Raw genomic sequence first — 72089 nt, forward strand, 5'->3', positions numbered from 1 at the left:
AATTTGGGTAGCTCTCCCATCGATCTATTTGCTGTATGATGACTAGCCTGGTCCGTTTGCTGATTTGGAAAGGTAGCAAACCTGATGCATATTTTTTGTTTGGAAGCATGAGATTGTTGATGTAGTTGATCTCTTGTTTCCTGAATGATTTGGCCGTTTGCTTGATCAGTTTAGCATCAAAGCTTGACCCTGACATGTAAAGGCATTTTACTTTGGACGGTCGCTGATTTGTTAGTTGAGGAAACTTTGTTGCTGTTGTTATTGTTATCTGGGATAGCACTGTCTTGCAATTGCTTGGACTGAATTTGAGTTGGTTGTAGGTTTTCTTCTTCTTCTAAAAAATAGTAGTGTTTGCTTTGCTGAACATTATGTTTGTTCTTGTTGGAGGATAACAAGGAGCACTGAGTGAGTGACAGTGGGCCTGATTTAGCTCACTCTGGAACCTCTCGTGTTTCTGGGCAGGTAAAAAAGAAGGCCAGTGAAGAATTAAAGGAAGGATCAGCTGTGTCGACCCTTTGGCTCTCTGTAGGTGATGCGCTCGGCCTGGTCTACTGAACTGGTGGTTTAAAACGTGTGTAATACTAGTATTAGAGACTGTTTCGGTTCCGTTGTAATATTAAATTGGGAATTGTAATAATTGTTTCCCTGCGCGAGACGTTTTGTTAAGCTTTGTTTGTTTGCTGACTTTGATTCGTGCTGTTGAATTGAACGGTTCAGCCTGATTTGAATCGTAGAATTAGATGGCACAATTATATCATCTAATTTCTGTGTGACCCAAATGCCCAAAAGACAGTGTAGGCCATTTGAAAATCATATATTTGTAATCTTTAAACAAGCTTTAATGTTGAAAGTAAATTTATTTTTCCTGTCTAATCCGAAGTTGAAAATATAGTCATTATGTCTCACCTTTGTTTAGTTACGTACACGTAAAACTTGACAAAGTTGAGATGTTTTTTTTTGTTGGACGGATGGAGTATTAATTTTCATTCATGTGGTATCTGAGCTGATGAAATTTTCCTTGTTTGGGCAAGCGAGCGAAAATGGAAGTCCAGGCCACCCTAGCAGGAAAACAAGTGGTATCTTGTTTTGGGTGATCGATCTTGGCATCCAAGGCAGTTGCGTTAGTTTTAGCGAGCGAAGGAACCAAGAAACGAACCAGCACATCCTATGCGTAAGTTTGTCTTTGGCGAAGGAAGTACAAACGCGTGACGTGTACTGTACCCAGTGGAGTACATATCGCCGCGGGTGGGCTAATTAAGCAGCAAAGGCACGAGGGTGCTGAGCGTCCCCCGGGGGATTAGATTTCTAATCCCCCGGGTGGACAGCCGTTAGATTAGCTTGATTGGACCGTCCAGATCATGACACGTGTCACAGTATACCTCAGTCCCACTTTTGCTACCATAATGTACCAGAGTAGCAAAAAACGGTTCGTTTGTAGCAAAATCAACACAATTATAGCAAAACACGGTTCACCCAAAATACACACAGATCTCGTCGGAGACTCGCCGGAGACCTCGCCGGAGACGATGTAGCAAAAATGTTGTACTATTGTAGCAAAAAAATTCTAGAATTGTAGCAACACCGACCTCATCGGAGAGCTCGCAAAAAAAAACCCGCCGGAGATGTCACCCAGGAACTCGCCGGAGGCGTCGCCGGAAACCTCACCGGAGACATGGTAGCAAAAAGAATATGCTAAAGTAGCAAAAAAACACAAAAAATGTAGCAGCTTTTTTTTGCTATTGTAGCAAAACCAATCTCGTCGAAAACTCGCCGGAGACCTCGCCGGAGGACTCGTAGCACAGCCGCCGTGCCATGGTAGCAGAGCAGGCCGCCACATGGAGCACCACCGCCATGCCATGGTAGCAGAGCCGTCGGCCGGTCATCGTGTCGGCGAGGTCGAGCACCTGCAGCACTCCGACCACCATTGGACGATAGCGCCTCGGGCGCCCCTCCAGCGATCGAGCTCTCCAGCCCCTCCTCCCTGCCCTTCCACGCGTCCTCTCGCTAGCGAGTAGCCCCCAGCGCCGCCACGATATGTTCCCTGCCGACACACGGCGCGGCGACCGGACTCCAGGTGCGCGCGGCGGCGCGAATCGAGCAGTGCGCGGTGGCGCGCGAGCTGCAGCGGCCGCGGAGGCGTGAGCTGAGGCAGAGTCTCGTCGTCCTCAACACGGAGGGCAGGGGCGGAGTGGCTGCGCGGGCTGTGCTCCGGCGAAGCGGCGGCACAGGTGGACGTCAAAAGGGGCGGCCGGGGCACGAGCAGGTCGCCGGGCGCGGCCGGGAGCGGCCGGGAGCGCGAGCAGGTCGCCGGGTCAGCGTTGGATACACGCGGAAAGAGATTGGGATGAAGAGAAAAACGTGTGGGGAGGAAGAAGATAAGATGGGGCCCACGGACACGTGCCAGACGTACGAGAGGGAGGAACGAAGCTGCGATCCCCCGGGGGAACGTTAGCGTTTCCCATAAAAAAAGCAAGGGAAAGTAGCGCGAGCGGATCGAAGGGAAAGGACGTGACCGACTTTGTTTCGATCCAGACAAGGAAAACGTACCACCGTACCGGGCCTACTTGCGGTCAGTTTGGATTTGGAAAGTGCTGCGCGTCCCCCGGGGATCTGATTTCCCAGTCCCGGGTCCCCAGCCGTCGGATCGGCTATCTTGGACGGTCAGATCTGCTTCTACTGAATGTAGCAAAAAATATCTCCCGGCAGCAAAAACATAACCCGTTTTTGCTACATTGTAGCAAAAAACGGTTCAGTTACGAAATCAAATAAAAAGGTTGAGCTCGCCGGAGACCTCGCCGGAGATCTCGCCGGAGAGCTCGTAGCAAATTTTTTAAATTAAAGTAGCAAAACAACAAAACAATTATAGCAAAAAAAAAGTAGCATCACATCGTGATAATATGTTTGCTACGTTGTCTCCGACGATGTCTCTGACGATTTTCATCTTTGCTACATTATCACATTTTTTTGCTACGTGGTCTCCGGGGAGGTCTCCAGCGAACCCAGCCTTTTTATTTTTCTTTTTCTGAACGAACCGTTTTTTGCTTCAGTCATTTGCTGCCGGGGGTGATTTTTTGCTGCCAAAGGTATTTTTTTGCTACATGCAAATCTAACCATCAAAATGGTTGATCCGCGGCTAAGGACCCGAGGGCTGGGAGCACCTTATCCCCCGGGGGCAACGAATCATTTTCCTTTGGATTTCGTCGGATTAATTCCTGCGTCACGTTTTTTTTTTTTTGGAAGTACCAAGCGAACCTGGAAACGGCGACATCGATCGGCGATCGACCGGCCACCGCGGCCACGGCCACGGACCACGCCGCCACGCCCTGACGCGATGACGCCCAGCTAGGTCCAACCGTCCGGCAGCCACGAGCCGTCGAAGCATCGCCAATCGGGACTTTTTGCCGCCTCACTGATCGCCTCGCCGACGGGCGGACTGAAATCGGCAAGTTCCACTTCTGCCGGCGGTCCGCCGTCGGGATCTCACGACAACCAGACCAGCCAGCCAGCACGGTAATAATCTAATCCCATGCATGCCAATTTTGTTCGACGTGCAATAGGTTTAGGTACTGCTAATTTCGTAGTCACACCGTTTTGTCTCAGAAATTTTTCGTTACCAAGAAAATAAGTGGAGAAGTGGTGGAGACATTGCATCTATCTTGTCAAGGGACACGCAGCGAAGAAGGCTGCCGCTTATTCAATTTCTTCTCCGGTTAAATATGGTGGAAGAGCACGCTCAAAAGCAGCAGAGCGCCATAGCATAATTGAAGAAGTCGGAAATCATTTGCTCTGGCGCCGCCATCGTCATTAATCAAACAAATAATAACATCGTAAGTTCCTTTTATGCATATTTCAGACTATTAGATTGGTGTGTTTGACTATTTTGTGGTACATTTTACAACGTTTTAAGTTAATCTTTCAACTAGATATTATGTGTTGTTTCTATATCATTTTACAATGCAAATTGCACAACTCTTTTTTTTTTGCAAAAACGCAAAAGATTTGCGTTTCGATGCATTGATAGATAGGAAAAGGTTATATGTACATGTCCACAAAAGGACCAACACCCCGCACTATAACTCGACCCGAGAAAGGAGACCTAGTCTAGGGGAGGATCTGGCGGACACCCCGGGCCCCCGCTCTCGCCCACTGTTGCGCCTCGGTCTTGATGTCATTGAGCAGGGAAGATATCGAAGGTTGTGCGTTGTCAAAGATCGCAGCATTTCGGTGCTTCCAGATCCACCACGCCGTGAGCATAATTACCGACGATGTACCTTTGCGCAACTGGCGGGGAGCGGTCCGCACCGCCTGCGACCACCACTCCACGAAGTCCCCCTCCGAATCTGGAGACCCTGAGGTGGATCGGATCCACGAGAGGACCTCGAACCAGATCGTCCTAGAGAATGAGCATCTGGTGAGTAGACGCGCCATAGTCTCCTCGGATTGGTCACACAGCGGGCATCTGGGCGCATGTGGCAGACCACGACGCGCCAGCCTCTCATCCGTCCAACACTTGTCCAGACAGGCCAACCATCAAAAGAATTTCACCCTAGGAGGTGCCCAGGATCTCCAGTTCAGCTCCCATGATGCTGAGGTGATCCCCCCTGGAAGAGGGCCTCATAGCAAGAATGGGAGGTATACTGGCCGTCCGTCGTCCACAACCAGGACATCGTGTCCTGCTCCTCCGAAAGCTGGACATCCCTCAGTCTGACCCATAGTTGCACAAATTGCCATAGTGCTAGGGGACTCGGTGCTCCAGCTATGTCGGGGATCCAAGTGCGGTCTACCAGTGCCTGACGCACCGTACGCACCTTCCTGCGCCGTTTAGGAACTAGCGTGAACACCTCCGGCGCCATCTTGTAAGGGTATTTTACCCTTATCCATTATTTTCGTAACAATGACACCGTGCTAGAGTATTTGACCTAATACGTTTACAAGGATTATCTCAGGTATTAGGCAAAGAGGCATAAATGGTGTATCAAAGGAACAAGAAGGCTAAAGGAGACCCCCCACTTCAACAACAATCGAAAAGGGGTCTACAGCAGAAATCCGGTCTGCTGCCCGGTTGGACCGGCCACCAGACCGGCCAGTCCGGCCTGTGGTCCGGTCGACCGGGCGCCAACCGGGCACCAACCGGGCTCCAAACCAGCACTTGAAGAATCCGGTTTGCCGCCTGGTCAGCCGGCCTACAAACCGGCGAGTCCGGCGTATGGTCCGGTCAACCGGGCGCCAACCGAAGGAGCTCCTGGACGAAGAAAAGTGGGATCCAGCCCAGCATCCGGTCACAACCGGCAGGTCCGGTCACTGGTCTGGTCTGACCGGCCACCAGACCGGACAGTCCGGTCAGGGGTCCGGTTGACCGGATTTGTCGAGAGGAAAGATGAGGTGGCAAGTGACCAACGGCCATATTTCGAAGAACACTATAAATAGGCCTTCTCCTACCTCTGAACAGTTAGGCACCACACTATAAGCTGTTCTTGAGCTCTCTCTCTCTTACTCCATTGCTAGAAACACCAAAAGCCTCCGATCTCCATCCTCCTCCACCCAAACTCAAATCCCTCCGGGAAATCACTAGAGGAGGACCCGATCTACTGTTCTACCAAGCCAAATCTCATTCCCCCTTGTATTCATCGAGAAGCTTGCTTCCTAGGGTTCCTTGGAAACCCTAGGTGGGCAAGAGGAGTCCGGAAGCATCCGGGCTGTGGATTTGCTCCGGGCAAGATTGTGAAGGTTTGGAGGCTACCTCAAAGTCTACCACAAGTGAGTGAGCTATTCCTTCGTGGGATAGGCTCCGGAGAATAGGGTGAGCCTTCGTGGCGTGGGGAATCCTTCGTGGGACCTCCACCCCTCCAAACGTGACGTACCTTGTTGCAAAGCAAGGGAACACGGGAATACATCCTCGTCTCCGCGTGCTATCGGTTATCTCTAACCGAACTCCTTACTTGTGATTTAATCGCTCTGTGAGAGCCTTCGTGCTCGAGTTAGTTGTATCCTCATATAGGTTGCTTCACCTAGTTTGCATTAGGCTCACCTTTATATTCCGCAAAGCCTAATATTGCAAAGAAAGAATTAAAATTTGTAGAAACCTATTCACCCCCCCTCTAGGTTTACCATCTCTATACTTTCAATTGGTATCAGAGCCTGGACTCTTTTTAAGGGCTTCACCGCCTTAAGAGTGAGATGGATAAACTATTCGAGGGTCTAGATGAAGACTCTAACCTATCGGTTAAAGAGATGAAATCTAGATTCTTGGCATATGATGCCGAGAAGAAGAAAAAGGAGGATGAACTACAAAGTCAAATGGCAGAGATGACTGCCATGCTTAAGAACTTGACTAGTGGGACTCCTAGTGCGGCTTCGGCCTCCCTAGGAAGCTATCATGATGTCAACCATGACTATCCCAAAAACACTTCACCCATGCCTCATATAAACCATAGTGGGAATGTTCCCCATTTTGATGGAACTCACTTTCCTTTTTGGAAATCTGCTATGGAATCTCATATTCGCAGTCGCAGGTGTGGAGCTATGGGAGATCATTGTTCATGGATACCGGGAGCCACATGATCCCATTCGGTTGACCTCCACCGAATTCTACAACCGTCAACTCAATGCCTCCGCACGTGACAAGATTAGAAGTGGCATCAACCGCAAGCTCCTTGATCAAGTCAATGACATTGACTCCGCTAAAGAGTTGTGGGATCGAATCATAGTACTCCAAGAGGGAACCGATTTGATCCAATCAGCTCTTTATGAGACCGCAAAGCAAGAGGCTCACCAGCTCATGATCCGAGAAGGAGAATCCATGGCCGATGCCTATGCAAGGCTTGGCGCTCTTAGAGTAAGGGTCAAGGGACTTGGTGTTGAGAAGTACAATGACGGCTTCGAGATGAATGAAGCATTCATAAAGTCCAAGGTGATTGCTATGATTGCCGTCAAGCAAGAAGACACCAACCTTGCACTCAACTTGCAAATCATGACCAAGAGTGCCGATCTAAACTCCGATGATCTAGTCTCCTATGTGGCCGCCAATGAAAACATGGCCAAAGCGGGAAAGAGGCTCATGGCAATGAACCGTGTTGATGAAGCCTCACACAACCATGAAGCGTCACACAACCTTGCTCTTAAAGCTAGAGCGGACAATGGAAGAGAAGAAGACTATGAAATTGGAGAAGATGAAGAGATGACTTCAACTAGTGACATTGCTACCGACTTTGCCTTCTTTGCCAAGAAGTACAAGGCAAAGTTCCCAATGCTCCTCAATGACAAGAAGAAGAAGAGAACTTGCTACAACTGTGATGAAGATAGCCACTTTGCAAATGAGTGCCCTTATGAGAAAAGGGTAGACAAGCCAAAGTTCATCAAAGGGGTCAAGCCAAGATTGAAGCCAAACCCAATCAACGATCGATACAAGAAGAACAAGGGAAGAGCTTTTGTTGGGGCCGAGTACTTGTCCGATGAAGAAGAGGAAGATGAGGAGAAGGAGGCCGGAGTGGCCGGTTTGGCTTTCTCTAAGCCCGGGTCACTCTTCACATATGACTACTCCAAGGATTACCCCACGGAGAATGATGTGGGCTCGTCCTTCATGGCAAGAACAACTCAAGATGATGACTCCGATGACTCTCCCTCCTCTACAATCGTCGGCTCTTGTCTTATGGCAAGAGAAACCAAGGTAATGGAACCTCCACCTTCTCTATCTAGTGTCCTTGATGATGAAACTGAAAATCAAGAAGAGTTAATCGTGCTTAAGGAACTTTACAATGTTAGATGCACCCTTCGTGGTGAAGCTCTTGTCAAGTTTGATTTCTTGATGGACTCCCTCAAAGAAAAGGATGAGTCCCTTGAGGAATTAGAATATCAATTGAATGAAAAAGAACGGAGATTCAATCTCCTAAGACAAGAGCTAAAAACCGAAAGGTGCATATCTCAAGGACTTAAGCAACAAATTGAAACTTATGAACTTGATAAAGTTAAGGACCTAGAAACTATTGATAGGGCTCAATCATTGACCCAAGAGCTCAATGACTCAAAGAAGGAGCTTGAAGTTGCTCATGCTTCTCTCACTAGGGATCTTGACCACCTTGAAAGAGCTAACAAGCTTGTTAAGGATGAGCTCAAGAAACTTGGAGAGAACCATGATCTTCTTCAAGAAACCTACAAGAAGGCTCTTGGATCAATGAAGGATCCCATTGTTGTAGAAAAGCATGCTAGCTCCTCCACTTCCTTTACTAGTGAGCATGCTAAGCTTGTTGAGGAACATGTTCGTTTACAAGAGGAACTCTCTTTGCATGTTGAGACCAATGCATATCTTGAATCCTTGGTGACTAAATATGGTCTCAACTATCACCCTAATGAATCTTCTTGTGAGCAAGCATCTATTCTTGAGGAAAATGTTAGGTTAACAAAGGAACTTGCAAAGTTCACCACCGCCAAGAACAAGATGGGATTGGATGACCTCTTGAGTAAGCAAAGGTCAAACAATCAAAAGTTTGGACTTGGATATACTCCCAAGTCCAACAAGAAGAACAACTACAAGAAGGAGAAGCCCGCTCAAGATAAGAACAAGAAGGTTACTAATGATGGCAAAGCCTCAAAGGGCAAAGCCACTAGTGGTGACCGCACGGGGCCAAACAATCACTATGCTTTATTTGTTGATTATTATGGTGATGTTTATGCTAGCTATGTTGGTCCCCGTAATGGCTATGCTTATAGAGAGTACTCAATTTGGGTACCAAAAGATATTGTTGCCATTGCAAAGGAACCCATTAATCGATGGGTTCCTAAATCCTCTACTTGATTTTGTAGGGGTATTCCTCCGGTGGTCCAAAATGGGTGTTTGATAGTGGATGCACCAATCATATGACCGGAGGAAGAGGTGTGCTTGATCAATTCATTGAAGATGTCAACAAGAAGTCAAGCATCACCTTTGGTGACAATTCAAAGGGAAAGGTACTTGGGTATGGCAAGGTGGCAATCTCTAAGGACTTGTGCCTTGAGACGGTCATGCTTGTTGAATCCCTTGGCTATAACTTACTCTCTATATATCATCTTGCCGATGCCGGTTACAATTCATACTTTACTAATTATTGTGTGAAAGTCTTTAGGAGTGACAATCTCAAATTGGTCCTTGTTGGATATGTGGAGAACAACCTTTATGTGGTTGACCTCTCGAAAGAGAGCTCCTCTCCCTCTACATGTCTAATGGCAGCCAAGCATGACGAAGGTTGGTTGTGGCATCGCCGCCTTGGTCATGTTAACATGAGAAATCTTAAACAACTCCTAAAGGGTGAGCACATTGTGGGACTAACCGGCATTTCTTTTGAGAAAGATCGTGTTTGCAGTGCATGTGTAGCCGGAAAGCAACTCAAGAAGAAACATCCTATCAAGAGTATCGTCACCACATCTAGGCCTTTGGAGCTCCTTCATTTGGATCTCTTTGGGCCATCACATTATGATACTCTTGGTGGGAGCAAGTATGGACTTGTCATTGTTGATGATTACTCAAGATACTCTTGGGTCTTTCTCCTTAGATCTAAGGACGAGACCCATAGAGAGTTCATCACCTTCGCCAAGAAAGCTTAACATATGTATGAATCCGAGATCAAGGCAATTAGGACCGACAATGGCACCGAGTTCAAGAACTACACCATGCAAGAGTTTGTTGATGATGAGGGCATCAAGCATGAGTTTTCGGCGCCATACACCCCTCAACAAAATGGTGTTGTTGAAAGGAAGAACCGGACTATCATCGAGATGGCAAGAACCATGTTGAGTGAATTCAACTCACCCCACAACTTTTGGGGAGAAGCCATCTCTACGGCCGTCCACTACTCCAACCGGCTCTTTCTCCGTCCCCTCCACAACAAAACTCCATACGAGCTTCTTACCGGTAACAAGCCTAATGTCATGTACATTCGTGTCTTTGGATGCAAATGCCTTGTTAAGAACAACAAAGGAAAGCTCGGTAAATTTGAAACTAGAACCATAGAGGGTATATTTGTTGGGTATGCGGAGAACTCTCACGCCTATAGATACTACAACCGGTCCACTGGGACTATTGAAGTATCTTGTGACGTGGTGTTCTTGGAGGATAATGGCTACCAAGTGGAGCAAGTTGTTCCATGTGTTGCAGGTGATAATGATGATCCATCTAGTGCCATCAAGCATATGGGCATTGGACACATCCGGCCCATGGAAGTTCATAATGATGATCAAGATGATGGAGTAGAAGTATCAAGCTCGGCTCAAGTGGAGCCTAGCTCAACTCAAGCCGAACCATCAAGTGCAGCTCAAGAACCATCCTCCACTCAAGATGAGTCACATTCCGAAGAACAAGAAGAAAACCCTCATACCACGGAGCAAGACCATGATGATGATCAAGAAACATCCTCAACTCATGATCAAGCTCAAGTGGTCCCTCATGATCGAGTACTAGCAAGAGATGAATTCATTGATCATGAAGGAACCATTCGGAAGATCAAGGCCGCTACAAGGGCAAGTGACATGAAAGTAGATCAAGTCCTTGGTAGCATCTCAAGAGGAGTGGTAACTCGTAGACACCATGCATTACTTATCACTTATTGTCAAAATCATGCTTTTGTGTCTAGTTTTTGAACCACTCAAGGTACATGAAGCCTTGGTTGATCCGGATTGGGTAATTGCCATGCAGGAAGAATTGGAGTGTTTCACTCGTAATGAAGTATGGTCTCTAGTTGAGAGACCCAAGGATCATCGCATCAATGTTATTGGGACCAAATGGGTATTCAAGAACAAGCAAGATGAGAATGGCATTGTCATACGAAACAAAGCAAGGTTAGTGGCGCAAGGGTTTGCCCAAATAGAAGGTATGGATTTTGAGGATACCTTTGCGCCGGTAGCCCGCCTTGAAGCTATTCGTCTTTTGCTTGCATTTGCATCTTTCCACAATTTCAAACTATATCAAATGGATGTGAAAAGTGCATTTTTGAATGGTCCCCTAAAAGAAACCGCATATGTGGCTCAACCCCCGGGTTTCGAAGACCCATGCCGACCCAACCACGTGTATTTACTCCATAAGGCACTCTACGGTCTCAAGCAAGCTCCACGTGCTTGGTATGAGTTCTTTAGGGATTTCTTACTACATGATGGGTTTTGCATGGGTACGGTCGATTCCACCCTTTTCACCAAGCGGGTTAAAGGGGGTGGCCTATTTATATGTCAAATATATGTTGATGATATTATCTTTGGTGGAACTAACCCCAATCATAACAAAGCTTTTGAGCTATTGATGACTAGGAAATTTGAGATGTCCATGATGGGAGAGTTGAAGTTCTTCCTAGGCTTCCAAGTGAGGCAACTTGCAAAAGGCACCTTCATCTCTCAAGAAAAGTATGTGAAGGACATGCTCAAGAAATTCAACATGACCAATGCAAGCCCAATGAAGACACCCATGCCCGTAAAGGGGCAACTTGGCTCATGTGACGGTGAGAAGGATGTGGACATAAAGGTATACCGCTCCATGATAGGATCCTTGCTCTACCTTTGTGCCTCTAGGCCGGATATCATGCTAAGTGTAGGGATGTGTGCTCGTTTTCAATCCGCTCCTAAGGAGAGCCATTTAATGGCGGTCAAACGGATTCTAAGATACCTTGTTCTCACTCCTACTCTCGGGCTATGGTATCCAAAGGGGTCAACCTTTGAACTCATTGGCTATTCGGATTCCGATTGGGCCGGTGATAAGGTTGACCGGAAGTCTACCTCCTGGGCTTGCCAATTTCTTGGCCGGTCATTGGTGAGTTGGTCATCCAAGAAACAAAACTCCACCGCTTTATCCACCGCCGAAGCCGAATACATATCCGCGGCATCTTGTTGCACTCAATTGTTATGGATGAAGCAAACCTTGAAAGACTATGGTGTGTCTCTTGGTACGGTGCCTCTTCTTTGTGACAATGAAAGTGCAATTAAGATCGCCAATAACCCGGTTCAACATTGTCGCACCAAACATATTGACATTCGCCATCACTTCCTACGTGATCATGTTGCCAATAAGGATATTGATCTCACTCATGTGGGAACAACCTACCAATTGGCGGATATTTTCACTAAGCCTTTGGATGAAGCCCGATTTGTTAACTTGAGAAGAGAATTTGGTATTCTTGATCCTAAAAACTTGGTTTGATTAACTTCTTGCATTATATTCTTGCATTTATCTTGTTATCTAGCTTAGAGGTATAGCACATATGGGGATAGTCATCTTACCATGTCTTGGTATAATGCATACCTATGTGTGCAACATAAATAGACCCAATGTCATTATATGGACCCAAGCATGTCTCTTCGAGGTCTCATGACATTTGCGCTTTCACATAGGGGGAGTAATCCCCCGCCCCTCATTGAGCCTCAATTACAACTTGAATTGACTATACAAGGCTAAATGATCTTATTGCAAAAACTATTTCAAAATGTTTTATGGTTCTTGATATACTTCGAATCATGCCCATTGTTGCTATTTGTATCTTGTTTGGATTTTCAATCCGATGGGTATGCCTAGAGAACTTTGTGTTTTCCAACCCCATGTCTATGCTCATCTCATCATCGTCTATCTATCTATATGTACATGTCATCATCTGAGCATTTATACACATTTACACAAAGAATAGGGGCAAAACGAGGCAAAGGGAGACAAAACTGGGCAAAAATACAATGGCCGGTCTCTGGCCCGGTTGGACCGGCCTCTGGGCCGGATCAGCCGGTGCCAGGTCCGGTCGGACCGGGCGCCCGACCGGCCGCGCGACCTGTTATGAGTTGGGAGGGGATACCCCTTGGGGTCATCTTCCTCATTATCCCCCAACTCCCAAACCTCCATGGCCGGCGCCCTCATCACCTCCACCAAGATCTAGGCACTTCCCACCACAAGAATCCCCCCAAACTCCACCAAACCATAGATCGGGCTCCTTGGAACATCTCCACCGAAGGATTTGGTCCCTCTCCAGCTTGTTTGGGAATTTTTGGAGTTCTTGGTTTTCAAGCCCTACCTCGTGTTCTTCTTGCTCTCTTGATTAAGGAGGACAATGTCTTCGGGTAATGTACTCTCCCTTCCTCCCTAATTTCTAGTCCTCTTCACACATTGCAAGTTCTTGACAAGATTTGGGGAAATCTTAGGGTTAGGGTTAGGGTTTGCAAGTCCTCATGCCTTTAGAGTGTCTCACAACACAAAGCACATACTCCACTCTATTGCTATAGCATGTATTCAAGTTTTTTGAGTTTTTGCATGAATTTGTGGTAGAAAATCTGGGCAACTCATCACAACTCGACAAATCCGTTCGCCAGCCCGGTCAACCGGCCTCTCAACCGGCCGGTCCGGCGTGTGGCCCGACCAACCGGGCGCCAACCGGATCGTCCGGTCTGGGGTCCGGTTTGACCGGTCTGTGCGCCGGATCGCCCAGATTTTCGCACGATCTCATCAATACACTTGGATATATGCTATGCTTTTTGGTTCCCCTCTTATTGATGACATGTACACTTACCCCACTGCTATCCTTGCTCTATTCTCTCATTCACAGATAGTTGGAGTGGTGAACCACGGGGCACTGTTGCCAAGAGAGGACGGACTGCTGAGAATCCACCCCGCCGGTCTAGTGGTCGCGTTCCTCCTGCAGCTCATCAGACTACTGACACCGGCAGCTCGGAGAGGAGAAGAACCAAGTATGTTGCCGGTAAGAGGAAGGACAAGCAAGCTGTCCAAGAGGATGATGAAGTGGTGCCCACCTTTAATGTTGGGGTGGCACATCGGTTTGAGTGGCAGGCGTTGAGGAAGGAAAATCCGTATCGCTATGAGCAGCGGACTTACACTCGTGGAGACAAGTTCTTCTGGACCAACACCCAAGCACGTTTTTGGGAAGATTTCTATGATACTCAAGAGTGTATGAAGAACGGGGCTGTTGTGATGCCCAAGGCTATCAACCGTGAAGAGCTTACCTTGCATGAAGCCACAAAGTACCGCTTTGTGGTTGAGACTTTGAAGGGTTTGGGCCTCTATGACCTTGTGTGCGTGAAGCCCGATGATGATCAAGAGGATGGCGTCTATTGTCCCATTCTAGTGCGTCAATTCCATTGCACCGTCTTCTTCCACGAAGATGAGGATCGGACTATCACTTGGATGACTGGTCAGCAGAAGTACTCATGCACCTACACCCAGTTCTGTGAAGCCATGGGTTTTGGTGGTGGCCGTGCTCAAGGGTACAGAATCCATTCTCGGTCTAAGATGAATCGAGGTGAAATCTCCTTTTGCTATCCCTCGAACCCTACACCTGGGCCACCCGCTATCTCTGGGATGTACTACTCATGCCTTGTGCTTGCCAAGCTGTTCCGTGAGAATCTGATCAGCAAGTCTCGGGATTCCAGTGAAGTGAGGAACTATCACCTCAATCTAATGTACTACTGCCACCCTAACAGGCTAAGGAAGATTGATGGTTGTGATCTCATTCATTGTGAACTGCAGCGTTCAGTTTTGGGCCGCATGACTCCCAACTATGCTCAGTATGTTCAGCGGCTCATCAACCACATTGTTCCTCCTCCTCTCAATGTTTTTGGTCAAAAGGTCATCATGGAACCATTCAAGTTCCCCACTCAGGATGGACGTCGGGACGTCCCTTCCATGATGCCTTCTGAGCGCCGTTCCAAGGAACGCCATGACCCTGCAGCTAGCTCCAGCTATTCTCGGCGCCCCAAGCGCGGTGCAGCTCGCTTCCTCTCAAGCCTATGGCAAATGTGCAAGCGTACCAGTGATGTTGCACATCAAAGTCTAGCCTTGAGCCAGGAGACAAGGAGGCGACATAATGAGTTCATGGCTACACGGAATGTTCCTCTTCCTCCTGCTGGTCCTGAGATGGAGTCTGTGATTGCACCTGATTGGGAGATGCCTCCCATTCATGATGAGATGTTCCAGAACTTCGACTTCTCCATGTACGCTCATGGTGGTCTTCCTCCCAGGGCTGCTCGTGCTCCTCCAGCTGATGATATTGAAGAGGATGCCGGTGATGAGGATGATGACGGGGATGATGATGGTGGCGACGGCTCAGATTCCTCTGGGCATCAGTTCTACTGATGGGGGGCGGTAGCACCTCTACTCTTTTCTTCGCCTTTTTGGTGTTCCGATGCCAAAGGGGGAGAAGCGAGTAGAGTCTAGGACCACGGGGTTCCTTGATTGTTACAAGCCATGGGAGTTGCTTTATTTGGATCTTATATGGCTTGTGCTTATTTGTTTCGATTTCTCGAGAATCATTTGCTACTTTGAATAATTTGTGTATGGACGTGTATGGACGACTATGTGTATGCTTATTCACTCTATTAGGATAATCATGCTTTATGCTTATATATCTTGATATAGTTGTCCATACCATGCTTGTTTCCTAAAGATATTGGGGGAGCTTCTCATATTACACAAATGGTGCACTTTGCATTCAAACGCAAATTCTCCAAGTGCACACATTATGGGGGAGCTGTCGTAATATCTTTTATGGAATCAAGGTTTAGAGCTTATCATAATATCTATATGTGACTCTAGCTCGGTTTGTCATCGTATACCAAAAAGTGGGAGATTGTAAGGGTATTTTACCCTTATCCATTATTTTGGTAACAATGACACCATGCTAGAGTATTTGACCTAATACGTTTATAAGGATTATCTCAGGTATTAGGCAAAGAGGCACAAATGGTGTATCAAAGGAACAAGAAGGCTAAAGGAGACCCCCCACTTCAACAACAATCGAAAAGGGGTCTACAGCAGAAATCCGGTCTGCTGCCCGGTTGGACCGGCCACCAGACCGGCCAGTCCGGCCTGTGATCCGGTCGACCGGGCGCCAACCGGGCGCCAACCGGGCACCACCCGGGCTCCAAACCAGCACGTGAAGAATCCGGTTTGCCGCCCGGTCAGCCGGCCTACAGACCGGCGAGTCCGGCGTATGGTCCGGTCAACCGGGCGCCCAACCGGGCGCCAACCGAAGGAGCTCCTGGACGAAGAAAAGTGGGATCCGGCCCAGCATCCGGTCACAACCGGACAGGTCCGGTCACTGGTCCGGTCTGACCGACCTACAGACCGGACAGTCCGGTCAGGGGTCCGGTTGACCGGGTTTGTCGAGAGAAAAGATGAGGTGGCAAGTGACCAACGGCCATATTTCAAAGAACACTATAAATAGGCCTTCTCCTACCTCTGAACAGTTAGGCACTACACTACAAGCTGTTCTTGAGCTCTCTCTCTCTTACTCCATTGCTAGAAACACCAAAAGCCTCCGATCTCCCTCCTCCTCCACCCAAACTCAAATCCCTCCGGGGAATCACTAGAGGAGTGATACGTCTCAAACGTATCTATAATTTCTTATGTTCCATGCTACTTTTATGATGATACTCACATGTTTTATACACATTATATGTCATTATTATGCATTTTCCGGCACTAACCTATTAACGAGATGCCGAAGAGCCGGTTGTTGTTTTACTGCTGTTTTTGGTTTCAGAAATCCTAGTAAGGAAATATTCTCGGAATTGGATGAAATCAACGCCCAGGGTCCTATTTTTGCACGAAGCTTCCAGAAGACCGAGGGGGAAAGGAAGTGGGGCCACGAGGTGGCGACACACCAGGGCGGCGCGGCCCAGGCCCTGGCCGCGCCGGCCTGTGGTGTGGGCCCCTCGTGACGCCCTTTGACCTACCCTTCCGCCTACAAATAGCCTTCGTCGAGAAACCCCCAGTACCGAGAGCCACGATACGAGAAAACATACTGAGACGTCGCCGCCGCCAATCCCATCTCGGGGGATTCAGGAGATCGCCTCCGGCACCCTGCCGGAGAGGGGAATCATCTCCCGGAGGACTCTACACCGCCATGGTCGCCTCCGGATTGATGTGTGAGTAGTTCACCCCTGGACTATGGGTCCATAGCAGTAGCTAGATGGTTGTCTTCTCCTCATTGTGCTATCATTGTCTGATCTTGTGAGCTGCCTATCATGATCAAGATCATCTATCTGTAAAGCTACATGTGCGTTTGTTGGAATCCGATGAATAGAGAATACTATGTTATGTTGATTATCAATCTATTACCTATGTGTTGTTTATGATCTTGCATGCTCTCCATTGTTAGTAGAGGCTCTGGCCAAGTTTTTGCTAGTAACTCCAAGAGGCAGTATTTATGCTCGATAGTGGGTTCATGCCTCCATTAAATCTGGGACAGTGACAGAAACTTCTAAGGTTGTGGATGTGCTGTTGCCACTAGGGATAAAACATTGATGCTATATCCGAGGATGTAGTTATTGATTACATTACGCACCATACTTAATGCAATTGTCTGTTGCTTGCAACTTAATACCGGAAGGGGTTCGGATGATAACCTGAAAGTGGACTTTTTAGGCATAGATGCATGCTGGATAGCGGTCTATGTACTTTGTCGTAATGCCCAATTGAATCTCACAATACTCATCATGTCATGTATGTTCATTGTCATGCCCTCTCTATTTGTCAATTGCCCAACTGTAATTTGTTTACCCAATATGCTATATTTCTTATGGGAGAGACACCTCTAGTGAACTGTGGACCCCGGTCCATTCTTTTAATCGAATACAATCTACTGCAATACTGTTTTTACTGTTTTCTGCAAACAATCATCATCCACACTATACATCTAATCCTTTGTTACAGCAAGCCGGTGAGATTGACAACCTCACTGTTTCGTTGGGGCAAAGTACTTTGGTTGTGTTGTGCGGAGTTCCACGTTGGCGCCGGAATCCCTGGTGTTGCGCCGCACTACATCTCGCCACCATCAACCTTCAACGTGCTTCTTGGCTCCTACTGGTTCGATAAACCTTGGTTTATTTCTGAGGGAAAACTTGCTACTGTGTGCAACATACCTTCCTCTTGGGGTTCCCAACGAACGTGTGTGTTACACGCCATCAAGCTAATTTTCTGGCACCGTTGCCGGGGAGATCAAGACACGCTGCAAGGGGAGTCTTCACATCGCAATCTCTTTACTTTGTTTTTGTCTTGCTTTACTTTTATTTACTACTTTGTTTGCTGCACTAAAACAAAACACAAAAAAATTAGTTGCTAGTTTTACTTTATTTACTATCTTGTTTGCTATATTAAAAACACAAAAAAAAAATAGTTATTTGCATTTACTTTATCTAGTCTACTTTATTTACTATTGCTAAAATGAATACTCCTGAAAATACTAAGTTGTGTGACTTCACAACTACAAATAATAACGATTTCTTATGCACACCTATTGCTCCACCCGCTACTACAGCGGAATTCTTTGAAATTAAACCTGCTTTACTGAATCTTGTTATGCGAGAGCAATTTTCACAGTGTTAGTTCCGATGATGCTTGCTGCCCATCTCAATAATTTTGTTGAACTTTGTGAAATGCAAAAGTATAAAGATGTAGATGGTGACATAATAAAATTAAAATTGTTCCCTTTCTCACTAAGAGGAAGAGCTAAAGATTGGTTGCTATCTCTGCCTAAGAATAGTATTGATTCATGGACTAAATGCAAGGATGCTTTTATTGGTAGATATTATCCCCCTGCTAAAATTATATCTTTGAGGAGTAGCATAATGAATTTTAAACAATTAGATACTGAGCATGTTGCACAAGCATGATAAAGAATGAAATCTTTGGTTAAAAATTGCCCAACCCATGGACTGACTACTTGGATGATCATCCAAACCTTTTATGCAGGACTGAATTTTTTTTTCACGGAACCTATTGGATTTAGCTGCTGGAGGTACCTTTATGTCCATCACTCTTGGTGAAGCAACAAAGCTTCTTGATAATATGATGATTAATTACTCTGAATGGCACACGGAAAGAGCTCCACAAGGTAAGAAGGTAAATTCTATCGAAGAAACCTCTTCCTTGAGTGATAAGATTGATGCTATTATGTCTATGCTTGTGAGTGGTAGGACAAATATTGATCCTAATAATGTTCCGTTAGCTTCATTGGTTGCACAAGAAGAACATGTTGATGTAAACTACATTAAAAATAATAATTTCAACAACAATGCTTACTGGAACAATTCTAGTAACAACTATAGGCCATATCCTTATAATAATGGCAACGGCTATGGTAATTCTTATGGGAATTCTTACAACAATAATAGGAATACACCCCCTGGACTTGAAGCCATGCTTAAAGAATTTATTAGTACACAAACTGCTTTTAACAAATCTGTTGAAGAAAAGCTTGGGAAAATTGATATACTTGCTTCTAAAGTTGATAGTCTTGCTTCTTGATGTTGATCTTTTGAAATTGAAAGTTATGCCTAATAGGGATAATGAAAATAAAATTGTTACTACAGCAAATGCCATCCAAGTTAGAATTAATGAGAATATAAGATTAATGGCTGAACTGCATGCTAGGTGGGAAAGAGAAGAAAATGAAAAACTAGCTAAAGAGAATAATGTAGCTAAAGTTTGGACTATTACCACCACTAGTAATGCTAATGCTCCACATGTTGCTACACCTCCTACTATCAATGGTAAAATAATTGGTGTTGGCAATGTTTCTACTCCTAATGCAAAGCGAGCAAAACTGTCTGAGACTGCTAAAACTGCTGAAACTGCCTGTGATAAAACTGCTGAAATTTTTTCCAACATTGGGGATAATGATCCCATTGCTTTAGATCATAATGGTTTAGATTTTGATGATTGCCACATCTCTGAAGTTATAAAGTTCTTACAAAAACTTGCTAAGAGTCCTAATGCTAGTGCTATAAATTTGGCTTTCACAAAACATATTACAAATGCTCTCATAAAAGCTAGAGAAGAGAAATTAGAACGCGAAACTTCTATTCCTAGGAAGCTAGAGGATGGTTGGGAGCCCATCATTAAGATGAAGGTCAATGACTTTGGTTGTAATGCTTTATGTGATCTTGGTGCAAGTATTTCTGTTATGCCTAAGAAAATTTATGATATGCTTGACTTGCCACCATTGAAAAATTGTTATTTGGATGTTAATCTTGTTGATAATGCTATAAAGAAACCTTTGGGGAGAGTTGATAATGTTCGCATTACCGTTAACAATAACCTTGTCCCCGTTGATTTTGTTGTCTTGGATATTGAATGCAATGCATCTTGTCCCATTATATTGGGAAGACCTTTTCTTCGAACTGTTGGTGCTACCATTGATATGAAGGAAGGTAATATTAAATATCAATTTCCTCTCAAGAAAGGTATGGAACACTTCCCTAGAAAGAGAATGAAGTTACCTTTTGATTCTATTATTAGAACAAATTATGATGTTGATGCTTCATCTCTTGATAATACTTGATACACACTTTCTGCGCCTAGCTGAAAGGCGTTAAAGAAAAGCGCTTATGGGAGACAACCCATGTTTTTACTACAGTAATTTTATTTTGTATTTGAGTCTTGGAAGTTGTTTACTACTGTAGAAACCTCTCCTTATCTTAGTGTTATTGCATTGTTGTGCCAAGTAAAGTCTCTAATAGAAGTATGATACTAGATTTGGATTACTGCGCAGAAACAGTTTTCTTTGCTGTCACGAATCTGGGTCTAATTCTCTGTAGGAAACTCAGAAAATTATGCCAATTTACGTGAGTGATCCTCAGATATGTACGCAACTTTCATTAGTTTTAAGTTTTCTCATCCGAGCAAGTCTGGTGCCTGCTAAAAATTCGTCTTTACGAACTGTTCTGTTTTGACAGATTCTGCCTTTTATTTTGCATTGCCTGTTTTGTCATGCTTGATGGATTTCTTTGTTCCATTGACTTTCAGTAGCTTTGTGCAATGTCCAGAATTATAAAGAATGATTGTGTCACCTCTGAATATGTGAATTTTAATTGTGCACTAACCCTCTAATGAGTTGCTTTGAGTTTGGTGTGGAGGAAGTTTTCAAGGATCAAGAGAGGAGGATGATATACACTATGATCAAGGAGAGTGAAAGCTCTAAGCTTGGGGATGCCACGGTGGTTCACCCCTGCATATATCAAGAAGACTCAAGCGTCTAAGCTTGGGGATGCCCAAGGCATCCCCTTCTTCATCAACAACATTATCAGGTTCCTCTAGTGAAACTATATTTTTATTCCGTCACATCTTATGTACTTTACTTGGAGCGTCTGTTTGTTTTTGTTTTTGTTTTTGTTTGAATAAAATGGATCCTAGCATTCATTGTATGGGAGAGAGACACGCTCAGCTGTTGCATATGGACAAATATGTCCTTAGCTTTACTCATAGTATTCATGGCGAAAGTTTCTTCTTCGTTAAATTGTTATATGGTTGGAATTGGAAAATGATATATGTGGTAATTGGTATAATATCTTGGATAATGTGATACTTGGCAATTGTTGTGCTCATGTTTAAGCTCTTGCATCATATACTTTGCACCTATTAATGAAGAAATACATAGAGCATGCTAAAATCTGATTTGCATGTTTAGTCTCTCTAAGGTCTAGATAATTTCTAGTATTGAGTTTGAACAACAAGGAAGACGGTATAGAGTCTTATAATGTTTACAATATGTATTTTATGTGAGTTTTGCTGTACCGGTTCATCCTTGTGTTTGTTTCAAATAAACCTTGCTAGCCTAAACCTTGTATCGAGAGGGAATACTTCTCATGCATCCAAAATCCTTGAGCCAACCACTATGCCATTTGTGTCCACCATACCTACCTACCACATGGTATTTCTCCGCCATTCCAAAGTAAATTGCTTGAGTGCTACCTTTAAAATTTCCATTCTTTATCTTTACAATATATAGCTCATGGGACAAATAGCTTAAAAACTATTGTGGTATTGAATATGTACTTATGCACTTTATCTCTTATTAAGTTGCTTGTTGAGCGATAACCATGTTTCTGTGGACGCCATCAACTATTTCTTTGTTGAATATCATGTGAGTTGCTATGCATGTTCGTCTTGTCCGAAGTAAGAGTGATTTATCATGATCAAATGGTTTGAGTATGCATATTGTTAGAGAAGAACATTGGGCCGCTAACTAAAGCCATGATCCATGGTGGAAATTTTAGTTTGGACAACAAACCTCACTCTCTTATGAGAACATTAACTATTGCTACATGCTTATGCATTAAAGAGGAGTCCATTATCTGTTGTCTATGTTGTCCCGGTATGGATGTCTAAGTTGAGAATAACCAAAAGCGAGAAATCCAATGCGAGCTTTCTCCTTAGACCTTTGTACGGGCGGCATAGAGGTACCCCTTTGTGACACTTGGTTGAAACATGTGCTATGCTATGATAATCCATGTAAATCCAAGCTAATTAGGACAAGGTGCGGGCACTATTAGTATACTATGCATGAGGCTTGCAACTTGTAGGATATAATTTACATAACTCATATGCTTTATTACTACCGTTGACAAAATTGTTTCTTGTTTTCAAAATAAAAGCTCTAGCACAAATATAGCAATCGATGCTTTCCTCTTTGAAGGACCTTTCTTTTACTTTTATGTTGAGTCGGTTCACCTATTTCTCTCCACCTCAAGAAGCAAACACTTGTGTGAACTGTGCATTGATTCCTACATACTTGCATATTGCACTTGTTATATTACTCTACATTGACAATATCCATGAGATATACATGTTACAAGTTGAAAGCAACCGCTGAAACTTCATCTTCCTTTGTGTTGCTTCAATACCTTTACTTCGAATTATTGCTTTATGAGTTAACTCTTATGCAAGACTTATTGATGCTTGTCTTTAAGTACTATTCATGAAAAGTCTTTTGCTTTATGATTCAGTTGTTTACTCATGTCATTACCATTGTTTTGATCGCCGCATTCATTACATGTGCTTACAATAGTATGATCAAGATTATGTTGGTAGCATTGTCACTTAAGAAATTATCTTTGTTATCGTTTACCTACTCGGGACGAGTAGGAACTAAGCTTAGGGATGCTTGATACGTCTCAAACGTATCTATAATTTCTTATGTTCCATGCTACTTTTATGATGATACTCACATGTTTTATACACATTATATGTCATTATTATGCATTTTCCGGCACTAACCTATTAACGAGATGCCGAAGAGCCGGTTGTTGTTTTACTGCTATTTTTGGTTTCAGAAATCCTAGTAAGGAAATATTCTCGGAATTGGACGAAATCAATGCCCAGGGTCCTATTTTTGCACGAAGCTTCCAGAAGACCGAGGGGGAAAGGAAGTGGGGCCACGAGGTGGCGATACACCAGGGCGGCGCGGCCCAGGCCCTGGCCGCGCCGGCCTGTGGTGTGGGCCCCTCGTGACGCCCTTTGACCTACCCTTCCGCCTACAAATAGCCTTCGTCGAGAAACCCCCGATGCGAGAGCCACGATACGAGAAAACATTGCGAGATGCCGCCGCCGCCAATCCCATCTCGGGGGATTCGGGAGATCGCCTCCGGCACCCTGCCGGAGAGGGGAATCATCTCCCGGAGGACTCTACACCGCCATGGTCGCCTCCGGATTGATGTGTGAGTAGTTCACCCCTGGACTATGGGTCCATAGCGGTAGCTAGATGGTTGTCTTCTCCTCATTGTGCTATCATTGTCGGATCTTGTGAGCTGCCTATCATGATCAAGATCATCTATCTGTAAAGCTACATGTGCGTTTGTTGGGATCCGATGAATAGAGAATACTATGTTATGTTGATTATCAATCTATTACCTATGTGTTGTTTATGATCTTGCATGCTCTCCGTTGTTAGTAGAGGCTCTGGCCAAGTTTTTGCTAGTAACTCCAAGAGGCAGTATTTATGCTCGATAGTGGGTTCATGCCTCCATTAAATCTGGGACAGTGACAGAAACTTCTAAGGTTGTGGATGTGCTGTTGCCACTAGGGATAAAACATTGATGCTATGTCCGAGGATGTAGTTATTGATTACATTACGCACCATACTTAATGCAATTGTCTGTTGCTTGCAACTTAATACCGGAAGGGGTTCGGATGATAACCTGAAAGTGGACTTTTTAGGCATAGATGCATGCTTGGATAGCGGTCTATGTACTTTGTCGTAATGCCCAATTGAATCTCACAATACTCATCATGTCATGTATGTGCATTGTCATGCCCTCTCTATTTGTCAATTGCCCAACTGTAATTTGTTTACCCAATATGCTATATTTCTTATGGGAGAGACACCTCTAGTGAACTGTGGACCCCGGTCCATTCTTTTAATCGAATATAATCTACTGCAATACTTGTTTTTCTTGTTTTCTCGCAAACAATCATCATCCACACTATACATCTAATCCTTTGTTACAGCAAGCCGGTGAGATTGACAACCTCACTGTTTCGTTGGGGCAAAGTACTTTGGTTGTGTTGTGCAGGTTCCACGTTGGCGCCGGAATCCCTGGTGTTGTGCCGCACTACATCTCGCCGCCATGAACCTTCAACGTGCTACTTGGCTCCTACTGGTTCGATAAACCTTGGTTTCTTTCTGAGGGAAAACTTGCTACTATGTGCAACATACCTTCCTCTTGGGGTTCCCAACGAACGTGTGTGTTACACGCCATCAAGGAGGACCCGATCTACTGTTCTACCAAGCCAAATCTCATTCCCCCTTGTATTCATCGAGAAGCTTGCTTCCTAGGGTTCCTTGGAAACCCTAGGTGGGCAAGAGGAGTCCGGAAGCATCCGGGCTGTGGATTTGCTCCGGGCAAGATTGTGAAGGTTTGGAGGCTACCTCAAAGTCTACCACAAGTGAGTGAGCTATTCCTTCGTGGGATAGGCTCCGGAGAATAGGGTGAGCCTTCGTGGCATGGGGAATCCTTCGTGGGACCTCCATCCCTCCAAACGTGACGTACCTTGTTGCAAAGCAAGGGAACACGGGAATACATCCTCGTCTCCGCGTGCTATCGGTTATCTCTAACCGAACTCCTTACTTGTGATTTAACTGCTCGTGAGAGCCTTCGTGCTCGAGTTAGTTGTATCCTCACATAGGTTGCTTCACCTAGTTTGCATTAGGCTCACCTTTATATTCCGCAAAGCCTAATATTGCAAAGAAAGAATTAAAACTTGTAGAAACCTATTCACCCCCCCTCTAGGTTTACCATCTCTATACTTTCACATCTCCTTGATGGACCTGCCGTCCAGCCACCGGTCCTCCCAGAAGAGAGCGGACTCCCCGTTACCCACAGTCATCGAGGTGGAGGCCGCGAAGATATCCAGCTCCGCCTTCGAGAACTGCATGTCCAGCCCGCGCCATGATCGTTGGGGGTCCGTGTGCATCCTCCATAGCCAACGCACCCTAAGGCTTAAGGCCATCCGTGCAAGGTCAGGGATCCCCAACCCCCCTAGGTTAAGCGGCCGGCACACCCTTGCCCAGTTCACGTGGTAGTGACCTCCATTGGCCTCTGCCTGGCCCACCCAGAGGAACCCTCGCAGGATCTTGTTGATCTGCTTGAGAGTCTTTTTGTTCAGGGCCAGAACCGTTAGCTGGTGCAACGGGATCGCCGCCAGCATGGCTCGGATCAGCGCCAAACGTGTGGCTTGCGGCATCATGGAAGCCTGCCACGTCGGCAGCTTGTCAGCTAGCCTGTCCAAAAGCGGCTGGAAAGTCTCGGCCAACAGACGCCTTGTAGATAGGGGAATACCCAGGTACTTCACCGGAAAAGGCGCTAGCTGACACTCCATGTGCTCCGTAGCAGCCGTAGCTTCCTCCTCTGAACAGGAAATCGGGGATACCGAGCATTTAGTGTAATTGGTGCGTAAGCCGGAGGCCTGTCCGAATAGCTCCAGGATGCCGCGGACCGCACTCAACTCTGCCTCGTCTGGGTGACAGAAAATCACCACATCATCCGCATAAAGCGACACAGAGGTCGGCAGGTCTCGCCGCGCCAACCGTCGCAGCACACCCAGCTCAGATGCCTTGGCGAGCACCTTGTTGAGCGAGTTCATCACTAGGACAAACAACGATGGCGACATGGGGTCCCCCTGTCTCAGTCCCCTCTGATGCCAGATCGGGGGGCCTGGCTCGCCGTTGAGCAGCACCCATGGCAAGCAGCAGAGAGACAAGCTCTCGGAACCTCGGGCCAAACCCTATCCTCTGGAGAACCTCCACGAGGAAACCCCAGGATACCGATTCGAAAGCCCGAGCGATATCCAGCTTCAGCATCACCCTCGGCTCCTTCCCTTTGTGCAGACGGGCTGTCTACTGGACCTACATGAAGTTGTCGTGGATGCACCTTTTGCGGATGAAGGCACGTTGGTTGCGGTCCACCAGCGACTCCATCCGAGGTGCCAGCCTAGTAGCCAAGGTCTTCGCCACCATCTTGGCAAAGATATGGATTAGACTTATCGGCCTGTAATCACCTAGCGCCATAACGCCCGGGCGCTTGGGCAGCAGAACCAACAGAGTCTGGTTAAGGCCTTGGAATCCGCGCCCACACATCGTGTATAGCTTGTCAAATGTCGCCATGAAGTCAGCCTTGACCACCCCCAGCATTTCTGCAGGAACTCAGCCGTGAACCCGTCGGTGCCGGGAGCCTTGCCTAGCGGCAAGTGCTGGATCACCTCCCAAACCTCCTCCTCAGTGAACGACACCTCGAGCTCGAAGAGATCCTTTGGAGTGGTGCCCAGAAAATCTAAGTCCAACGAGTGTGCCCTTGCCACCGAGGTGCTGGGGAAAGAGGAACTTCGGAGGGCAAAGGAGGAGAAACGAAACGGAGGAACATGGTGGTGGGTGGTGGCTCCTTTGTCGCTCATGACATAGAAGTTTACATCACATAGGAGAAGCGTACATGTTTTATTAGGATTTTGGGCTCTAGAAAAGTAGGGAAGGCATATACATACCAACATACTATTTCTTTTTTTCTTTTTCTTATATAGATGTATTTTGGGTGCTAATTTGTGTAGGCTGCACCGATTAATAACCGACCAATTAAATAACTTAATCGTCCGATTTCAGATCATTCACTACTCCCAAGCAGATAACGGTTACCGATTATCTTAACATTGGCTAAGATAATACAACTTGTTATGCTACAACCGTTCTGCAATGTTGCTAGAAAAACATAATTTATTTGCTACGAGATTTGCTACCTAGGAATAAATTATTTGCTACAACATTTTTACGGTTTTGCTACAATTGCAAAATACGTTCGCTACTGGGGTCTCCGGTGAGGTCTACGGTGAGTTCTCCGGCGAGTACCCGTCGATGTCTTTGATGATATCCATTTTTGCTACAATAGCACATTTTTTTCCTATACTCTCCGGCGAGATGTCCAGCGAGTCTACATAGTTTGTCTGGCGAGCTCAGCCTCTTTATTTTATTTTCATGAATGAACTATTTTTTTTGCTACACTAAAGTAAAAACGAGATTTTTTTGCTGCGGGGCCAGGGCTGGGAAATCAAATCCCACCTTTACCTATATGATTTGGTTAGTGGGCTTGGCCTGTTTAGCGTTAGCTGGTTCCTTCGGGGTATTTTTTTTTTCATAGTAACTACTTCGCTCGGAAAACCAGCGTGTGCATAATAATGTGATAATGTGGTTTCTTCTCATCTCATCTTATCTAATAACCATTGTAAATAGTAACTTATACTCGCTCACGAAAATAATTTTTTATTTTTTCTAAATTTACATATATCTACACAGTAAAACACACCTAGATACACGCATATTTTGACAAAGTTGAGACATCTTTTTACGGATGAAGGGAGTAGCATATATATACTGAAAATGGTCATAGATCATCTTTTTTCTCCAAAACTATATTTTATAGTCTGAAGATTTCTTTTTTTGTTTACTATTATTCATTTAGTTTCAGTTTGCTTGCTTTTGCTACATAAAGCAGAATTGCAAACTGAACCCACGATGTAGTGAATAGAGAGACATGTACATATAAAAATACAAGTTACAATAAGTGGGAAAATGAAGATCTTATTCAATCGCCACACGGTCCCGTACTAAATGAGATCAGTTTCAACATATTTAGCTCGTTGCCAAGTACATAGCAGCAACATTATCAAAATATACCATTGTGCCGTGCCGTGCGGGGAGGGGAGGGGGGTGGAGTTGTTGCAAAAGTTGGCAAAAAGATTTAGCGATACAATTTGAACCGTGAGATATTCAGCTTCTGCACTCGAGCGTGAGCCAACATGTTGCCGTCAAGAAGACCACGAGACCAAGTTGTTGCCAAGACACACAAAAGCCTGATGTTGATTTCCGTGTGTCGGGACAGCCCGCTGAATCATCATCGGAATAAGCAATGAGATCCAATGAGAAGTTTTTATGAAGCTGTGAAACCGAAGTGAGATGTACCCTGTATATAGATCAAAATCCTCTTGATCGGCAACAAATGTGAGCCTCTGATATCATGCATAAACAAGCACACATATTGCATTGTACAAGAGAGATCTGGTCTTCCAAGAGAGAGATGTATTGAAGTGCTCCTAGGTTCCCTGTAAAGACTCGGATCATGGAAAGGGGAGCCATGAGTGGCGGATATCTTAGACCTTGGATCATGGAAAGGTGTACTTGCATGGGCATTTGGTTGTGGCTTCCACACTTGCGTTCGTTGACTCTGAGGCTCTCTTTGCAAAAGAATTTTATGACCTTCTCAACAGTTTGGTATTTCTGGATCTGGCTAAGAGATTGTGCGTCTCCTTGGAAGGATATGGGTGACAAAATTAAGAAGATGAAGGAGTATCTCAAAAGCAAAAGCAAGAAGAGTGGCACCACAAATTCGCAAATGCTTGATCGACGATCTCATCTTTTTGGATTGTTGTGTCCTTGATCTTTGTTCTTCTATTTTTTAGTGGGTTTTCATTTGTGTTGAGAGTTTTCGGTCACAACGGGTTTAGGGAGAATTGGTTGATTTGCCTAGGTGATCGAGGAGTTGTGGAGTTTGGTTTAGTCCGTATGCGGTGTTGTTTTAACTGCGTTCGTCTTTTTTCCGTTAATTTGCTAGCCATTTATATTTTTAATTAATAGATTGGAACAAATTAAGTTTTTGCCTCTGTTTAAAAAAGAAATCTTCCTCGTGTAGTCAGCATCTAACTCGTGGTACTCAGTTGGGTCTTCGTGGGCTTTTACTTGGACCGCCATACACGAAGACATTCTGTCAAAGAACCACAAATGTCTTCTCAAGTTTTACTTTGAAGTTTGGACTGACAATGTTCGGTAGAGCGTGAGAACTGACAAGGATGGCAATGGAGCGGGTTTGGATGGATATACCAAAACCAGATCCATGTCCAAATCCATCAGCCTCGCTCTGCCCCGTCCATGAAAGTATCCATGGGCATGGATGTCGCTCCAAATCCAAATCCACTGGATATCCGGATATCCATGGATATCCATGTGTTTACGCACTATGTGCAAGAACATAACATATTTGAGCATCACACCAACATTTTAGCAGCATTTCAACAATATTTTCGTAGCATTTTCAGCAATAAATATGTAGACAATGAATATGAGGAGGAGGAAGGACGACGGGATGAGAGCAAGCTCACTCCTACCAATGCGTCTCCTTGGCAGAGGAGAGCCGGACTGCCGGAGAGGTGGAAGGGAGGGCCTCCGGCCAAACACTCTCTCACAGCGTGCGAGGGAGTCACAAGGGAGCCATGAAAGAGGTGGTACTCGGTGGTTACGTGTTAGGTTCACTCAGTTTGGCCTCAAGGTAGGGGCAGCTTGGCCTAGGTGACATCCCATGTCTTACAGACATGTGGGACCACATGTCAACCGGATATCTATTTGATATCCATGGGACAAAACTCCTATCCATGCCCGCCCCATGAGTTATTGGATATCCGCCCCATGAAATCCGTGGACATAATCATCCCTCCATACCCGTACCCATTGGGCCGGATATCCGTGGATACCCGGATCCGTGGATAAAATTGCCATCCTTAGAACTAAGCTTTGTTGTACTGGGGCAAAGGGTGTAACGCGATAGTATGCTTATCTCTGAAATCAATTTAGTGGGTAAGAGGCAATCATTGGAACTTGAAATGTTCAATTCCAATTTGAGATCGCCCAAATTAATGGAAATTTGTTGGAGAGAGTACGAAAAAAAAAACTCAATCGAAAAAGTGTCCTGCGGCTACATATTGTGTTTTGTCCCTCACAGTTTATGCAAGTAAGTTATTGTACAAAAAAAATATCCAAAATACGTGGTCGGCAGGATTCGAACCTGCGCGGGCAAAGCCCACATGATTTCTAGTCATGCCCGATAACCACTCCGGCACGACCACTCAGATGACATTTTGTTCCCCTGTAACTATATAACATGTGTTTCAGGACACAGTAAGATCACATGACAGTTAGCCAGTCGGGCACTCACAAATTGCTTACATTATATGCTGTCATAATGTTTAAGTAGCTTACTTACATTACATACTAGCACAATCTTTAAGTAGAACGCTGATATTGCCACAGTGTCCACAACCTTTTTCCATAATGAACCTTTTTTTCGATAAAAGGAATATATTAATATCAAAAAGATACCAATTACATCTAGCTTCTGCAACAACGCACCACCCTAATGGCACTACGGATGCACACAGTCAAAAAAAGAAAAGAAAACTAAGAAACAAAAGTCCCGCTACAGTATCTCGGGCCTAACAACAGCAATACATCCACTGCCAAGACAACACCTGAAATACAGACTCTCCAAAAACGACGCCTCCAAGAAGGGAACAGTGCTCTAACACCGTCGCCGCCCGATCAACGATCTTAGGTTTTCACCCTGAAGATAGTCCCCGCTCTCAAAATAATGCCTCCAACAAGATCATTGCCAGGCACAACCAATTAAGACCAGACCTTGGGTTTTTACCCTGAAAGGTAGGTCCCATAATGAACCTGCCTGGCAGTTAACTTGCACATGTAATTTGCAGGTCTACACAAATTCATTTAACAAAACGCACGATGCACTTCAATTAGAGCAGCATGGTATCTCATATCATCTTATACACTCGGAGCTCTTCTTTCTTATACTGTATATTTATTGAAACAACCATCGAAATCAGTTCGTAGACAGCACGCTACACTAGCGAGTGCAAATATGGTATCGTGCACAGCTGGGCAGCACGCTCACTCGAGCTTGTGCAGCTGGGCCACCGCGCCGGCCGGCCTGCGACCCGCCGCGGTGACCGGGTACTCGATCAGCGGCCGGACAGGCGGAGCCGGCAGCGCCGCGGCCGCGACACCCGCGGGAGCAACGACCGCCCGCGGAGCAGCAGGCGCAGGCGCCGCCGTGGACAGCAGCAGGCGGAACGTCCAGGCGAGCACGTCGGGCGCGAAGGCGCGGAAGACGAGGAACACGTCGTACCAGCCGGGCCGCCGCACCCTGGCGTCCCCGCGGCACGCGCCGTCCACCACCGCCCGCGCGTACGCCTCCACCTGCGCGGCTGCCGCCGCCGGCAGCTCCGGCGCGTCGACCTTCAGGTGGGGCTGCGTCTGCGTCTGCGTCTGGTCCGTAGCGGCCGCGGGCGCGCCTTCCTCGAGCGCGAACCTGCCGGCGCCGGGCTCGCCGCCGATCCAGCCGTGCGTGGCCACGGTGATGCCCACGTCGTCCTTCACCTCGTACCGCAGCGTCTCGTAGAAGTCGATCACCGCCGCCTTCGCCGCCTGCAGGCCCAGGCCGGGCGATTGATCAGAGAGATTACTGAAGGAGTGATCAGTGCGGGCAGGTAGGCTTTACTACGTACGGAGTAGAGGCTCATCCGTGGCATGGGCAGCCAGGTCTCGACGGAGGCGTTGACAACGATCCGGCCGTGGCTCCGGCGCAGGTACGGCAGCGCGGCGTACGTCGGGTACACGTTCCCCCAGAAGTTGATGTCCTGTACAGTCAGTGCACGGGCAGAGCAGCGATCATTTCTTTTCGGTTCAGTGACCAAATCTTGGGTTGGGACACGAATATGAATGCGTACCATGAGGTGAGGGAACGCGGTGGTGTCGCCGGCCTCCTCGAAGTAGAAGTCGTGGCCCAGGCTCACCGTGTTGACGAGGTGATCCACTGCAACGCGCACCACAACATTAGAGGCAGAGCTCTGCCGCGGCAGCACAGAGCAGGCAGGAGGAAGAGTTTGTTGCACTCACGCTGCCCGAAGTAGCTGATGGTGTCGGCGACGAGCCTGCGGCAGTCGTCCTCCCTGACGACGTCGGCGGCGACGACGAGCACCTGGCCCGCCCCCAGCGCGCGCGCGTTGTCCCGGACCGCGAAGAGCCGGTGCTCCCGCCGCGCCACCAGCACCAGGCTGGCGCCGCGCCGCGCGTACTCGTACGCCACCTGCTCGCCGATGGCGGAGGAGGCGCCGGTGACGAGGACCACCTTGTCGCGCATGTCCTCCTTGGTGAGCGCCTTGACGGCCCACTCGGCGGCGCGGAGGAAGGCGAGCGTGGGCCACGCGAAGGCTAGCATCACCATGCTCGCCGGCGGCACCACCAGGTCCATCAGCGCGGTGAGAACGCGGTCCATTTCTTCCGGTCGAGGAAGGGAAGTGAGAGAGTGACGACGGTGGCTTGTTTTGTGTCAGTGAGGTTCTGCGCGTTCGGTGGGCGGATAAGGAGGGCCGTGCGTGCATGGGTGGCAACTGCCGCCATGGACACGACACGACCGAGCTCGGTGCCACGAGGGTACGTATGTGCTAGGAGGCAGGCTTTGGCAGCTTCCTCACGGAGGCAGATCCTAGCAACAGAGTTAGTAGCTCCAACGCGGCCGATTATTTTCCTTAAATATTAGTACTCCCTCCGTTAGTTTATTATTAGTCTTCCCCTATCTCTAAGTCACCGATCTATATAATTTAAATTATATAAAATAAACTATACATTAGAAAATAGAACATCTAAACTTTCTAATGATATAATTTTTATAACATATAACTAATACTAACTTGATTAAATTTACGACCAAAGGGTATGCGCACACATAATAAACTGTGTGAGAGGGAGTACTTCATCACAAAGTTTTACATATTTTTTTTAATTGAGAGGCCACCTTTTCATCAATAGCGAAGTGTTCAAGATGACTTCATCAATGCACAGAGATTTGGTGCATATGAGCACCAGTGATTGTTTTTTAAATAAATAAAAAATAATTTTTTTTGAGTTTTAAAAATTCTTAAAAATATGCACATAGCCAATAATGTATCTCACAAACATGTAAACTATCAATTTGAAATACTTTATATTTTAATCTACACAAAAATGATAAAATTGCAGATATGAGTAATCATTTTTAAATCTCCAAAGAATCAGGAGGATACCAAAGTCACACCTCGGGTATTCATGGTATCACGAAGAAATGAGATTGATACTATAATATAAAACAGAAAGTTAATCAATCACGAACATGAGCTATTATGGATGCTATCCTAATGTTAGTTATTGAGGCGAAAGAGTTTCTGAATCATGTTTATGAGTGATTGGGCATGCCAGAGTCACATGCTAAAGTGTTATTTGTTCTTTCTAGTACTTGAGGTATTTGTTGTAAACATGGTATGTGGTTGAGAGAATGCCAGGAATAGTTTCTGCGACATCGAATAGTGTCGGTGAAGTATCAGAATCATTTCAGTGTTATCGGAATAATACCAGGGACACATTACGATTAATCCCATACTTTATATGTATGAGAGAGAGAAACTAACGGAAATGTTCCAACAGCTTTGGAATGTCCCAGAGTAATCGAAATAGTTTTAGGAATTTTACGGAATTGTTTCGAGAAATTCCGTGAGAGAAAATTAGGGTTATAGACCTTTGTATGAAGTGTCGAAGTGCCCGAAGGGTGAGCGAATGGCTAACCATCCTCGGCTAGCCACATGGACATCTAATATGGCCCATGTAAGTGCCCCACCTCTAGGCCTCCCAGAAGGCTGACTTTAAGGGCTGTCTGGCTGGGCCTCTCCGGAGGCCCATGTAGGGCACCTAAGGCCCGAGGGGGCCTCCCGGAGGAAGTCCAAGGTGTGAGGTCGGTGGCAGGGCCAGGTGGGGTGGCCTAGGGTATTCCTAGGGCCGGCGTCCAATGGTGGGGATGGCGGCTGCCCCCTCCCCAAGTTGGTTCCCCCTCAACCCCTATATAAAGCGGAGCCCCTCCTCTCTCTCAATACACAGAAAATTCAGCCCTTTGGTTGGCTTTCTCTTCTCGCAGGCTCCCACGTGAAGTCTCTCCCTCATGTTCAGGTTCTCTTCTGTTGAGGTTATCTACATACTCTTGCATCTAAGATAGTACTTAAGTATGATTTCGTCCGTGACAACAAAGTCATGCTAGAAAGGAGAGCATGGAAGCATGCAACACTGCAGAGGGGTTGTGCGTTCGTCCCTAAAGGAACAAGAAGGCAGAGCGCTGTCCCCGAACGCCTTCAGATCTTCATCAAGTGGGCGAAGCTCTGCCCGCCGGGTCTTCCGCAACACTCTCAGTGAGGTGGATCCCTGCTCAAGTTTTTCCTCAACTTCGGTATCGAGTCTTCAGCGATCCTCTTGGTGAGTATAAGTTGATCGTCCTGACGGTTTATGTTAAAGCATAGATAGATCTTAGGTGATCGTGTTAGGTTATTCTTTTTGTTTACGTAGACAAACCCCTTAACGAGAGTCATGCATGGCATCACATTTCCGGCGATCTTCTTTCAGAACTATGAGCTGCATATTGGGAGCCTGTTCGAGGATTTCTCTGATAAATGTCAGCTACTTCTCCAGTGGCCTAAAGCAGGCGATTTGGAGCTACTCCTCCAGCGGCCTAAAGCAGGTGATTTGGAGCTCCGCCAGTGCTCCCTCCGTACCGGTTTATAGAGATATTACGTATTTTAGAAGAAGCTTTGACTACTAATTTGATTAAAAAAATATACCATAGAAATTATACCTTTGAAAAGTTTATTCTTAAATATAATCAAATGAATATATATTTTATGAAATATCTCATATTTTGTTAACAAAATTAATGGTTAACTTTTTTCTCGTGATGAGTTATACCCTAATAAATCGGAATGAAGGTAGTAGTAAGCTCTTGGAGCCACGGGCAGCTCCCACGGAGGACTAATTCTTTCCGGGTAAAAGCTACACGCTCTATCCACTTCGCATGCATGTTCCCATACCTATGTTTGGATGAGCAACAATGATCATGATTTGACGGGACATATTTATACAATTTTTTTTCCTGTTGCCCGGGTCAGCGCTTTTTTAGCTGCACCGGCGCAGGTTAAAAAGCACAAGTATTTGCCTCAACAACGGCCATTTTCATCAGAAAGTACGGCTGCTGTACTCTATAACATTGCTCCTTACACTTTATGATTAAGCATCATCACTCTATGTACACTTACAGCTTGTCAATCACCGAAAAATTATCCGTCCTGAGAAGCATGTGCCATATGTGACCCGCCTGGCCACTATGTCTTGCTCTGTCTTGTTCTTCGGAAATGCAAGACGTGTTGACGCACTGGGCGGTTCGGCCATGGCAGCGCATTCATCACATTCCTCGTCATCCTCACTCAGAACCACCATCTGCAGATTGGGAGCCCGATCCAGGATCACTCTGATAAACGTCAGCTGCTGCTCTAGCGGCCTGAAGCGGTCGATGTGGAGCTCTCTTAGTACCAAGTTCTTGGAGCAGCGGAAGTCCAGATCCCACTCAGGATTGGTTCTATTAGGCTGGTGCCAATGCACCGCCCGACTCCCGCCCCGCCACGTCAGCTTTTCTCTCACTCTCACCCCACTCTCACCCCACGGTGCCAATGCACGGGCTATAGTGGCAGCTCTCGCCCCGCTCTCGCCCCACTCTCGCCCCGCTCTCGCCCCCACTAGCACCGCTATCGCCCCGCTCTCGCCCCGCTCTCGCCCCGCTCTCGCCTCCAACGCGGGCGGTAGCCGGGCGGCAGCGGGCGGTACCGCCCGGCGCCAGCCCCAGCGCCCGGCGCTAGCGTCCCGCCCCACTCCCGCCCGCCTCCCGCCCCAACTCGGACGATAGCGCCCGCACTAACGCCTCCATTGGCACCAGCCTTATGGGCGGGCCATTGGGTGTGCACGTGTTCCATCTCACATGGTTCAAATACCTGTATTTGGATAAGAAACCATAAAAAAAAAACTTGGGTCATACAAATATTCAGCATCACTTCTCTTGTCTAAATGTAAAGAATGAGAGTAAGGCGGTAACATCATATTTTCCTAATTATGTGATGTACAATAGACAAGAGTTCACAACAACATTGTTTTCAAACGGAGCAATATCAAAGAGTGGCGACGAAGATGTGTTTATGAATTGCATATGAAAGAAATGCTTACACAATGTTATTTCGAAATGGAAAAACATACTCAAACTGAAAGTAATTACAAGACGGAAACAGTACCTACCTCAATATGCAATATTTCGACTGAGGGAGCAGCCTCAAGAAAGACTGTAGTCCACAGAAGGTCAAATTCAACGAAGACACCCAATATGAACAACTTCCTTAGCCTGCTGAATGCGGAGGCGAGTTGCTTGATTTCAGGTTGCAGCAGCCAAATCTGGTCATGAGATAAAATAATTCATGCAATTGTTTGCACTGCATGTGACACACGTATTTACTGGAAGATTTTAGAGATCCAGAGATAGATTTGACACATTGTATCACGAAACTCTATTCTAGAAAACAATGGTGAATGGGTTGAAATTGAAATATTAAACAAGTTTAGCCAAACTTCCTTCAAGGAGTGACATCATGCTAGCAGATTATACAAGGGCTTGCTTAAAATGTATTTGTATGGCCTTACCATAGGCAGACACACAAAAAAAATTGAAACCTGGGCAAACAGGCTTATTGTGCTAAATTTTTATCAAATACATATAAAATTAGGACGAAAATAGGCTTGTCGGCCGGCCTGGGCGGCTGCCCGGGCAAAAAGGTATGGTAGATCCGCCTATGGGCCTTACCGATGATCTTTGTGCAGTTTCTGAATACCACTAGGTGCACTTTCACGATAGCTTTTGTACAGAATTTAGTTCATTTTATAGCTCTTCGTTCTCTATCATATAGAAGCATGTCTATGTATACTACTAACTAGGATAACTTCGATAACATGAAAAGTTGAAAACAGGAAGAAAAAAACCTCGAAAAGAAAAAAAAACAGAAGACAAAATTGAACAAATACTTACTGTATTTCCTAAGAAATCCAATGTGAGAGTGTGTATGCCTGCCGTTCCATGTAGAATCTCACTTAATTTAAAAAAATGCTGATCAAGGTACATAAAATGTTGGAGGTCCAATTCCTCAAGGGATGGAACAAAACCGAAAGACAAGGGGGGACAGTTAGATGTCCAACAGACTCGCTTGACCTTCTCCAGTTTTGGAAGGGATATCAGCTCAATTCTCTCAAAGAGACACCTGTCAAGCTCAAGAACAGAGTTTTGACTTTGGTGCATCTATCTTCCACTGACCGGCTCGACCAGCATGACAAAAAGAGAGGGTTAAATGCTTCAGTTGCGGGCAGCAGTCAAACAAGATATGGTTCATGTCCAGGTGGATAAAATTCAGACTGTATAGAGAGAGTCTTGTGAGGCAATAGTGGACACTAGGGTAGGCACGGAAAAATCCATCCATGTCTTGGGCACGTTTTAACAGATCCGAGTCAGACCATGCAAAAGGTTCCTTCTCGTCGAGAATGGCAAGGTCCAAATCTTTCAGCAGACCACAGTCAATTGCATCGCATACTAGTGGGCCAATATCGCTCAAGAAAGTGTCGATTAAGTAGAGTGTAAGCTTCAAACTTGCGACAGATTCTCTTGTAGGTTTACAAAATAAACTCTTGGTTGCAGCAACTATAGTGAGCATCGCGTCCTGGATGGCACTAGCCTCATTAGGCTTAGAGCATGGATCAAGCATGAAATCCTCAACATCAATGTGAAGGTCGGGCATCAACCAAGGAAGCGGCCTCCATCGCGTTGACAGCAAACTTGTCCTCACCGCGGTAACTAAGTCGACTCTCCCGATGATACACAGTAAAACATCGTCAGGAAGCGCACTAAGAAGATCTTCCACCTCTGATTGCTATAGAAAAAATAATATAAATCTTAGCTGCCGAATATATAGAAAAGAGTTGCCCTTATCATTTTATCAACCGGGATTATTCACCCTTTTTCTACTAGTGCATAATACTCCAGCACGAACAAAGCCTAATCTTCCACGAAGTGAAGAGGTCGAACCAACCACAACTGCTAGTTATGAATAATTGGCATGGGGATCGGAGTTGTTTACCTTTGGCTTAGCCGGCGAGGTCGGTCCTTCCATCGGCGGCTGACTTAACACGGAGATATCGACTATCGAGACGAACAGAGGAAAAAGATTACCCCATCTGCACAGGCCCGACGAAACAGATAGAGGTTGTTGGTTTGTTTTGGACCTTTTGGTCAAAGAAAAACCTAGCACAGCGGCTCGATGCTGCAGAACGAGATTGGAAATACTCCACGGACTGCTCACGCGTCCTCGTTAGAAACGGTAAACACGAACGACACAGGTATGGCGTCGTGTGCGTTAGAGACGTAATATGTCTATGTCTAGGTCTCCGTGTAGGATAAGAACTCTATACCAATTAGTAGCTAATCTTATTCCTGCGGTGCGTGTATAAATGCTGACCTACCCGTGTAATCTGTAATCCACCGAGACAGAAGAAATACAAAGAAAAGTAACTAGCTAGGTGCTATATGCAGCTCTGCCTAGTGGCTAATCAACAAAAAAAAAATCGATAAAGGAGCATAGCCTCAGACTCTGCATCAATAGATGCACACGGCTTGCTTTATTAAAAATAAAATATCAAGTCACGATAAATCCATTATCACTTATTACAAGAGATGGAAAGGGCAGAGCTTTTTTTTTTGTTTTGGAAAATCTAAGCTGGATACGATTTGTGTTTCCGTGTGTTACATATCCTAGCACTAGGGATCCATCAACCCGTGTGCTTGCTTAGCAAGCTAGTTACTCCCTCCATCCACAAATAAGTGGACGTCCAAAAAGAGAGAAAAATTGCATTGGGAAGATGCAACCAACATCTCTCTCCTTTTTAATTATTTCATCTCCAATAGGCTAAGTACATGTATAAAATTAAGATAACATGTGTTGAATATTGTTGGGTTTGATTTTCGTGCGATGAAAGAGAAATAACTTTTGCTAATTTAAAGTACATTGAAAACATAAAAATACACTCTTTCATGGATAAAGTCTGAGGCTAGATGTTCACTTATTTGAGAATGGAGGGAGTACGTGACTAAGTCTCGGCGAGTTAGAGCATCTCCACTCGTCCCCCCGAGGAGGCCCCCGGCGAGCGTTTTTTCCATCCGGACGGCGAAATTCGGCCCAGTCGCGCCCCCGGTTCCTCGTTTTCGTCCGGATTTGGGCCTAAATTCATCCGGCGATCCCACGCCCCCCGGCCCCCCGGGGAGTTCTCGGGGACTCCGGACGAGTGAAAAGCGGGGAAGGGCCCGATCTGTCGGTGACTCGACGCACGAACCCCACCGCCACGTCGCTCAAAATCTCCCCCACCCCTCGTATCTCTCTCGCCGCCGGCACCACCCCGCCGGCTTGTTGCCCGGATTGCGCCGCCACTCCTTCCCCACCTGCCTATATTCCGCCGTGTTTGGACGACGGCCTATCCGGCTGCTCTTCCGCCGGCCTGTTTTCCGGCCTGCTTGCTCGTCGTCGCTCGCGGCTCGGGTTGCCTCGACCACGCCCGTCGGGTGTTCGTCCATTTGCCTCGCCGGCCATGGACTCGGACGAAGAGGAGGAGCAGATGTTCGTCGAGCTTATGCAAGAAGAGATGGCAGCAGCCGCCCAAGACGACGAGCACATGATGATCCTTGGTTGCTTGGCAAGCATGTACGCCGGACCGGCAACTCGTCGGCGTGGTGGGTCGGCACGAGGTCGCCGGAAGTGCAAGCCGAGACAGCGAATGGAGGGCTACTGCATGTTGTACGCCGACTACTTCGCCGACAATCCATTGCACGGTGAGAGTGTTTTCCGGCGTCGTTTCAGGATGCAAGGCGGATTGCAAATTGTGTATGCCATCCGCCACTTTGATCCCTACTTCAGATGCAAGGCGGATTGCACTGGTTTGGTTGGATTTTCGTCACTGCAGAAGTGCACAGTGGCTATGAGGATGCTGGCAAATGGAGCTCCCGGTGATACTGCAGATGACTATCTTCGGATGGCGGAGTCCACCGCCCTTGATTGTTTCTACCGGTTCTGCAGGGCCGTCATAGCAGTGTTCGGGGACTATTACTTGAGATCACCCACTGTCGAAGACACTCAGAGGATCCTTGCAACAAATGAAGCTAGAGGTTTTCCAGGGATGCTTGGAAGCATTGACTGCATGCATTGGCAATGGAAGAACTGTCCGTTTGCGTGGCAGGAAATGTACAAGGGTCACAAAAAAGGCTGCACTGTGATACTTGAAGCAGTGGCTACCCATGATCTTTGGATTTGGCACTCTTTCTTTGGTATGCCTGGATCCAACAATGACATCAACGTCCTAAACTGCTCCCCGGTCTTTTCCAAGCTTGTTGAGGGTCATGCTCCCCCGGTGGACTATGTGATCAATGGTCGGCACTACAACAAAGGATACTACCTTGCGGACGGTATCTATCCAAAGTGGGCAACATTTGTGAAGACGATCTCCAACCCTAGCACCCCCAAACTTTGCGAGTTTGTCAAGAAACAAGAAGCTTGCCGAAAAGACGTCGAGCGAGCATTTGGTGTCCTACAGCAGAGATTTGCTTGTCGTCCGGTTCCCCGCTATGACTTGGTCCAAAGATCGGATGTGGGAGGTGATGAACTGCTGTGTGTGCCTACACAACATGATTATTGAAGATGAGCGAAAGCATCCGGTTCCTCCGGCTGAGCAAGAAGCACCATATGAGAGAGAGGGTCCTCTTGCACAGCCTAATCACCAGGTGCCTCCATCATGGGCCGCCTTCATTGCTATGCGCCGGGAGATTCGAGACTCTACAATGCACCAGTCTGCTGCAAGATGATCCGGTGGAGCACATATGGAGGCTCCGAGGCAACGCCAACGCCGACGCCAACTAGTCTGTCTTAATTTGTTTGAAAAATTGTGAAATTTGTGTGCTTCATTTGTTTCAGCACTTGTTAAACATTGTACTCGTTATCGCCGAATTTGTTTCAGCAATTTTCGTCCTCTTGTTTGCCGAACTTGTTAAATTTTATGTTGAATTTGTTTGAAATATGTCAAATGGTCGAGGTTGGGGGTTCCTGCCGGGGGGACGGCTGGAACTTCGGCGCTCCCCACGCCAAATCTTCATCCAATCCGGACGAAAATTTCGCCGGATTTGGGCGTGGGGAGCGCCAACGAGTGGGGATGCTCTTAGTTCCTGCTACATGTGTGCGTCTGGCCTGAAGTTGGTTCGAGCTAAGCTTTACTAGTGAGTGCAACGTGCATGTACCGCCGGAGAGTATTCAGCGAGTCGACGTTGCATGCTAGGATTAACAGCATCTCCGGCCGCGTCCCCCAAAGCGTACCTAAAGCAATTTGGGGCGCGCCGGACCAAAAAACCGTTCCAGCCGCGTCCCCCAAACCCGAATTTTGTCCGGCGCCCCGATACGGTGTCCGGCGCCCTGAGCCCATCCCCATCCCACAGGGGACGCACCGAGGACGCCGGACACACCGAAAAGCGAGGCGGGGAGTGGCGGGGCCAACTCGTCAGCGGCACAATAAATTTTAACCTAACCGTCGCCTACCTCGCGACGGTTAGAAGTTATTGGCTTTGCAACGACGGTACAGTTCCCACAGCGACGGTGCAGTTCCCGCAGAGGCGCAGCGACGCGTCCCGTCGCGCCTAGCTCTGCGTGCCGGCGTTAATGAGCGCCACCGCTCCTCCGCCTCCCTCCGGCCTATAAAAGGGCCGCCTCTCATCGTCCCTCTCACACACAAACCCTAGCGCCTCTCTCACAAACTCTAGCCGCCACCATCTCAACAAGACTCGATGCTATGTCTGGTAGAGGCGGAGGCCGACCTCGCGGCCGTGGTCGTGGTCGTGGTCGTGGCCGCGGCAGAGCTGAACGCTCGCTGTCGCCTCCCACGCCGTCGGCTTCATTGTCGGAGATGGACGTGGAGCCGGACGTGCTGTTCGAGTTCGTCCTCGTCCTCAAGGGCGACCCACGCGGCATCCAGAGGCTGCCGGACTCCTTCGCCGACTACGTCGCCGGTGACGACCGCCCGCGCACGATGCATCTACGGGAGGCTGCGTGCGGCTACTACCGGTGGATCATCGACGTGATCTACGACGCGCGCGGCAAGATGTATCTCAACATCGGCTGGGAGAAGTTCGCGCGGCACCACAGCCTCGAAGCCGGCTTCATCCTCCTGTTCTCCTACTTCGGCGACAGGGACATGAGCGTCAAGGTCTTCGACGAGACGCGCTACCGCCGGGACTACCACGGTGACAGCACCGACGAGGAGGACGACTGAGTGTTGTTTCTTCGCAGCGAACACGTGCACGGAAGTTTCTGGATGTTCGCCTCATCGGTAGAACCAACAAGGGCACCATCCTCCCGCTGGATTTTCCAGTTTAGGTGACTGGGTGTGCCCTCGAGTGTTCTTTCTTAGCAGCGAACACAGGAAACCTTCGATGCACGGCCTAGTTAGGTTGAGTTTCTTTGCAAAATTTTATATTTGTGTCCACCATGGTTCAAACTATGTATTAGTTTGTGGAAAACCATGTTCCGAACCGTGTCTTCGTGTAAACCACGTTCCCAATTATGTATTAGTTTGTGGAAATTGAAATAAAAATGTCAAAAAAGTATTTTAAATGTTTGGGGGAGGCGTTTGGGGGACGCGGCTGGGGAGCGACGTCCCCCAAACGCGGCACGAACAAAACACGTCCCCCAAACGCTAAATCCGACGCGATTTGGGGATGCTTTGGAGGACGCGGCTGGAAATGCTCTAAGTCCAACAGTTCTCTCACGTCCACCCCTAGTCCGCAAGTGAGTGACTTGCAAAATAGTTCAGGAGTTTTGCATTATATTTGGCCAAACTGAACAATCTTCACAATGAGGATTTAATTTAACCAAAACTAAGATGGCCGTACATACTTGCCGTTGCGCGCCATACTAGCTGCCGGTGTGGCCAAAAGGGACCGGCGCAGTCAGGGACCGGGCGCGAGCCCCACCCCTCGCCATTGGATTGTATACAGGGCCATGCAATCCGCCTTGTCTAGCTCGCGATGGCGTTTGTCCCTATCCTCCTCCGCCTTCCAGCGTTTTATCGCCTCCGCCATGGCAGCGTCCCAGCAGGATCTATCCGCAGCAACACCAGCTCCAGGTCGACTTTCTAGCGAGCCTAGTCCCTCGCCTCCTCCACCATCACCGCTGATGCCTCCTCCATCTCGTTGTTCCCCTAGTCCACCTTCGTCCGCCGGCTCCACCAACACCTCGCGCACCGTATGATGGGCCACTGTCATTGAGCCTTGGACGTCGCTGCGTTTGGCCGCCCTAATGTCCACCAGGGTCTACCGCTCAGTAGCCATGATCTAGCGGGCGGCTTCGTCGCGTTGGGCAGTCTAAAATGACACGAACAGCGTTGTTGAAGTCTGCATCCACCCACGCGTCGGCCGCCGGTTGCCAGGGCAGCTCGGGTACCCACAATAGATGTTTGGGCCTCCACCAGGTTATCATAGGTCATGGTCCTCAATGCCGCCACTTGCGTGAACATATCCGCCAATGCCACCGCCTAGACCTTCTCTGTCTCCTCCTTTGCCGGGTCGGCCTATATCGCGGGCTCCGCCGCCTCCTTCATCCCCTCGATGTACAGTTTGTACTTCTCCTTGCTTCGCTCACGTATATCGTTTTTCGTAACAAAAACTTGCTTAGATAGTTGTCGTGTTGCAGTTTCATGATTCCCTATCATTTCAATAATATGGTAGTTTGCTCATTTTGAGGTTGTATAAAATTTTTAAGATAATCTTCAAGGGATTGGCGGTTGTCATTATTATTACCTCCATTGTAAATGTTTGGAACTCCTACTGGACTAGGATATGATATTTGAAATTTTGAGCTATAATTTTATTCATCCAAACAGGGTAAGGATTGTTACATGCTATGAAGTCTATCTCTCCAACCTTAGCATCTGCGGTGGTATTACCTTAGGTTTCATTATCTTTAGTCATGCATATAAACTCATCTACCTTTGCAGTAAGACCTTCACTGTTTTCTTTGGTGACAGAGTTCACCTTTCTCGAGAATGATCGTTCTACATGCCAGTGTGAATGATTGCATTGCATGCAGCCGTAAAGTCTAACAAATTCTAACTAGCTAGCGGCAGTTCCGTTCCTCGTGGTGTGTTTGCTGCGACTGTTCGCCAAGGTTGAAGAAAAATCTAGCTCTATCTGTCTATCTGTCTGACTCCAAGATGAAGTTTGTATCTACAAGATCTGGCTAGTACATGCTACGTGCATTATGCCTCGTGCTGTAAATTAAATACCAAATTTGACTGACCGGTGGCATGTTAATTTTGTTGTACTTCTCAGCGACCAAATACGCATGCATTCGGTCTGGCAAATTGGTTGATATTTCTTTTGCTAGCAAATTGGTTGATATTTCCGCCAAGGGTGAGGTTGTGCCGATGGATTTAAAAAAGATTGGCTTTCGCTGAATCCAAGCATAATCTCAATATCTCTCAAGGTTTCGATTAAGGGAGAATGTTAGACTTGTAATTCTTGAATTTTCACGTATGTTTTATAATTTATATACGAACATTTCGACACAGCATAGAGTAGTATTCTACCTAGGTCGCAATCCTCTCTCGCCTATGAGGGCTTTTCCCATCGATACTTAACACGGACAACGAGCCCCCCACCCAACTGGGAATCTTCTTCTCACCTCGTCCATTGACATTATTTGCCTCTTTGTTGCCTTGGATTTTATGCACGTGTGTGTTTCACATTCTTGATCAATTCAAGCAACTACAGCTACGGACCGGCTAGGCGCTAGGCGCACAATCAAGGGTGTTTGTTTCTTGGTGTACCAGGTGGTGTGGTCAGTGTTGGCCACATGGGGGATGACCATCCATGGCCATTGTACAATGGTCGTTGTGGGCGGCGCCGCCTCGCAGCCATTGACGTTGCCCATAATAAGCTGGTGTTCGTGAAGATAGGCGAGGAACTAAACCTTCCACATGAAATGATTTTCGTGCATAGGATGTACGCTGACCATGGAGGTGACGGGAGGTATGGAGGCTAGGGTTGAGGATAAAGGACTCCACATTTCTCGTATTAGCTCTCATACTATGTAAACTACGAGAGATCTAGATTGAATTTATGTTGTGATGGAAAAGTGACATGTGCAAATTATAAGGTCGTAGCAATGCGCTGACACCTTACAATTTTTAACATAACATATTTTAACATAACAAATACAGGATGGACAATTCGAGAAACAAAGTGGACATATAATTAATAACTGAATAAAGGAGGGTACAAACTACAAAGTAGAGACGGTTACATGGGAAAATAGGAAAAAACACATAAAGAAATGACGAAATACATGGACGTGAAAATGAAATACAGTAACAGCTTGGCGGATCGCATGCGAAAAAGCTCGTGCAGGATAGCACGTGCACATCACCGGGATAATCAGGTTTAGGGTTTAGGATAGCATGTAGACAACAGTGTCGGCGTTGGGTAGGGCAGCGAAATCACGGAGAAGCTTGCCTGGATCAGTCGATGGAGCCCTTCTCTTCCCGGTCAAGCTTGCCTATCAACGCGCCCCCATCCAAGATGCTTCCAAACATGGCGGCCTCGTACATGTAGTTCACCTGCCAGGCATGGTGGCTCGCATGGGCGAGGAGCCAGGTCAGTTCGAGGACAAGGCCCTTGGACAAGAGCTGGGCCATTTGCATGCGCGAGGATTCGATGAGGTGCTCCTCGTGCTTCTCGTCCACCTCACCCTGCCGGATGTACTCAAGCGGGCCGGTGACGAGGGACCACCAGAAGCTGCTGAGCAGGTCTTCATCCTGGCGGTCGAGGAACCGGCGCACATGGTTGCAGGTTTCCTCGCCGTCGCAGGCGTATTCAGGGTCGATGGGCCTGCTGAAGCCGGTGGTGTGGAAGTCGGCGTCGAAGACCTCGTCGAAGTCGGCCTCACGCTGGGGTGACGCCGGCGACTTGCGGGCCTTGGGCCATCCCAGGAGGGCGCGGCGGAAGAGCATGTGCCGGTCGTTGGCGATGTGCCAGATGTATTCATTGGCGACCATCCGGGCCGAGGGCTCATGCCACCTCTGGGTGAACAGCCGGGCGCCCGTGGCAGCGTATGCGTCGTAGATGGCCCGGAGCGCCGGCTCGCTCACGACGCCCGAGGCGGCGATGTCGGCGACGTTGAGGAATGAGTTCATGATCTCGGAGTTGACCAAGTCGGAGCCCACGTCGAGGACGTCGTGGCTGTTCACGCTCAAGATTAGGTCGCTCATGACGGCGCCGGCGTCGAAGCCCCGGGCTGTGGCCTCGGCTCCAATGCCCAGCACGCTGCAGTCAAAGAGGAAAATGATCTGGGCGGCACGACGATCCATCTGCGCGGAGAAGTCCTTGAGACGTGTTCTGTCCGCCACCTCCATCGCGATCTTGCCCTGGATGTAGGGGAGGCCTACGGCGACGGCCTCCCGGCGCTCCTGGCCGCAAGGGGTGGCCAGCGCGTGGGCGTCGGCGAGCCCATCCTGCAGCATCCCGTGGAGGTGAGGGAACACGTGGTTGTACCCATACTCGTAGTAAACGGCCATGTCGGTCACATAGTTGGAGAACATGGTGTGCAGGTCGGCGGCGCCAATGAGCATGGCGGTGCTGCCACCGCCGAACAGGGCATTGTTGGTGGTGATGGCCTCGGGCCAGTCGGTGGCGCCAAGCTGGGCGAGTACCTGCGGCGAGGCTTGCCTCAGGCCCTTGCCTTTAGGTGGAAGCACGTTGCCGATTGCGTGTTGGGTGTTTTTCCACAGGGCGAGCTCCGGCGATAGCCGCAGCTGCACCACCCTGGGCCCGCTCGCCGCTTCCTCTTGGCCTCCGCCGATGCTAGCAAACATCTCGGCCACCATGTCTTGGGCCTGGCGTGACAGCCTTGTCAGATCCGCCGTGGCTCCCTCGCCGATCAAGGCCCTCGCCTCCGAGTAGCCCGTGTACACGGGGAAGCCAAGCTCGGCGTCGGGCACCTGACTCTCGCCCCAGAAATATGGAGGGATTCTAATGCCGCCGCCGCTAGCGCCTGGGAGAGCGTCTCTGTCTAGCCCCGTGCGGACCTCCGTGTTGAGGCCATGGAGAGAGCAGCTACCCCATCGAGGCAAGGATGATGCGCCCACGACCATGCTTGCCATTCTAGCTAGTATTGCTCAGCTTACGTTGTGCTACCCATTGTAGTATTCCTCAGCTTATATAGCAGCCAGCTGCAGAGCTGGTGATGAATTAAGCTGCTAGCCAATGGCATATGCAGTGAGTGTGAACTTGCCAAGGACTAGTTCCAACTGGACTAACGGATGACTCACGACAAGCCATTTTTTCCTGCCAGCAACGGGCTTGTCGTCTTGTTTCATTCCAGCAAAGATCAAGACTGCAAATAGGGAAAATTCCATGCGTAAGCGCCGCACAAACTTCTTGGCGTGCGGCGGTCTCGTTCGCTCGCCCGACTAGCAGTAGACTATGGGCTTCAGGAGCTGGGGCTTGCTAGTCTGCTACACGTGTTGTCATAGATCCTGCCACACTCTTACACGGTCATTGACAGTAAAGGTAGGACCCTACATCATTCTCTACCTAGTTTTTTACGTATACAGAATTTTGCTATCCTGCCACTCTTACTAGTAAGATATGTAATATAATGGTAGAGTCAGTATGGAATTGATCACTTAACATGCATGATTTAGTACGTTTCATACTGATTTAGTAATATATGCTTTATGCCACTGTTTTGGGCTCTTGGAAGTTGGAAGCTCAAAGAAATGCCTTTCTTATATAGTTAGTGTCTTACTTATAGGGACCGTTTTAGTCGTCTTAGTTGGCCACAGAGAATTTGAAAAAAAGTTATTTATAAACACCTTGCTTGCTGTTTTATAAAAGTTTGGTGACAAGTATAATATTGGAAAATCTGGCAAGTATTTTCATAGTTGTACCCGGAGGACCTCAAAACCGAGAACTCGTAAAACAAACCGGTAATTACCGTGTAACTTTTCATAGATAATCTGGTCGTAGTTTTTTGGAAACCTAGTTACTCTATATAAGCATATGTAATTGCATCTAAATTTAGTACTCCCTCCATCTCAGATTAACAGGCGCGCACGTAGTTTAAGAAATTTCTTTGACCATTATTTTAGTCAATAAAATATGAAATATATGTCACAAAAATTATATCATTGGAAAACTTTTTTGCAAACGAATATAATGATATAGATTTTGTAGATATAAAAGTTATATTTTGTTGACCAAATCAATGGTTAAAGTTTGTCTTGAACTGCGTGCGTGCCTGTTAAACCAAGACGGAGGTAGTAGTTGATTTAGAAAAATCAATCATTGTTCTACAATAATCTGAGGGCAGGTGGGAAAATTTGGCAGCCATGAAGAAATCATTTTAATTACATTAGAAAACCCAGTAGTACTCCCAAAAAATCTAGTAGTTGTATCAGAAAACCATGGATGTCTAAATTAAACCTCGAAACTACATCGAATAATTTGATAGCCATTTATGAAAAATGTGGTAGTTATATATATATATATATATAAAATCATGTCATGTATCTGTGTGTAGCACACTGTGTGAACAGTGTAAATACGAGACTAACATAGAAATAAAGAATACGAAATAATCTGACTGAAACTAATTTTATTGAACATATATACTTGTGCTATGGCCTAACTCCTAAGCCCTAATGTGTAGACGAAAAGTTGATATGTATACTGGGACTGCCTATCAAGATAACGCGGCTGATTAAAAACATATTCCTATTTGGGCTAGAGCTAGCCAGGGTTCTACCTTCTTTCCATGTCTGGTTGAAAAGGTGATATAGGCCTGACAGTTATGATATGATCGAGGCCTGGTGGTCGTCGGAGAGACAGAGATGTCATCAACAAGACCGGAAGTGGATCAATGGGCTCATTTGCACGGCTCGATATGCCCTTTGGAATTACAGGAATGCTAAAGTTTTCCGGTACTCACCGAGAAGTCGCACGCCAACGCAAATTGTTGATGATATTGTTGGGGAGTGGTGTTTTGGAACATGAGAGCATATGCTCCCTCTATTTTGAAATTCATGTTACACACATTTTGAATTTCAAAAAAATTGAAACGAAAAATTCACACGTACATCTTCACGTGCTACACGCTCACAAAGTTGTTTCATAAAAAATGAACTTGTCATGTGACGTGTGCAAAAAAGACAAAACTCAGTGCTAAAAATAATGCTTTTTACAAGATAAATTTTCTCTTTTTTACATAGACCATAAAAAATATTGATTTTTCGTGAAACTTGGCGAATGCACATATATTATAGAGATGTACAGTAGAATTTTGTGTCAAAAAATTTCGACAACTCGAAATATAATTTTTTGGTACAGGGAGCATACGCACCCGGGAGCCGAATTGAATTTCCGATATTGTTAAGGAATTCAAGATGCTGAGGATTTGGAGGGCACAGAGTAGAGCGGGAGTAGGAGTTCTAGTGGTGTGAAAGCAGTTTTTTCCTCGCTCTTTGGAGTGTTTTGTGCCTTTTGTGTTTCATTTGGCGCCAATTAATGTACATATTTCCGCCTTTTATAAAATTCAGTTACTCATTTGCGTACCCTCGAAAAAAAAGGTGATATAGGTCTGGTTCTTCTGTTCTTGTCACGTCCTATCATATTCCGCGCCCACGTTTCCAAAGCCGCAACGATCATATTTAGGCCGTTGCACGGCTTGAATCAGGTGCGGCACCGCCAGCTAATCTCGTCCTACTATTTTGTTTGTGTACATCATGTTACAATTATTACAGCGAATAAAGGCCCAGCCAAAAATTAGTTTGTACTCTCTACATCTTATGTTTATACCTTTTTTTAACATCTCTTATGTTTATACCTTGAAATGTGTAGATGAGCAATGGAGTGTCACGTTTTTTGTCTCTCTCCATGGGAAGAACTCAGTGTCTCTATAAATAATAGGACGTAGATAACATTCAGATTCATTAAACAAGGATTTCATTCTTTGTGTCACATTAAAATCTTGATTAAGGATTAATTTATAGAGCTTTGTGTGTCCTGTCCAACAACAAAACCATTTGTTTCTTCTGCCCAAGTTGTTATTATTATTATTATTATTATTATTATTATTATTATTATTATTATTATTATTATTATTATTATTATTATTACTACTACTACTACTACTACTACTACTACTACTACTACTTGCCATGTCATTCTACCAATTCCGCAAACATATCTGAGCCTGATACACCGAGAATTTTTTGTGGGTCGAGGTTGCTCTCAGAGTGTAAAGATTCAATGTTGATGCATTAAGTCCAGCACGCATTTCACACTCATGTCAGCATGAGAATGGGAATTAGTCCTCAGCCAAGGTACGTGTTTTACCTATGCCTCTCTATGTATTCATTGTAGAACAGGTATGCTCCTAAATATATGTGTCCTGTCATGTGCTCCTGCAGTTTAAATTTATGAATTTAATCATGGTACTGATCTGAAGCGGTACCAGATATTCATACTATTCATAATTTTCTGATTAATAGATTTGAAAAGCAATCTGTTTCCATACCTTGTTTCTATGGGAGGTTCACAACTTGAAATATTTAACATTAATGTTATTAACATTCTCTCTCTATGTATCTTTCAGTTGTGTGGCTACACAATTTGGAAGTTCACTATAAATCTTATATGACATCTCATTTGGCTGACCGCGTAGCTAAATTAAACTGTGTTCCTCAGGGTTCTGAGACAATCTTTTAGGAGTAGTCAGTTGTCACATGGTGTGGAGTTGGACCACGAAAATGACGAGGTTGACAAATTGTAATGGTAAGAGATTCAACATTTCCAACCACTACTTTTTTTTCAAGTGACACAAATCTATATGTGCTACATATAGATAGTTGCCTTGCTGTATTGAGCTCACCATTTATTATATTGGATGTTTGTATCTTCTATCTTCAGGGAGGCAATGGAACCGAGGAATGTGTGAGGGTTATTCTCTGTTGAGCTGGTAGGTTGTTTTTCTTATTGCTAATCTTATTGCACCTACATCCCATGAAAAATGGAAGTTTATGTTGTTTAGTACTATCTTCCATTTAATTGTCAGATATTGCCACCGACAATATATATCTCCATTTGGTGGCCTTGTTATCTTTGGCTAGCATTTGAGTAAAGATGCAGTTTGGCTATTCTTCCTTGCATTATTTGGATTGAAAACATTGGGCCTTTTTGTTTTCCCATTTTGTCAGAACTAATTGATGATGATGGGATGAGTTTCATGGAAAGATGGACATACAGATTGGCATGCGATGGTCCAAGACAGGTAACTCCCATGACTTGATCAAGCGCCTGACTGAGAGGTTGCACATCAAAGACCGTATTGGGGCATGCCAGTGGGAGAAGAATGTACAAAGATAATGACAACGGACGCTCAGAAGAATCAACCGAATCATACGGCAAAAAAAAGCAACCGACAAAAAACGAAATTGGGCCCTAATTGGGATGATAAGATTGGGCTGCAACTGTACGACAAGGAGGGGTTTCTGAAACAGGTACCACTCCAGGAAAATTCAGATTAATCCGCGTCCATTAAAAAGACTCAAGCTAAGCTGAGATAGCAGCCATGTAGGGATGTATGTGATGTAACTTAGCCACTAACATAAGAATCATGGGCCATGGATGTAACATGTAACTTTTGATTTTTTATCCTGTAGCCCGATTGACTATGGATACCTAATACAAATGAACTCACTACACCTTTCTATCAAACCGTAGAATGAATGGGTACCTCAAGATGTATGTTGCATGTATGATGAGAAATATTGAAACTTTTAACTTAAATAAATGTCCAGCCGTTGGGTATATCATAGGAAGATTCAACTTTCGGGTTATAACAGTTATATGTAGTTTTCTTGTATTGACGAGGCATTTGGGCAGCGGTTGGAGAGTGGAAGGAGCGGTGAAAAAAGAAACAAACACAGAAAAGGAAATATGACTGCTATTGGGATGAACACAGAAAAGGAAATAGAACTACTATTGGAAAGAGATTGGACAACCACCACACGGCGAGGACCACTAGTCTATATAGAGCACGCGTACGACTGCGCGAAGAATAATTTCATCTTGGAAGGGTCTCCCGTTCCACAAAAACTTTCCATAAAAGCAGTTCGATCGATCAATTGGCTCCTTAGTCCGGCGATTTACACAAAAATAACCCAAAAGTGGAAGAAAAGCACAGACTAACCCTCCGGCGAAACTATTTCACCAATCTAACCCTTTTGTGTGGCGCCCCTCTCAAGGGCGCCACACATGCCCATGTGGCGCCCTGGCGCTGGCGCCACACACCCATCCTACGTGGCCCGTCGACGCTGAGCTGGTGACCCCGATCCGACGTGGCAGCACGAGTGGCGCCGCTCCGGCCGGCGCCACACTTTGAAAGTGTGGCGCCCCTGGGAAGGGCGCCACACATTGACTTAAGTTTGGGCGCCGCGCGCGCCCAGCCCGACCCTCTTCTTTCTTTCTTCCTCTCGTTCCTCTTCTCTCCTCCAAAGGCGCCCGGTTTTCTCTCTCCCCCTCTCTCCACCCCACCAAATCAACCACCAAATCGTCAGATCTGTCCGTGGAGATCGTTCCCAACTCGTTGCTTGAGGTAATCTCCTCCGTTTCCCCTCTTTTCATCCATTGATTTTGTGTATTTGCTCCAATCTATATGTGAAACCCTAGATGTGGATTTGGTTGATTTGAGGGTGGAGATGGATTTGGTTGGATGTTAGGGTTGTTGAAGTAGAAGAAATGGTAGTGTGCTAGTTTGTATGGGTAGATTATGTTGATTATGGTATCTAATGAACACATGTGTGTATGTGTTGTTCCCATTATGCTAGGGGGATGGAAAGAATTGTTCATGTTCATCATGTGGACAAGGATGCTTACTTGAAGGGAAACATAGAGCCGGACCCGGAAGAGGTTGACTTGGTGTTTGACGTTAGCCCTAGCTTTGCGGAGGTGGTAGCACAAGTTAGGGTTGAGTTGAATTGGAATGAGCCAAATGATGGTATTGAGCTAGAGGGAAGGCATAATGTGGGGTTTGGAATGCACACCCGTTGGAAGATAATGCGTATCAACTCCGAGCAACGTTGGTCCATTTACAAGGAGACGGTGGCCGGGTCACAAGATAAGGCTTTGGAGTTGTTTGCAACCAAGACGGTTGAGGCTCGTATCGAGCTTGACCTTAACCGGCCCTCCTCCCCGTTCGAGAGAGGACTCCTCCACCCATGAGCCAAGAAGAGGCCACCCAATCTCCCATTGTCCAATCTCCCATTGCCCAACAACCTCCGTTGGATAATGAGTATGATGAGCACGAAGATGGTGATGATTGTTTCGAGATGAATGGCAACAATGTGGGTGATTTGGATAAATATTGGACGCAAGAGGAGATGGACCACTCCATTCCTTATTCCCGATGCTATGCGTCGGACTCGGATGATGATGGACCCGAAGAGGAGGTTGACGAGGATGGCTTCACCGCTAAGGAAGCCGAAAGAGCCGAGATCTTCAAGAAGGTAACCGGACGGGATATCCGGGTACCATTGTTCCGTGATGTTAGTCTTGCGGATGGAGCCGTGGTTGATGGTGGTAAAAGTTTACTTCTTGGAGCTAGGCCACTATCCAAGAGAGATGTGGAAGCTACGACGTCTATGATCTCTAAAGGGCTCATGTTTGATACCTTCTTGGAATTGAAGATATGGTTGAAGGAGTTCTCCATTAAGCATCATCGCCCTTACATCGTTGTTCACTCGGACTTGAAGAAGCGGTACACGCTAAAATGTGTGGATAAAAGGTGCCCATGGGTTGTCCGTGCACGACCTTTCAAAAAGGGCCCTCTTGGCACATAACAAGTTGTGTAGCCACTCACATGTGCCGGGGACCGAAGCTTGATGGCAAGGATGCACAGCCGGACCACCGTCAACTCACATCCGAGTTCATTGCATACAAGCTCTCGGCGGAGATATCATCACTTCCTATCATGAGCATTAGGTCCGTGCAAGATACGGTCAAATCCCGGTTTGCCTAAAACGTCAAGTACGGGAAGGCATGGAAGGCCAAACAAGCCGCATTCAAGATGTTGTATGGTGATTGGGAGGAAGCATACAACCGTATCCCTAGGTTGTTGTTAGCGATGGCCGCAACTAACCCGGGCATGGTGCATGTGGTCGAGCCTTCCGCAACCAAAATGACATTGCATGATGGTAAAAGAGTGAGGGTATTTCACCGTGCATTTTGGTCATTCCAGCAATGCACGAGGGCATTCGAACATTGTAGGCCCGTCATAGCCGTGGATGGTACCTTCTTGACCGGTCAATACAAGGGCACACTATTGGTGGCAATAGCAAGTGATGCAAGCAACCGTTTAGTACCATTGGCTTTTGCATTGGTAGAGATTGAGAACAATGATAACCGGCAATGGTTTTTCCATATATTGAGGACGAGGGTCATACCACCCTCAAAGGAAGTGTGTGTCATCTCCGATCGTCATCAAGGAATTCTCAATGCGGTGGAGGTTACAATTCCCGGGCATGCTCCCTTGCATCACCGATGGTGCATGAGGCATTTTTGTGCGAACTTCTACCGGGCATGCAAGAGCAAAGAGTTGTCTGACCTTCTTCAAGATTGTTGCCTCGCTTATTCGGAGCGCCGCTTCGCAAACCTATACAACGGCTTGCTGAAGCACAAAGACCTCAACGCGGGTGGTCAAGAGTTTCTTCATAGACACCTCGTATTTAACTCAAAGTGGGCAAGAGCTTATGATGAGGATGGGAGGAGATATGGCCAAATGACAAGCAACATGGCCGAGTGCTTCAACAATGTTTTGAAGGGTGTCCGTGCATTGCCCGTGACGGCAATCATTCAATACACATTCGAGAAGTTGAATGTCTATTTCCGTAACTACACCGATGAAACGGAGAAGGAAATTGCTTTGAATGCCGAGTTCCCAAAGAAGGTTCAAGAGTTCATGGATTTTCAGGCGAGGAAGGCCGACTCCCAAACGGCTACATGTTATGATAATGTTGACTCGGGTTTACCAAGTGAATGAGCCGGGGGGAACCACACAAGGTGGTGTCCAACACGGAGGCCGGGCTTTCCGTGTGTCCCTAAAGACATGTGAATGCACATGTAGGAGGCCCTCTTTGCTTCATTTGGCTTGCTCCCACTTGCTAACAGCGGCACGCACTAGACGTGTCGACTACAATAACCCGCTCACCGTTCGGGAGTCCGAGTTCTCAATCGAAGCCACAAAGAGGACATGGGCTCCAAGGTTTTGTCCTTACTTGGATCAATCACAATGGCCGGAGTATCATGGAGTGCAAGTTTGGCCAGATCCGGAATGGAAGGTTGTGAAACGTGGAAGAAGAAAGACAAAGAGGTATCACGGAGATATGGATAGATGGGGTCATTCCGGAAACAGGTTATTCCAAGAAGCTCGCGAGCCAACTAATTGTGGATCCTGCAATAGTAAGGGCCACAATAAAAGGAAGTGCACATCCGGCAAAAAATCAAAGGGCAATGATGCTAGCACAAGTCAAGCATCAAGTAGCCAACAAGCTTCAAATCAACCTCCAAGCCAACAAACCCCAAGCCAACAAGCTCCAAGCCAACAAGCTCCAAGCCAACAAGCTCCAAGCCAACAAGCTCCAAGCCAACCGCGTTAAACTCCTCCAAGCCAAACGCGTCAACCTCCTCCAAGCCAAACGCGTCAACCTCCTCCAAGCCAAACGCGTCAACATCCTCCAACCCAAACGCGTCAACCTCCTCCAAGCCAAACGCGTCAACCTCCTCCAAACATCGTAGCACATAGTTTCATACAATTTAAGATAGAATTCAAACAACACGAAGCAACGAAGATAGAGTTGACAACACTCGACGTTCTAACTATCGGTGTCGGAGCCGGATTCGCCGGTGTGGGGGTAGTGCACACGGCAGGCGGTGTCGTCGAACACCTTGACGATCATCTCGCCGTCCCCCTCGTACAGGAAGGTGAGCTGGCACCCGGGCTCGAGGTGGAGGTCACGGGCGAACTTGTCCCACCCCGTGTGCAGGTACATCTTGCCCTGCCCGTCGAACAGGACCTCCACGGGCCAGCGGCGAGTTGCGGCTAGCCTCCCGTAGCCGCAAGTGCGCCGGCTCGACGCCGTCGACGAACTCGGCGAACTTGTCCGGTAGCCGCTTGATGCCGAGTGGGTCGTCGTCGATGCGGAGGAGGAACTCGAAGCGGCGTTCGTCATGCGAAGACGAGGAGGATGCAGGTGACGGTGATCGTGGGGCCCTTGCTGCTCCACCGCGGCGGCCCCTTCCCCGGCCCGGGGGGCGCCCAGGACCGCGGCGGCCGCCCCTTCCCCGTCCACCGGCACCGGCCATCCTACATGTTTACGTTTTTGAACCATATTACGATCCATTCAACTAACAAATATGAGTAACTCCATCACAAATACTAGGCATACATGTGGGTTCATACACATACATACACATACATACATAGAGTTCATACACATACATGTGAAATTTCATATGTAGATTTCTACACATCTATGGTTCAAACACATGCATACATGAGGCTACCATCTCCAACACAAACAATACAATATAGAGTGCACAAAAGAAAGAAAACATGTCTAGGGTTCATGTCCAAATCTAGCCCGATCTATGAAATTAGTGGATGAATGGAGAAGATTTGAAGGAGATTACCTTGACAAATGGATGGGGAACGATCTCCACGGACAGATCCGACGATTTGGTGGTGGATTTGGTGGGGGAGAGGGAGGAGAGAGAGAACCGGGTTGGGGAGGAGGAAGAGAAGAAGAGAAAGAAAGAAGAAGGGTCGGGCTGGCGCGCGCGGCGCCCAAACTTAAGTCAATGTGTGGCGCCCTTCCCGGGGCGCCACACTTTCAAAGTGTGGCGCCGGCCGGAGCGGCGCCACTCGTGCTGCCACGTCGGATCGGGGTCACCAGCTCGGCGTCGACGGGCCACGTAGGATGGGTGTGTGGCGCCAGCGCCAGGGGCGCCACATGGGCATGTGTGGCGCCCTTGAGAGGGGCGCCACACAAAAGGGTTAGATTGGTGAAATAGTTTCGCCGGAGGGTCAGTCTGTGCTTTTCTTCCACTTTTGAGTTATTTTTGTGTAAATGGCCCCTTAGTCCTGTACACATAAAGACATACAACAACTTGTAGGATAGATAGTGACGAATCAAAACTGAACAATACTGCAGAAATAGGGCACACGTGCATTGACTAATTAATAACAGCTCAGTCCAGATAGAGCTAGCCGCGCGTACTTTTTTTTTTTTTGACGGATGGCAGCAGCGCTTCTTCATTTCATCAAGAAAATCCGGGACAAATGCCGGTGAAGTACAAGGAAAATATAGAAACTGTAGGGACAAACGAAAACTAGATAGTATGAAACTAGCCACGCGTACATCGACTAATTTCATCTTGGAATGGTCTCCCCTTCCACAAGAACTTTTCTCAAAACAGTTCCATCAATTGATTCCTTACACATACGACTTTAATCAACAATTTAGACCACTCAAAACAATCTTGTATGGGACTCTCTCTACTTCCGGCATCTACTTAAATAGCAATGCAAGATTTTTAATAGAGACACCATATTAAGCCATTGTTTAAATTATTTTTGATAGTTAGCTAGATTTAAAATTAGTGGGTAGGATTTAGGGAAAAAATATTTACTACGCAGCTGCGTGACAATAGATTTTTTTTGGTAGACTTCTGTTTTGACAAGATTAAGTTTTGATACATTTTTTTTCTGCTTGGACTTTGGTAGTTTTATTTTTCAAACGGATCTCAGGGCATGTATAAGGGCATGTACAATGGTAATATCTTAGCAGTGTCACGTTGGATAAACGTTGAGATGAAGGAAAGCCAAAGTCGAAAAAAAGATTTGTCTTTTCTTACTTAAGAGATGATCTCTAAGCATAATCTCTCTCGCCACATATTTAGAATATGTAGCTAGTAGAGATAAGACTAAAAAAATGACCCATTGTGTATCATGTTTTATTGTTATATCTAAATTATGTGGGGGGTTAAGATAAGACAAGTCTTATCAACCATTGCACATGCCCTAATGGTTATATCTTACCATTGCCACCTAGGATAATTGATGATGTGGAGAAGAGAGAAATAGAGAAAAAAAAGATCTCTTAGCTAATAGATCATCTCTTACAAACGATCTATCTCACCATATATTAAGGGATGTCTCGTTACTGAAGATAAGACTAAAAAATAACTCATTATACATCATATCTTCTTGTTATATCTAGATTACGTGGCGGGATTAAGATTAAACGGTCTTATCAACCATTGTTCATGGCCTTATCAATCCGATCAGTTTCCTCTTCACATTTCCTTTCTTCTGCTGGCCAGCTCTAAGAAAATCTGGCGTATAACAATTACATTTTATTTATCTTTTCTCTGGAAAAAAATCTTGCCGTGCACGTACCAGGAAGCTCCAAACAAAACGTACCGAAAGTGTTCTGATAAGTTTTTTTTTCTTGGTATGGGAAAGTACCTATGGGCACCGGTAAATCCGGTTTCCAGGAATATTGATTGGCTGAAATACCACCTAAGATTTGTCAAATAAATTTATAAATCCGCCCCAAATTAGTCAAAACTCTTTAAATTTGAGCAAATTGTGTGAATATTGGTGAATTTTATCCAATATTAAAATCACCACATTAATCCATATCATGAAAATTATTTTGATAGTTTGAGTTGAAATATACTTTTAGAACTTTTTAACAAAATAATGTTAATTATGTAAATCCATGTTGAGTGAAACAATGGTGACCAGCCTCGTAAATCGTAGATCTACTAAATCTTTAATTACTTTCTACTCCAACACCATCTCTCGGTCTCATATGGGTAACTTATCTAATAGGTGAGTAATTGGGAGGATATGCTTTGTGTGTGGCCGAATCGAGCTTCAGCGTGTGTGTATTCATGTTTGTATGCGAAGGTTTGCACATGCGCGCGGCCGGGCGGTGTGTGTGTATGCATGTTATGCGAATGTTGTATGTTGTATGCGAACACTGCATGTTGTATGCAAAAGTTGCATGTTTTTTGTGCGTGGATTTGTTGCCAATAGTTTTCCGAAATGTTGATGCATTTTCGTTTCGGCAAAAAGCGGACACTACGCGCAGGTCCTATTTTTAGGAAAGGTCATACCAAAAAATTTCTTTTCTTGTAAATATCCTTTTGCTCTATGCCGCGCAGGCCAGGAGAAGAAGCATCAGAGTGATGCTCCAAATCGAGAGGAAGAAACAACGATTACTGAAGGAGCTCACACCCAAACCATCCACCTTCGGCTCTTGATGGTGCTTATCGTTACGCCGACTTCACACTGTTGGGGAACCCCAAGAGGAAGGTGTGATGAGCACAGCAGCAAGTTTTTCCTCAGTACGAAACCAAGGTTTAATCGACCAGTAGGAGAAAGGTGTGACTTCTGAAGGTGTTGCTGGCTGACTAGTGGCAGGGCGCACTACCGACGTTAGCAACAACGTGGAACCTGCACACAACACAACTAAAGTACTTTGCCCCAACTTATAGTGAGGTTGTCAATCTCACCGGTTTGCTGAACACAAAGGATTAGACGTATCGAATGGAAGGAGATGTTTGCAGAAAGTAAACAGAACATGATTACAGTTGAATTTATCAGTAAAGGAAGAAGGACCGGGGTCCATAGTTCACTAGAGGTGTCTCTCCATAAAGAAATAGCATGTTGGGTGAACAAATTACAGCTGGAAAATTGACAGAATATCGATCAATACATGACAATACATGACAAGATGATTACTATGAGATTTGATATGGGCATTACAACATAATACATAGACCATAATCCAACTACGTCTATGACTAATAATCCACCTTCAGGTTATCGTCCGAACCCCCTTCAGTATAAAGTTGCAAGCAACAGACTATCGCATTAAGCAATGTGTGTAAAGTAAACAATAGAATTACCCTCGGATAAAACATTATTGTTTTCTCCCTAGTAGCAATATCACATCTAAAATCTTAGAAGTTATAAAGTCACTCTCCCTGAAAACTAGAGGCATAAACCTACTATCGAGCATAAATACTCCCTCTTGGAGTCACAAGTGTCCACTTGGCCAGAGTTTCTACAAGCAACGGAGAGCATGCAAGATCACAAATAACATATGACATGAATATATAATCAATCTCAACATAGTATACAATATTCATCGGATCCCAGCAAATCAAACATATAGGATTAGATAAAGATGATCTTGATCATGTAGGGCAACTCACAAGATCGATACATGAAACACAAAGTGGAGAAGACAACTATCTAGCTACTGATATGGACCCATAGTCCAGGAATGAACTACTCACGCATCACTTCGGAGGTGGGCATGGCGATGTAGATGCCTCCGGCGATGATTCCCCCTCCGGCAGGGTGCCGGGAAGAGCTTCAGAACCCCCCGAGATGGGTCTACGATGGCAGCCGCGACGGAACTTTTAGTGGATGGAGGCTCGGGTATCCAGGGTTTTTCCGAGAAGGTGTATAAATAGGCAGATGATTTAGGTCGGTGGGGCACCTGGTGGGCCCAGACCACCCCTTGGCACGAGCTAGGTCCAGGCCGCGCCTAGGGTAGGTCTGGCCGACCTACTGCGCCTCTTCGACCTCCCTCTGGACTTCATCTTCATTCAGTAAAATATTGACTTTGGCTTTTGTTTCGTCCGATTCCGAGAATATTTCCTGTACAACTTTTCTGAAATACAAAAACAGCAGAAAACATGAAACTCGTACTGTGACATCTTGTTAATAGGTTAGTGCCGGAAATCATGTAAAAGTGCAATGAAGTGTAAACAAAACATATATGAATTGGTGTAAAAAAAGGATGGAGCATCAAAAATTATAGATACGTTTGAGACGTATCAGCATCCCCAAGCTTAACTCCTGCTCGTCCTCGAGTAGGTAAGTGATAACAAAATATTTTTTGAGGTAACATGAAGCCAACACAATCTTGATCAAGCATGTAAAGCATTGTGACCTGGGATCTAAGTACTCTAACATAGTCATGATATATATAATTCAATTGAACTTAGCAACTATGTTATAAAATGAAGAGTAATTCAAACAAGAGATCATGAATAATAGTGCATTAAAAGTAAACATAATAAAGTGGTACTCAACATGTTCTTATGGAATATCAAAACATAAACGCAAGGACACCTTCAAAGTTCAAAGGGTGACTAGATACAAGTAATTTGAGAGCAAGCAATAGCACAATCATGAATCAATCAATAATAATTTTGGGATTATGCACATTGCACAAAGCATGACAACTATGCTCTCTTAATTGGTGCATAAGGTAGAAGATGAAGACTCAACATAAAAGTAAAAGAAAGGCCCTGCACAGAGTAAAACAGGGATCACTCATGTGCTAGAGCTTTTTATTTTGAAAGCAATAGGAGTGTTGAAAATATTTATTTTAAGAGGTGCTACTCATGTCAACGGTAGTGATAAATAGTATGTCTTATGCATAAAACCTTCCGATAAGTTTACTTGCCTCATGCATAATATCCTAATAGTGCTCACACCTTGTCCTAATTAACTTGGATTTCTATGGATTTTCATCACATACATATGTTTTAACTAAGTGTCACAAAGGGGTACCTCCTTGCTTCCTGCACAAATGCCCTAGGAGATGAATCTCATTTGATTTCTCAATTTTGATGAATCTCATTTGATTTCTCAATTTTGATGAATCTCAATTATTTGGACATCCATACCGGGAAAACAAGGACAACCTATATTTGGACTTTTGTCCAGCTGAAATTTCCACCATGTGAAGTCTGCTTTAGTTGGCGGCCCAATGTTCCTCTCTAATAATATGCATACTCCAATCATTTGAACTCATGGTAAATCTCCCTTAATTCAAACAAGATGAGCATGCATAGTATTTCACATGATATTCAACAAAGACATATTGATGGTGTTTGATACGTCTCCAACGTATCTATAATTTCTTATGTTCCATGCTAGTTTTATGACAATATCTACATGTTTTACTCACACTTTATATCATTTTTATGCATTTTCCGGGACTAACTTATTAACAAGATGCCGAAGCACCAGTTCCTGTTTTCTGCTGTTTTTGGTTTCACAAATTCTACACAGGAAATATTCTCGGAATTGGACGAAACAAAAGCCCACGGCACTATTTTCCACGGAGTGTTCCAGAAGTCCGAAAGAGAGACGAAGAGGAGCCACGAGGCGGCCACACCATAGGGGGGCGCGGCCCCACCTCTGGCCACGCCGCCATATGGGGTGGGCCCCTCGGGACTCCACCGATGCTGCCCTTCCGCCTATATATTGTTCCAGAAGTAAAAAACCCTAGGGACATCAGTCATATTCCACGAAAAGTTACGTAGCCGCCGCCATCGCGAAGCCAAGTTCGGGGGGACAGAAGTCTCTGTTCCGGTACGCCGCCGGGACGGGGAATTGCCCCCGGAGTCATCTCCATCGACTCCATCGCCATCTTCATCGTCGTTGCTGTCTCCCATGATGAGGAGGGAGTAGTTCTCCCCCGAGGCTAAGGGCTCTACCGGTAGCTATGTGGTTCATCTCTCTCTCTCCCATGGTGTGATCTTTATGTGATCATGAGCTTTGTAATCTAGTTGAATATGTAGATGTTACTCTTGTCTATTATGCACTCTAGAGGTTACTTTAATATGAACTCCGGAGTTACTCTCCACGGTGTGATGGTGACGGTGTGCGCATCGTGTGTGATTCCTTTATGAAGTTGTGGAGCTTGTTTACTCCGGCTTGAGGTGTGCTTTTGTAGCCCTACACAATGAATGGTGTTTGTTATCCAACAAGAGAGTGTTTGAGAGTAGCATTTATTTATTCAATTATGTGATCATTGTTGAGAGTGTCCACTAGTGAAAGTATGATCCCTATGCCTTGTTTCTAAGCATTGAAACACCGTTTCCAACAAGTTCTGCTACATGTTCGCTTGCTGCCATTTTTATTTCAGATTGCAATTACTACTTATAATCATCCATATTACTTGTATTTCACTATCTCTTCGCCGAACTAGTGCACCTATACATTTGACAAGTGTATTAGGTGTGTTGGGGACACAAGAGACTTCTTGTATCTTAATTGCGGTGGTTGCTTGAGAGGGATATCTTTGACCTCTACCTCCCTGAGTTCGATAAACCTTGGGTGATTCACTTAAGGGAAACTTGCTGCTGTTCTACAAACCTCTGCTCTTGGAGGCCCAACACTGTCTACAAGAATAGAAGCACACGTAGACATCAAGCTATTTTCTGGCGCCGTTACCGGGGAGGTAAGGTAAAAGGTATTCACATCCTCCGACTACTAAGCTATTTCCTAGCACTGTTACCGGTGTGTGGGTGCTCGAAGTTATTTCCTTTAGATTCTGCAATTGCATCTTTTTGTTTCTTGTTTTTATTTCAGTAGTTAGGCTTAATGGAAAACAACAAAAATATTAGAGATCTTTATAGTATTTATCTTGAGTTAGGACATGAGGTGTTTGAAGAGAAAATTAAAAAACCTATGGAACTTTATATGCATGCTAATGGCAATGTTATTAGTATGAATGCTTTGAACACCATTGTTGCTAATGCTATGGAAAATTCTAAGCTTGGGGAAGCTGGTTTTGATGAGCATGATATTTTTAGTCCCCCAAGCATGGAGGAGAAAATTTACTTTGATGATACTTTACCTCCTATATATGATGATTACAATGATGACTATCATATTTTCAGTCCACCTACTATTGAGGATAAAATTAATTATGATTACAATATGCCTCCTATATATGATGATTATGGAGATGAGAATAATAATGATAGTTATTTTATTGAATTTGCTCCCACTACAATTAATAGTAATGACTATGCTTATGTGGAGAGTAATAATTTTATGCATGTAGCTCATGATAAGAATGTTTCATGTGATAGTTATATTGTTGAGTTTGTTCATGATGCTACTGAAAATCTTTATGAGAGAGGACAATATGGTTGTAGGGATTTTCATGTTACTAAAACACCTCTCTTTTTGCTGAAAATCTTGAAGTTGCGCTTGTCTTGTTTTCCTATGCTTATTGCATTATGCTTACATGACTTGTTTATTTACAAGATTCCTTTTCATAGGAAGTGGGTTAGACTTAAAAGTGTTTCTTATTTGCTTTTTATGCTCTCTTTTGCTTCAACTCTTATTTCTTGCGAGAGCATCATTAAAATTACTGAGCTCATCTTAATGGCTATAAAGAAAGCACTTCTTGGGAGATAACCCATGTTTTTATTTTGATATTGTTTTGTTGTGTCTTGGAAGTTGTTACTACTGTAGCAACCTCTCCTTATCATGTTTATTTCGTTTTTGTGCCAAGTAAAGTCTTTGATAGTAAAGTTGATACTAGATTTGGATTTCTGCGCAGAAACAGATTTTTAGATGTCACGAATTTGAGTTGATCTCTCTGTAGGAAACTCGTAAAATCCTGAAACAATTCATGCGTGATCCTCAGATATGTACGCAACTTTCTTTCAACTGGAGCTTTTCCATCTGAGCTTGTTAAGTGCCTCGAAAAAATTCGTCTTTACGGACTGTTTTGTTTTGACAGATTCTGCCTTTTATTTCGCATTGCCTCTTTTACTGTGTTTGAGTGGATTTCTTTGCTCCATTAAATTTCAGTAGCCTTGGGTAATGTCCAGAAGTGTTGGGAATGATTGTGTCCTTGCTGAACATGTGAATTTTTGATTATGCAATAACCCTCTAATGAGATTGCTTTGAGTTTGGTGTGAAGGAAGTTTTCAAGGATCAAGAGAGGAGGATGATATGATATGATATGATCAAGAAGAGTGAAAATTCTAAGCTTGGGGATGCCCCCGTGGTTCATCCCTGCATATTTCAAGAAGACTCAAGCGTCTAAGCTTGGGGATGCCTGGGCATCCCCTTCTTCATCAACAACTTATCAGGTCACCTCTAGTGAAACTATATTTTAATTCCGTCACATCTTATGTACTTTATTTGGAGCGTCTGTGTGCTTTTATTTTTGTTTTGTTATTTTCATTCTCTGAATAAAATCGGATCCTAAACATCCTTGTGTGGGAGAGAGACACGCTCCGCTTTTTCATTTGAACACTTGTGTTCTTCGTTTTATTTTTCATGTTCATGGCGAAAGCTGAAAGCCGCAACACTTATTGTTATTTTGTTGGAAACAGAAAATGCTTCATGTGGTAATTGGTATATTGTCTTGAATAAGTTGATACTTGGCAATTGTTTTGAGCTCTCAAGTAGATCATGTTTAAGCTTTTGCATCATGTAGTTTAAATCTATTAATGGAGAACTACCGTAGAGCTTGTTGAAATTTGGTTTGCATGATTGGTCTCTCTAAGGTCTAGATATTTTCTGGTAAAAGTGTTTGAACAACAAGGAAGACAAGTGTAGAGTCTTATAATGCTTGCAATATGTTCTTATGTAAGTTTTGATGTACCGGTTTATACTTGTGTTTGCTTCAAACAACCTTGCTAGCCAAAGCCTTGTACTGAGAGGGAATACTTCTCGTGCATCCAAAACCTTGAGCCAAAACCTATGTCATTTGTGTCCACCATAACTACCTACTATGTGGTATTTTTCTGCCATTCCAAGTAAATTGCTTGTGTGCTACCTTTAAAACCTTTCAAAAATTCATTCCTTGTTTTTGCAATACATAGCTCATGGGAAAGTAGCCTAAAAACTATTGTGGTAAGGAATATGTCGCTTATGTATCTTAGTTCTTATAAGTTGCTTGTTGAGCGGTAACCATGTTATCTGGGGACGCCATCAACCTGTCACACCTTTGTTGAATATCATGTGAGTTGATATGCATGTTCGTCTTGTCTGAAGTAAGGGAGATTTTCCATGAGTTAAATGGTTTGAGTATGCATATTGTTAGAGAAGAACATTGGGCCGCCAACCAAAGCCATGTATCATGGTGGAAGTTTCAGCTTGGACATTAATCCTCAAATCTCTTATGAGAATATTATCTGCTGTTGAATGCTTAAAGCATAAAAGAGGAGTCCATTATCTGTTCTCTATGTTGTCCCGGTATGGATGTCCTCAAGTTGAGATCTATCAAAATCGAGAAATCAAATGCGATTTATCTCCTTGGACCTTTGTACAGGTGGCATAGAGGTACCCCTTTGTGACACTTGGTTGAAACATATGTAATGCAATGATAATCAATGTAAGTCCGAGCTAATTAGGACAAGGTGCGGACACTATTAGTATTCGATGCATGAGGCTTGCAACTTATAGGAAGTTTTATACATAACCCATATGAATTATTACTACCGTTGACACAATTGTTTCCATGTTTTCAAAATAAAAGCTCTAGCACATGAGTAATCCCTGCTTCCTCTCGCGAAGGGCCTTTCTTTTACTTTATGTTGAGTCAGTTTACCTACTTCTTTCTATCTTAGAAGCAAACACTGGTGTCAACTGTGTGCATTGATTATTACATGCTTGCTTATTGCACTCATCATATTACTTTGTGTTGACAATTATCGATGAGATATACATGTTGAAAGTTGAAAGCAATTGCGGAAACTTAAATCTTCCTTTGTGTTGCTTCAAAACCTTCTATTAAGAATCTATTGCTTTATGAGTTAACTCTTATGCAAGACTTTTTGATGCTTGTCTTGAAAGTACTATTCATGAAAAGTTTTTTTGCTATATGATTCAGCAGTTTAGTCATTATCTATTTGTTAGCAAACTATAGACCATTGCTTTGAGTCACTTCATTCATCTCATATGCTTTACAATAGTGTTGATCAAGATTATGTTGGTAGCATGTCACTTCAGAAATTATTCTTTTTATCGTTTACCTACTCGAGGGCGAGTAGGAACTAAGCTTGGGGATGCTTGATACGTCTCCAACGTATCTATAATTTCTTATGTTCCATGCTAGTTTTATGACAATACCTACATGTTTTACTCACACTTTATATCATTTTTATGCATTTTCCGGGACTAACCTATTAACAAGATGCCGAAGCGCCAGTTCCTGTTTTCTGCTGTTTTTGGTTTCAGAAATTCTACGCGGGAAATATTCTCGGAATTGGACAAAGCCCACGGCACTATTTTCCACGGAGTGTTCCAGAAGTCCGAAGGAGAGACGAAGAGGAGCCACGAGGCGGCCACACCATAGGGGGGCGCGGCCCCACCTCTGGCCGCGCCGCCATATGGGGTGGGCCCCTCGGGACTCCACCGACGCTACCCTTCCGCCTATATATTATTCCAGAAGTAAAAACCCTAGGGACATCAGTCATATTCCACGAAAAGTTACGTAGCCGCCGCCATCGCGAAGCCAAGTTCGGGGGACAGAAGTCTCTGTTCCGGTACGCCGCCGGGATGGGGAATTGCCCCCGGAGTCATCTCCATCGACTCCATCGCCATCTTCATCGCCGTTGCTATCTCCCATGATAAGGAGGGAGTAGTTATCCCCCGAGGCTGAGGGCTCTACCGGTAGCTATGTGGTTCATCTCTCTCTCCCATGGTGTGATCTTTATGTGATCATGAGCTTTGTAATCTAGTTGAATATGTAGATGTTACTCTTGTCTATTATGCACTCTAGAGGTTACTTTAATATGAACTCCGGAGTTACTCTCCACGGTGTGATGGTGACGGTGTGCGCATCGTGTGTGATTCCTTTATGAAGTTGTGGAGCTTGTTTACTCCGGCTTGAGGTGTGCTTTTGTAGCCCTACACAATGAATGGTGTTTGTTATCCAACAAGAGAGTGTTTTAGAGTAGTGATGTCTACGGGAGCTTCTATTCTTGTAGACAGTGTTGGGCCTCCAAGAGCAGAGGTTTGTAGAACAGCAGCAAGTTTCCCTTAAGTGGATACCCAAGGTTTATCGAACTCAGGGAGGAAGAGGTCAAAGATATCCCTCTCATGCAACCCCGCAACCACAAAGCAAGAAGTCTCTTGTGTCCCCAACACACCTAATAGGTGCACTAGTTCGGCGAAGAGATAGTGAAATACAGGTGGTATGAATAAGTAGTAGCAACGGCACCGGAACGGTGCTTTGCCCGGGACGAGTAAACAAGCAGTAGTAACGCAGCAGTAGTAACGCAGTAAAACAGTAAACAAGCAGCGATAGCAGTATTTAGGAACAAGGTCTAGGGATTACACTTTCACTAGTGGACACTCTCAACATTGATCACATAACAGAATAGATAAATGCATACTCTACACTTTTTTTGGATGATGAACACATTGCGTAGGATTACACGAACCCTCAATGCCGGAGTTAACAAGCTCCACAATAATGCTCATATTTTAGTAACCTTTAGTGTAAGATAGATCAACAGACTAAACCAAGTACTAGCATAGCATGCACACTCGTCACCTTCATGCATATGTAGGAGGAATAGATCACATCAATATTATCATAGCAATAGTTAACTTCACAATCTACAAGAGATCATGATCATAGCATAAACCAAGTACTAACACGGTGCACGCACTGTCACCTTTGCACACATGCAGGGAGGAATAAACTACTTTAATAACAAATCACTAGAGTAGCACATAGATAAATTGTGATACAAAACATGTTGCAATCTTAAAGAGATATAAATAAGCACCTCACTATGCCGTTCAACATTGAGTAAGTATTCTGTGAAATATGGCCTAAGAGACCCACACGGTGCACACACTCGTCACCTTTACACACGTGGGACAAGGAGTCTCCGGAGATCACATAGGTAAAACTCACTTGACTAGCATAATGACATCTAGATTACAAGCATCATCATATGAATCTCAATCATGTAAGGCAGCTCATGAGATTATTGTATTGAAGTACATAGGAGAGAGATGAACCACATAGCTACCGGTACAGCCCCGAGCCTCGATGGAGAACTACTCCCTTCTCATGGGAGCAGCAGCGGTGATGAAGATGGCGGTGGAGATGGCAGCGGTGTCGATGGAGAAGCCTTCCGGGGCACTTCCCCGCTCCGGCAGGGTGCCGGAACAGAGACTCCTGTCCCCCAGATCTTGGCTTCGCGATGGCGGCGGCTCTGGAAGGTTTTCCGTATCGTGGTTCTTCGCCTCAGGGTTTTCGATCCAGGGGCTTTATATAGGCAAAGAGGCGGCGCAGGAGGGCTGACAGGGGGCCCACACCATAGGGCGGCGCGGCCCCCCCTCTGGCCGCGCCAGCCTATGGTTTGGTGGGCCTGTGGCCCCCCTCTGACCTCTCTCGTGTGTTCTGGATGCTTCCGGGGATTCTAAGATCTTTGGCGTTGATTTCGTCCGATTCCGAGAATATTTCGTTACTAGGATTTCTGAAACCAAAAACAGCGAGAAAACGGGAACTGGCACTTCGGCATCTTGTTAATAGGTTAGTTCCAGAAAATGCACGAATATGATATAAAGTGTGCATATAACATGTAGATAACATCAATAATGTGGCATGGAACACAAGAAATTATCGATACGTTGGAGACGTATCAGCATCCCCAAGCTTAGTTCTGCTCGTCCCGAGCAGGTAAAACGATAACAAAGATAATTTCGGGAGTGACATGCCATCATAATCTTGATCATACTATTTGTAAAGCATATGTAGTGAATGCAGCGATCAAAACAATGTATATGACATGGGTAAACAACTGAATCATAAAGCAAAGACTTTTCATGAATAGCACTTCAAGACAAGCATCAATAAGTCTTGCATAAGAGTTAACTCATAAAGCAATAATTCAAAGTAAAGGTATTGAAGCAACACAAAAGAAGATTAAGTTTCAGCGGTTGCTTTCAACTTGTAACATGTATATCTCATGAATATTGTCAATGTAGAGTAATATAATAAGTGTAATAAGCAAGTATGTAGGAATCAATGCACAGTTCACACAAGTGTTTGCTTCTTGAGGTGGAGAGAAATAGGTGAACTGACTCAACATTGAAAGTAAAAGAATGGTCCTCATAGAGGAAAAACATCGATTGCTATATTTGTGCTAGAGCTTTGATTTTGAAAACATGAAACAATTTTGTCAACGGTAGTAATAAAGCATATGCATCATGTAAATTATATCTTATAAGTTGCAAGCCTCATGCATAGTGTACCAATAGTGCCCGCACCTTGTCCTAATTAGCTTGGACTACCTGGATTATCACCGCAATACATATGCTTTAACCAAGTTTCACAAAGGGGTACCTCTATGCCGCCTGTACAAAGGTCTAAGGAGAAAGCTCGCATTTGGATTTCTCGCTTTTGATTATTCTCAACTTAGACATCCATACCGGGACAACATAGACAACGAGATAATGGACTCCTCTTTTAATGCTTTAAGCATTTGACAACAATTAATTCTTTTCTCATTAGAGATTTGAGGATGTTTGTCCAAAACTGAAACTTCCACCATGAATCATGGCTTTAGTTAGCGGCCCAATGTTCTTCTCTCACAATATGCATGCTCAAACCATTCAACTCAGTGTAGATCGCCCTTACTTCGGACAAGACGAACATGCATAGCAACTCACATGAAATTCAACAATGAGTTGATGGCGTTCCCCGATAAACATGGTTATCGCACAACAAGCAACTTAATAAGAGATAAAGTGCATAATTACATATTCAATACCACAATAGTTTTTAAGCTATTTGTCCCATGAGCTATATATTGCAAAGGTGAATGATGGAATTTTAAAGTTAGCACTCAAGCAATTTACTTTGGAATGGCGGAAAAATACCATGTAGTATAGGTAGATATGGTGGACACAAATGGCATAGTGGTTGGCTCAAGTATTTTGGATGCATGAGAAGTATTCCCTCTCGATACAAGGTTTAGGCTAGCAAGGCTTATTTGAAACAAACACAAGGATGAACTGGTGCAGCAAAACTCACATAAAAGACATATTGAAAACATTATAAGACTCTACACCGTCTTCCTTGTTGTTCAAAACTCAATACTAGAAATTATCTAGACTTTAGAGAGACCAATTATGCAAACCAAATTTTAGCATGCTCTATGTATTCTTCACTAATAGGTGCAAAGTATATGATGCAAGAGCTTAAACATGAGCACAACAATTGCCAAGTATCACATTACCCAAGACATTATAGCAATTACTACATGTATCATTTTCCAATTCCAACCATATAACAATTTAACGAAGAGGAAACTTCGCCATGAATATTATGAGCTAAGAACACATGTGTTCATATGAACCAGCGGAGCGTGTCTCTCTCCCACACAAGCATGATGTAATCCAATTTATTCAAACAAAAACAAAAACAAAAGCACACAGACGCTCCAAGTAAAGCACATAAGATGTGACCGAATAAAAATATAGTTTCAAGAGAAGGAACCTGATAATTTGTCGATGAAGAAGGGGATGCCTTGGGCATCCCCAAGCTTAGACGCTTGAGTCTTCTTGATATATGCAGGGATGAACCACCGAGGCATCCCCAAGCTTAGACTTTTCACTCTTCTTGATCGTAGTATATCATCCTCCTCTCTTGACCCTTGAAAACTTCCTCCACACCAAACTCGAAACAACTCATTAGAGGGTTAGTGGACAATAAAAATTAACATGTTCAGAGGTGACACAATCATTCTTAACACTTCTGGACATTGCATAAAGCTACTGGACATTAATGGATCAAAGAAATTCATCCAACATAGCAAAAGAGGCAATGCGAAATAAAAGGCAGAATCTGTCAAAACAGAACAGTCCGTAAAGATGGATTTTATTAGGCCACCAGACTTGCTCAAACGAAAATGCTTAAATTGAATGAAAGTTGCGTACATATCTGAGGATCACTCACGTAAATTGGCATAATTTTCTGAGTTACCTACAGAGAATTAGACCCAGATTCGTGACAGCAAAGAAATCTGTTTCTGCGCAGTAATCCAAATCTAGTACTTACTTTACTATCAAAGACTTTACTTGGCACAACAAA

The 72089-nt window shown here is 45.4% G+C and overlaps 2 protein-coding genes and 1 non-coding gene across 3 annotated transcripts; all 3 read right to left on the minus strand.

Annotated features, from left to right (window-relative positions):
- Positions 1–30081: 30081 nt before the first annotated feature.
- On the minus strand, positions 30082–30163 carry TRNAS-AGA. Its single transcript has one exon. It is a non-coding gene; the product is annotated as a tRNA-Ser (tRNA).
- Positions 30164–31001: 838 nt separating this feature from the next.
- On the minus strand, positions 31002–32388 carry LOC124680590 (11-beta-hydroxysteroid dehydrogenase B-like). The gene is made up of 4 exons (XM_047215656.1): positions 32010–32388; positions 31841–31926; positions 31619–31750; positions 31002–31538 (listed from the first exon to the last, which is right to left on the minus strand). The coding sequence occupies exons 1-4, from the start codon at positions 32386–32388 to the stop codon at positions 31002–31004; spliced, it is 1134 nt and encodes a 377-aa protein (XP_047071612.1).
- A 13205-nt stretch (positions 32389–45593) lies between these two features.
- Positions 45594–47225, minus strand: LOC124680597. The gene has a single exon (XM_047215665.1). The coding sequence runs from the start codon at positions 47223–47225 to the stop codon at positions 45594–45596; it is 1632 nt and encodes a 543-aa protein (XP_047071621.1).
- Positions 47226–72089: the final 24864 nt, after the last annotated feature.

The sequence above is a fragment of the Lolium rigidum genome, unplaced genomic scaffold (genome assembly GCF_022539505.1).
Source record: "Lolium rigidum isolate FL_2022 unplaced genomic scaffold, APGP_CSIRO_Lrig_0.1 contig_20310_1, whole genome shotgun sequence".
Lineage (NCBI taxonomy): Eukaryota > Viridiplantae > Streptophyta > Magnoliopsida > Poales > Poaceae > Lolium > Lolium rigidum.

Excerpts from the sequence above, each read along its gene's own strand:
- LOC124680590 (XM_047215656.1), bottom strand. The coding sequence starts at position 32,388 with ATGGACCGCGTTCTCACCGCGCTGATGGACCTGGTGGTGCCGCCGGCG. Across the intron at positions 31,927-32,009 it reads CATCAGCTACTTCGGGCAGC|TGGATCACCTCGTCAACACG; the intron begins GTGAGTGCAACA and ends TGCGCGTTGCAG. Across the intron at positions 31,751-31,840 it reads CCGCGTTCCCTCACCTCATG|GACATCAACTTCTGGGGGAA; the intron begins GTACGCATTCAT and ends CTGACTGTACAG.
- LOC124680597 (XM_047215665.1), bottom strand. The coding sequence starts at position 47,225 with ATGGTCGTGGGCGCATCATCCTTGCCTCGATGGGGTAGCTGCTCTCTC.